This window comes from Saccopteryx bilineata, chromosome 2 (genome assembly GCF_036850765.1).
Source record: "Saccopteryx bilineata isolate mSacBil1 chromosome 2, mSacBil1_pri_phased_curated, whole genome shotgun sequence".
Lineage (NCBI taxonomy): Eukaryota > Metazoa > Chordata > Mammalia > Chiroptera > Emballonuridae > Saccopteryx > Saccopteryx bilineata.
Genome location: NC_089491.1, coordinates 117,755,529 through 117,827,617, shown reverse-complemented (window position 1 = coordinate 117,827,617; position 72,089 = coordinate 117,755,529). Strand labels below are relative to the sequence as shown.

Below are 72,089 nucleotides of genomic sequence, written 5' to 3'. Positions count from 1 at the left end.
ATTGCCTGTACTTTTGGTATTAAAACAGAATCTATTGCCAAGTCCAAAGGCCCACAGATTATGCCTATGTTTTCTTTGAGAAGTTTTATAGTCTTGTGCCTTACACTTAGGTCTTTGCTTTATTTTGAGTTAACCTTTACATATAATGTAAGGTTATGGTACAACTGTGAATATCCAGTTTTCCCAGAAAGCATTCACTTTTGAAACTTATCTATTTCCCTACTTAGGTCATCAGTTCCATAAGGACAAGGATTATTTTCTGGTTTTTATCACTGATGTATCTATCCTCAGCACCTAAAACATTGCCTGGCTCACAGTGGCCTCTAGACTTGTTGAATAAATAAAGAATAATTAACTCAAAAAATGTTATTTATTATCATCATCAATATTTCACACTTTTCACTTGCAGCCCATGTAGCCTGAAATACCTCATCTAAAACAGTCTCCCACGTGAAGCCTACCTTCATTCTTGTTCCTGGAATTTACTTCTTCACGGTAGTAACCCTGACCTTGCAAACACCCTAAGGGTACTCTCAGCCCTTCCCTCTCCTGTCTGTCAGCCTCCGGAGCACTTTCTCTCCAACTCTCTGCCTTCTCTCTTTCTCTTCCATTTTCCTCATCATCCTAGCCTCCCACTTTCAGGGTTCCCTGTTCTGCGCACCCACCCTGGCGACCCCTCATGCTTGCCTGGTTTCTTGCCTTTCACAAGGTGCTCTTGAGTTTGCCGTTTGGATACCCACGAGGCCCTGAGACAGACTGAGCGCTCGGTATTACCCCTGCAGACGAAGGAGAGCCTGAGTCCTGAGAGGCTGACCGGTACTCACGCTGCCGGCAGTCTCCATCGCTCGCTAGCCCTGGCACTGCGACTACCCCCAGGTCTGACTCCAGATGGGGGCAAATGCCACAGAACAGGCCTTCCAGATTTTTGTTTGTATGAGAACTGTTCTGTCACACTGTCTGGGCTGCCTTCCCAAATTGCCAGTCCTCTCCTGGGTCAAACTAAGCATTGTTAAAGGTATCAGTCAGCTTTTGACAAATGATGGCTTAAGTGCCAGACATTGCCATTTCACAGACATTTTGTTTTAATTGTTTTAATCCTCACTGTCCTCTGAAGCTGAGGGGTTAACAAACTTCCCCAAGTTCACCTAACTAACAAATGGTAGAGTACGAATTCAAGCCCAGGTCTTTAACGGTTGTTAAGCAGACCCTTTCCATAAGGAGACTCACGCTGAGGAAAAGCCGAACTAGTCAAAGGGAAGGGCATAGCCATCAGTGAAGATGGCGATGCATTGGTCCTAGTCACTCTCCTTTCTGAAACAAGGACAGCTTCCTTCAGAGGGCTCCAGAATGGGCATTCTGAGCCCTGGGTTTTCGGCACTTGCCTGTTGAGCTGTTTCAACTCTTCCCCCTCCGCTTTCCTCTAGCTCCTGGGCTAGCCCCTCGCTTCCCATCCTCCCACTCACCCAAAACCAGGCCCTCTTCATTTTCATGTCCCCACTCAGGAGGCAGAAGCCGAAGAAGCCTGCAGCCCTCTCTCCCCCAAGCAGAGCAGTAGCTCAGGCTGAATAAAAGCTCTGAGCCCTGAGCCACAAGCATTATTTCTTCTTAACTTGCCATACCTTTTCTTTCAAGTGACCCCCATTCATCACTCTCTGCAGCTTGTCCCCCAGTCCTCTTCTCTAAGGACCCATTCTTGGACATCTTCAGAGAGGGACTTGCTTTCCCAGCCACCATTAGAGCCCCCTCCCAGCCAGCCCCCAGCCCGCAGATCACAGAGTTCATTACTGAGCCGACTGCTGCTCTCAACAACTGGATACTTAATGGAGACGTATCTATCCGCCGGGACGGCTCTAAAAGCAGCACACGTCAGTTAATAGTCTCTTCCTGATGTTTTTTCCAAGGTAGGGCAAACTGGTGAAAGGCAGAAGAAATAATCTTCTCATTATGTCTTTGGAAAAAAAAATTAAAACTTGCTCTAATAAAATCATCATTCCCAAAATATGCAGGAAGAAAGATGGAATTTCTTCCATTCCTAATTCAGATGGCAGCATCGAGAAGGGGAGAAAAAACCAGGGAACGCATGGTAGATTGGAAAAGGCACAAGGGGCCTAGATTTGGAGTAAACAAAGTCTTATTTCATTACAAAACATTTGTATTAATGGTTCCTCTACTTTGTTTCATTGATTTGCATACTCAGTTGCACAAGCTTGAATTAGTTCGGACCTTTCTCAGGCCAAATTTCATTTAATTCTCCTCTAGATGACTTACGTTTCCTTATCTATTCCTCTAAATCATCTTGTCTGATTTAACCCACCACTCCCCCGTTATCCTCCTCGATGGAGCTCCCATTATAATCTCAGCGAGGGGAGTTTTCGTGTGTGAGTTGGGGGTTGGGGGGAGGGGTACTGTTAGTAGAAAAAGAGGCATCAAAGGAAGAGTTGGAAGGCTAGGGACCTGGTAGCAGAGCCAGGAAGGGGCGCTCCCTCTGTCAGACTAAGAGCTCTTTCCTAAGGTGCTGGGGCTAATGGATTATTTTCTTTTGCAGTATTCTTTTATTGATACTAATGGGCTATTTCTTCCTGAATACTGTTCCCTGATATACTCTAAAAGAATCTATGAAAGAGGACTGCTCTCTCAGCCCACAAGTTACACTTCCTGATGCATTTGTTGTGTGTTCTCTGAGGCATTCTTTGTGATGCACAAACCACAATCAACATTTACTGTGTACAGGATACTGGTGTCAGCACCAGTACTTGCTTAATTGAATTCTAGAAACAACTTTACCCTTATAGTCAGTCAGAAAGACTGGCCAGATGTTCTATAAACCATTTTCTTTCATCCTGAACACACACGTGGACTACATTTCCCAGTTTCTGTTGCCATTAATTGGGTGAAGTCACGTGACTGGGTTTTGCCAGTGAAATGTGGGTCAAAGGGATATGGATTACTTCCTGTCCTGGCCCATTAAATTACACTAACCTTAAGAATTTCTCACCCTTCCCCATCTTTTGGCTAATTGGGGAGGACTCTGAGGGGGTTTGAGGGAGGCCACAAGACAGGGGAACCTGAATCTCTGAGCCACAGGTTGGAGCAGAGCTATGCAGAAGAGCCACCAGCTCAGGAACACTGGTGTTGGACTATAGTATGAGTAAGATATTAATTTTTATTGTGTTAAACTACTAAAATTTTGGTTACAGCAGTTAACTTATCCTGACTAATATGTCCCACATTTTACAGATTATAAAATTGAGACTCAACAAATGTGTTTGACTTCCCCAAGTTCAAATGGCTATTAAATGGCCGAGGTGGAATTCTTGGACAGGTTTTCTGACTAAAAATCAATGCTTTAGCCACTACGCCACAGCTGCTTTGTAATCGCTTATATTACTAACTTCAAAGAAGGAATCAGAGACAAGCAACTGTTTTATACAAATGCACTTATAGTTCCTTGGTGCTGTCCTAATTAGGACCTTAATTAAGATGGCTCTGGGGAAAACGAGACTGAAATCAGGGAGGTAATCAGGGCCAAGTCCTGGGCAGAATACGGGAAGAGATATTGCAAGGTCACCTTTGCAAACCTCAAAACATCCTTTGCCAACTCAGCAACAAGGGTAGAAAATGGCTCTGCTGTGCTCATGCTAGCAAAAGGTAGACCATGTGTAGCCCTTGGAAGGGAGAAAGTCTTAAGCAATCAAGGAAGAATGTTTAGAAAGTCATTTTGCATAGCCAGCAAATCAGCCCACCATCACTCCTCTGTTTGAAATTCTTCAGTCGCTTCCCAGTGTTGACATCAACATCATAAAGTTCAGCTTTTTATCTGAACACAAGGTCCACCATACTCTACCTACTCTTACCTTTTCAGTTTCAACTCTCCTTCTTAAGAACAGCATGGGCAGAGTGTGGGGAAAGTGGCTATGCTCCTGCAATCTAGACCATCTCAACTCCAGAGCATACCATGCTGCCCAGGTCTTTGCAAATGCTATGCCCTCTGCATGCCCCCATTCTTAGTCTCTGCCTCTTTAAAGCTCAGGTCATGGGCCATCTCTTTCTCCAGTCTAGGGTTGGTGCTTCTCCATACCCCACAGTCCCCTTTGCACATCAACTATCATGGTGGCCAGACTGTACTGCAGTTGTTTATTCAGCTTCTTACCAGACTGCGTATTGCACATCTCTGATTTTCCAACACCCAGAATAGCACATACAACACAGTAAGAGCTCAACAAATGTTAGCTGAGGGTATGGGTAGATAACTGAATAAACGGAATCCTGGAGAAAAGTCACTTGGCACCATAGTAGGCAGAATAATGGTCCCCCCAAAGGTGTTTACATCCTAATCCTTGTGACTTGCAACTATGCTATGTTACATGGCAACATAGAATTAAGTTGGCTGACCAGCTGACCTTAAGATCAAGAGGTGATCCTGGAGTGTCCAGACGGGCCCCTGGACTCACAGGGCTTTTTAAAAGAAGGAAGAGGGAGGCAGAACAGTCAGTGGTGGTGTGATATGAGGTGACAGGGGTTTGACCAGCCACCACCGACTTTGAAGCTCAGGAATACAGCAGCCTCTAGAAGCTGAAAAAGGCAAAAGTAGAAAAAGAAACAAACATAAAAGCACGATTTTCCTTGTAGAACTTCAAGAAAGAAACACATCCCTGCCAACACCTTAATTTTAGCCCACTGAGAGCCATTTCAGGCCTCTGACTTCCCAGCTGTAAGATAATGCATTTATGTGGTTTTTAGCTACTATTTCTGGTAATTTGAGAGAAGAAAAATACAGGCACTTTTAAACCCATGCAAAAAATTTCCAAAAGAGAAAACTCTGTCTTCCACATGAATTGATATCTCTATACACAAAGCTCTATGCTAAGATCTGGAAAGATACAGGACTGAATAGGAACAAGTTCTGACCTTGGAGTCTATCCTTCCAGGGAATTTTGGGGCAGGAAGGGTTGGATCAGATGATGACCTGCCTCTAAAAGACTCTAGAAACCATTGAAGGAGGGAGAGAACTGATATTAGGAAGGAAAAAGAACTGGAAGCTGTAGCTGAGCAGATCTCTCCTGGGCAAACACAAGCACAGGGAAATGTGCCCATGGGAGCCACCTGCCACACTACAGTAAAGGGGACTGTGACGGCAGCTGTGCAATGTGGGCTCTGGGTCAGGCTGCCCAGGGGACACATATGTAACACACATGTAGTTCTATACATGCGGAAAAACCTGCCCTTGGTGACAAACCTGTGTAAGACAGGGGAATGAGAATTGCAGAATGCTCAAGCCAGAAATTGCTCTTGTCCAATTCCTGTGTTTAACAGGTGAAGTGACCATGGCTCAGAGAGGAAAATCCACCTTCAGTTTTTTGTTTGTTTGTTTTGTTTTAAAGATTTTATTTATTGATTTTACAGAGAAAGGAGAGGGGGTGGAGTGAGAAACAGCAACTCATAGTTACTTTACTTTAGTTGTTCATTGATTGCTTGTCATATCTGCCTTGACCCAGAAATTTCAGCATTCCAGGTGGATGCTTTGTCCCCTGAACCACCACAGGGCAGCCCCACCTTCAGTCTGAAGTCTTCTTTGGCTCCAGCCACCCAGGTTTAATCCTCCTCCCACCACAGTGGCATTTCCTCAGCCCAATTCAGGTCTTCACAGCAGTAATCACTACAAGTGCCACAGTGTGTATGTGGCTACCCAATTCCATTGTACTGTCTATTTCTTGAAGGCAGGGACTAAATCATCCAATTTTTTTAAGTCCCCTTAAACAGTGACTAATACATAGTCATTGAAAAATAAATGTGTTTTGAATGAATTAATATAAAATGGTGACAGGGCAAATCAGATATGCAGAGACTTCCCAAATTAAGGTACCGGAGAAAAGAGATTAGTGACAATTTTTCTTTCTTTTTTTTTAAATTTTTATTAATTTTAATGGGGTGACATTAATAAATCAGGGTACATATATTCAAAGAAAACATATCCAGGTTATCTAGTGACAATTTTTCTTAAAAAAATATTTATCACTTTTATAGTCTCAAAGAAAGTTGTGTTTTAACAAACATGATTCAAATTCATGTTTTTTGTTTATATTAAAAGCCTATAGTTTTCTATTTTTCTAACTCTTGGAAATCTAAGTTGTAGTCCTCACAGTCATTTGCCAGTTGTGTGACCATGAATTGGTCAATTAATCTCAAGAGTTTCAGTTTCCTTATATGGAAAGTATGGATGACAACACCTATTTTGTTAGATTGGTAAGTGAATGACCACTTTGGCACAGCCCCCAATGCCAGCGCATAGCAGATGATTCGCAATGAATGATAACCGAGTGGGCTTCCTCTTAGTGGGGCACATCCCTTTGCAGTCAACTGGGAAGGTCTAACCCCATCATGACACAGCAGCGTCAGCCTCTCGGGCCTCCAGCCACCGCACCAGGGAGAGCACGACTCTTATTTCCAGCCTACCTCCCTCTGCCTTCTTCCTTCTCAGAACAGCGGCCCCTGTGCAAGGCGGGTAAGCTGAGTGCTCTGCTGCACCTGTGCCTAAAAAAGACCCACCAACGCCAAATCTGTTCTAAAAACTCTGTCCTTTGGCAGGCGGCTTCTCTAAACCCATAAATAAAGGACTAGTGAAAAATGCTAGATTTCTATATAAAATATTACATTAAAAAATGAAGCTACAGGTGTACATAAAGTATGGTCCTAATTTTATTAAATGTATAAATACAGCCAAGCACACAGATTCAAAGAAAAAAAAAAGACAATAAGAAAGTAAAGAGAAACTTATAATTATTTCCTCCAAGTGATAAGGTCATGCATGTTATTTGTTTATTATTTTTGCCTGTATGTGTTTGGAAGTGTTTACAATGAAAGCTGAAACATAACTATTATTCATTCATTCATTTCTCTATGCCCTCCTTAGGGAGACAGCACCACAGGAGACATTATTGTTGGTTACTGTGTGCCTTGTAGGCCCAGCGCCATCTCTCTCCCAGGGCTTGCCCTCATCTCTTCCTTGTCCTTCCATTCCATCCCAGCAAATTTATTGGTGGCTCTCTTTTCTCCCAGTTCGACATATCTGTTCCCTCGTGGCCACATTCCTCGGGACAGTCTCAAGCCTCTTGAGCAGGGAGAGTCTACTTCTCCTCACTCATCTCTTCCAATCCCACCTTGTTGGGAAGCCTTCGAAGCCTGAGGAGTGAACTGAGAAACTTCTTCACCCACCCCTGTTAACCTGTCCTTTATTCCCAGTGGTCCTGCTTCCCCTTCGGCATCATTCAAGTTGATTTGACCAAGTGTCAGATGAGTAGAGATGAAAGCTAGGACTGAAGGTGAGAAGGATACAAATTGGGCGAAAAACATAAAATTGGAAAAACCAAGTTTGCATAACTTGGTGTATCTAGGCCATGCATTCAGCAGCTACAAAGTCTCAAAGGCAACTACAGAAAGGGCTTCAAATGGTCCTTTTTCTCTGAGCTCTGCAGGAGGAAGCAAGGGAATGTGTCTGAAAGAGAGGAAACAGGGTGTCCCTTCTGTGAGGACATGCACTCTCCTTAAGAAAAACACTGCATTACAAGGTCCCCTCCAGACTGGAGAGGAAACACCCAGTCTCAAGGTAAGCAGAGCTGTGTCCCCAGAGTCACCCCTGTGGGGAGCTTATTTACCTAGAATTTTCTGTTCTCTGACTCATGAATTTAATGTGTGTGTGTGTGTGTGTGTGTGTCTTTTAATACACTGTGTTTTTAAAATCTCAATGGTGGCTTTAGAACTGACTTGTATCCTCAGTCTAGAGGCCCATTTATAATCATAAATAACAGGAGGGTGGTGACAGGGTTGAAGGTATTACTTATTAAAATAACATTATAAGAGAGTCCCTGATTCAGTCCAACGTTTTCTTTCTTAAAATGGGATATTTGTCTCTTCTTGTTGCTATTCCAGGGAAAAGAACTGCCAAATGGAGTTTTTCCATATTTGACTTGAAAGAGGGTTGTGAGAGGGAGAAGTGGATCCTTGTTATAACATGGGTGCCAGCAGTTGGCCTGGAATAAGTGTTCACAGCCAGGCTTTCAAATTCCAGTAACCAGGAGCCCCAAAACGAAAAGGCGCATACAAATGCCTCTCTCTGAGGCCTCTGGCCAAGGAGAACGGGAACCGTTGATCTCTACTGGAGCCAGAAGGACCGAAGGATGGGGCGAAGACAGACAGGAGTGCTGGCAAAGAGCTCAGCTGGGGCACTTACTGAAACCGTTTGGACAGGAAGTCTCTCCAGCCCTGGGCTTGCCAGACTGCTCCCGCCTTGGGCCAGGGCTAGCTGGCCTTCAGAACACTTGCCTGTTTATTCTCCCCTATTGCGCCCAGGGAGTGACCAGCCAACTGGTCTCTTTGCCCAAAGAGGCCCAACCCCACCACAGCCAGCCTCTCCCCGTCCCCAGAGGTGGGGGGAGGGGGGCTTGGCTGTTCTCTTAACAACCTCCCTTTCTTGTCTTCTGGATAGACCTGATTCTGGACTGCTTTTGTTTTTCTAAACCCCTCTGCAAATAAACTGATGTTTAGAAAAGCACAAGATGGCCATGGGTCTTCTGTGTTGGCCACTGGTTCTCACTTGGAAAGCAGTTCTGGGCGACACCAGCTCTGGAGGGCACAAACAGATAGAACTATCTCTCTCTCTCTCTCTCTCTCTCTCTCTCTCTCTCTCTCTCTTTCTCACATACACACACTCTCTCTCTCTCTCAGAACTTGGCTACAAGGAGTTCATACTGGTAGGGGTAAAGTAGAAGAGATGTCGTCAGTTCTTAGAGATGTTTCCTGTCAGGGTCTTAAGAAGTCTTCCCTGCTCCCAAAGGCTTTAGAGGAGAAAGGTGAGTTCCATAGGTGGGAACCTTACTCTTTACAGAGCTCTTCTCCAGTTTTTGTAGGTTGGGGTAGGACCTGAAGAAGAATTCTCTATGGAAAACTGCTATCTGTGATCAAGGATCCATTGGGCACAGTGTTTGTGAGTCAAGACCCCCTGTTGTTCTCTCCTGACTGAACAGAAAGATGGATGCACAAGAGCAGGTTAGCTCATGGATCAACAGGCACCAGGGCCTGCTACATGGGCGCTGAGTTAATCCCAGGAGGAAAAGTCCTAACATCTTATCATCTGAGGGTGCGAGGAAGCCGTGCCCTCCTGCAGGGAGGGGATAAGCACCGGGCAGCCTCAGACAGAGGCCTCTTCCCCGGCTCTCTCAGCTGTCCCTGCCTGGCCCATCCCAGCTCAGCTATCGACATTTTCACAGAGTCACCACCTGCCATGGCCAGAGTTCCCAGAGGGCCACCCAGCATCACTGCAGCCTCCTGCAGCAGCTCTTGGTGGCAAGAATAGGCGGTTTCACCCCACTCCTCCCGTCACCTGTCACTTGTCACCAGCACATAGTGCTGCCCTTGCTGAGAGTGTCCTGGGGCACGCTGGGCCCCATGCAGCCACTCCCATCCACAGCATCCTCCAGCGCCCAAACTGCTTTGGCAGTCACCCCGGTATTGTCCCCAAAGCAGTGCTTTTCTGTCCCTCAGTCTGTCTCCCCTGTTCCCTGAGCCCAGGGGAGCCAGGCGAGGCCGGGCAGGCAGCCACTGCCCAGAGCAGCAGCCGGCTCTGCCTGCGAGAGAGAAGCCCTCATCAGAGCATCAGGGCCTAAGGCTGCGAAAGCCAAGTGTCTGTGCCCAGAGCTTCTGCACCAGGGAATCTGTGGCCCCCTCCTGAACCCTCTCCCAGTTTGTGAGGAAAGATTCCAGCCGCAGTACAGGGTCCACAACAGGGCTAGCGCAGCACTCGAGGGGTGGGGTGGGGGAGAAAAGGCCCCCATGCTCTGTGATGCTAGAGCGCTGTGCTACTCACAATTGCTTTTGTTGCCATTGTTACTGTAACCCATTTTCCCCCCACCAGCAGCGGTTAGAGGACACAGGAAAAGGGCAGGTTATTCCACTTCACTTCTGTGAACTCTATCTTCTGGAGAACTCTCTTGTCCTGGAAGGAAGCTCATGAAGATTAAAAAGTCACTGAGAACTAATTGTGGAAGACTGTTAGTCACTAGAACCATGTGCTTAGTAGGAGCCCACAGACACTGTGTCCAGGCTGCGGGCCACCCAGGCAGAGATCTCAGGGCCAACCCCAGCACATGTCCACACAGACACAAGGAGAAGAGACTGCTGGGAAACTACTTTGTGAAAGAAATTTAAAAACATTTGGTAGAAGAAAAAGAAGAAGAAGAAGAAGAAGAAGAAGAAGAAGAAGAAGAAGAAGAAGAAGAAGAAGAAGAAGAAGAAGAAGAAGAAGAAAGTATTTTTCAAGAATGAAGGCCAAATAAAGGAATTTTAGATCAATAAATGAAAAAATATAAAATAAATAAAAACATGTGGAAAATTTGTAACAACATCAATGGACCTGGAAGATATTATGCTAAGTGAAATAAGCCAGACACAGAAAGACAAATACTGTATGATCTCATTTATATGTGGAATCTAAAAATAGTCAACGTCACAGAGACAGAGTAGACTGGTGTTTGCCAGGGGTCAGGGAAGGGCGAAATAGGGAGGTAATAGTCAAAGACACAAAGTTTGAGTTATGCAGGATGAATAAGTTTTGGGCATCTCCCACACAGCATAATGCCGATAGCTGAAAAATACTGTTTTGTATTCTGAAAATTTTTCTGAGAGTAAATCTTACAGTAACTATGCTAACCACACACATACACACATACTATTACTACTGCTACTACTACTACTAATAATAACAACAATAATAAAGGGGGCAAGAGGAATCTTTGCAAGGTGATGAATACGTTTATGGCCTTGATGGTGGGGATGGTTTCATTAGTCTATTCTTATCCCCAAAGTCATTGAGTCGTATACATTAAATATGGACAGCTTTTTACATGTTAATCAAACCCCGTAAAGTGGTTTGAAAAAAAAAAACACTTAGCAGAAAAAGGACACATTTTTTTATAAAAGAAACCTGTTTGATTGATTGTCCAATGGAGAACCCAGAGCAATAAATTGAGGACTAGGTTTCAGCCAATTCCTCCCCACCCAATAGGCTTTGACAATGTTAAGGTAGTATTCCAAGCAGTTTCCCAGCGGAACAAAAAATGAGAACTCCCAGGAATTTTCAGGAAGTCCCCAAAGCATAAGTTATTCTTTATGTATTTTTTAAATTAATTATACTCTTTATTCATTATTATGGATCTCTAAAAATTTGTTTAATAAATAAATACTAAGTTTAGTAACATTTGAGAAAGTTTAACTTCAATATAACAAATATTCAAACATAGACAACATCAGCAAACATTACTATGGACGAGTCAAATAACGTACGTAGCATTCAGACCTCCTAGTAAGACCTTCACTGGGCTAACAGCACTAGTCAGAATCACATGTTGAAACTGCCAATTTCAGGACATATTTTGCTTCCAAACTTGTTATTCCTAGGATATTTGTGACATTTGTATTAAATACATTATGCATAAAATTTATTAATATGTATCTTTTATTTGCAACAATTTTTCACCATGAGAAACAAGTGGTAGGTCACAAACACACACAACGTGGAACTGCTATATGTATGACCAACTAATTAGATCTTGACTGATTTTTTTTTCTGTGTGCACCTATCCTGGTTTCCAAAACTGTCGTCCTTAACCTTGGACTCTGTCCGTGTTTCCTGCTCTTGAATTCCACCGGACTTCAATGGGTCCCTTCAAACCAGTAACATCTCTGTGTTACTTGCAAAACTTGAACTCTCACAGAAGAATTAGAGCTCCTTTCTGTTTTTTTAATTTTTCAATGGGTTTTTCTTAGAATTTGGAATTGGAAAAACACAGAAATTTCCCGAACAATGCTGGGAAAGAATCTTCCTGCGGAAATGCACAATGGGCTGCAAGTCCAGTAGAGAAGGCCCAACAGCAGGCTGTCTGGAATGGAAAGTAGGGGGCTTGGTGGGAGCTGGGACTGGGGGCTGCAGCTGGTTCCAGGATAACTCGCCAGGACCTCAGAGAGCACAGCCCATCTGCTTCAAGTTCGCCTTGGCCAGAAAATGTATTGTGAGCAGAAGCCCCCCAGACTCATTTCGTAGTTAATGAAGAACCTTAAAGAATGAAAGATGAGCCTGAGCAAGTGGCACAGTGGATAAAGCATCGGACTGGGAATCGGAGAACCCAGGTTTGAAACCCCAAGATCGCCGCCTTGAGCACGGAGTCATCCGGCTTGAGTGGGGGCTCACAAGCTTGAGCACAGGGTCGCTGGCTTGAGCAAGGGGTCACTCACTCTGCTGTAGCCCCCCAGTCAAGGCACATATGAGAAAGCAATCAATGAACAACTAAAGAACCACAACAAAGAATGATGTTTCTCATCTCTCTCCCTTTCTGTCTGTCCTTATCTGTCCCTCTCTCTGTCACACACACACACACACACACACACACACACACACACACACACACACAAAGACGGGCCACAAGGTGCTTGAACAAGACAAGTCCTGACCTGGCCATGGGACCTGTTAGAGAGACAAGGAAGTTAAAACTGAACCTATTTCTTATCTTGTTCTGATAAACTTGAGTTTGTACCTTCGTCTTTTCATTAAGGTGGCCAAGCAGCTTTCTGATAATATTGAGAAATTCGGTTTTTATCATTCCAAGGGTAGTAGACTTGTAATCTTGAGACAAGTTTGGGTCTTGAAACCACATTTGTCAAAAAGTTTGAGGGGAAAAAACTGTGTTTGTTAAAATTAAAACTTCAAGTCATGTGAAGTTGATTTTATCCACCAGTTCTTGCGATAATCACTCACTATGACATTATTGTCCTATTTCACTTAATCTCTATAAAAACACTTTGCAAATTTTCTTAAAATTGAAAAGTTAGCTAAAAGTACATCTCCTGTGGTAAAAATGGATAACAAGTAAAATAAAAGGACCCTCTAGAAGACTAACTTTAAAACTGCTAGAATCTCAGTTTGTTATGACACAGTTCTTGGCCCTTATTCCCTTAGATTTTGCACAAATAAGGCAATTGTTTGCTCTAAAGAAAGCGCTGGTTGTCACGCCTGGCGTAGACAATGCTTCAGGCCTGGAGGAGAGGGCCAACCCAGTCAGGGGGCCAGAACCCTAAGAAGAAGCAGCTGTAATAGAGACAGGGGAAAATTCAAGCGGTGTCCCTGGGGTTTCTGTGGGAATGTGAGGGGTCCAAACACAGCTGGTTTGTACCTTTAGTTTTGGACAGATGGCATGCCTGCCACTGTAGGGCAGAGAGGAGCATTTGGTAACAGTGAAATGTGGTTCCTTTAGGATGCTTGTAGGCATGGCTTCTCCACATGGCCCCATGAGGTGTCAATCAGGGATGGCCATCAAGAAACCCAGAGGCAGTGTGGATGGGAGAGAAATGGACATCATGAGACACCCCGGGGACTCACTGTCAGAGCAGTGGAAGGAAACAGGCAGACCACAGCTCCAAAGACCCAATTCATGGGCAAACACAGAATTCCTTCTCTGTTGGGGTTGTTTGATGGTTTGTATACCACCCTGTGGTATTTCTGCTGTTTATAAAGTAACTTTAACTTATAGTAGAGCTCCAACATTCCCAAAAATCGAAGAGAGAGGAATCAGTGAAAAGTGAACTTGTTTACCAAGGTCTCCTAACTGGACTAAAGATGGTCACTGAGCCTTGGCACGCCGAGGTTGTGGGTTCAGTCCCTGGTCAGGGAATGTATGCGGAGCAACCAATGAGTACACAACTAAATGGAACAACTAAGTAGGACAAAGAGTTGGTGCTTCTCTCTCTCTCTCAAATCAATGAAAAATTTAAAAAGGAAAAAAATCATTACCGAGATGACCTTCACAATGTTCTGACCAATGAAGGCTGGTAGCAGACAGTGAGTAGAGAAGAATTTTATGTAGAACTTTGGACAAGTATATAAGTGATTTCAAAGCCAAAGAATCAAGTTGATACTGTCTTTGTCTTAACTAGCAGGACGCCCCACACATCAGAGCTGCTGGAGGAAGCTGAGGACCTCTGGGAAAGTGGGGGAGCCTGAGTCACTGTTTGCCATTCAGACTGTGCGTGTGAGAGAACCTGAGAGACTAGGGAACATCAGAGTTAGATTAAGCAGCGTGGCTTATAGATGCGGTTTAGCAAGAGGAGATATTTAATGTAGATCTACACAGACATTTTTTGTTTGAGTGTGCTTTAAGTCTTTTTATTTTGAAATAATTTTAGTCTTACAGAAAAGTTACATAGTACAGAGAATTCTTATATATCTTTTCCTTTCATCCAGAGTCACTTTACCACATTTGTTTTATTATTTTCTGCTCCATCTGTTTGTTTGTCATCCATCTGTCCATTTGTCCATCCATCCATCCATCCATCCATCCATCATTCTATCTATCTATCTATCTATCTATCTATCTATCTATCTATCTATCTATCTATACATATATATATTTGCAGAGATAATGCCCCCAACTCACTTTCTGGTGAGTATTTCATAAAATCAAGGGCATTCTCATATAGCCAGAGTTTGATTATCAAAATCAGGAAAATAACATGGATACAGGGCTATTACCTAATCAGCAAGCCTTATTTAAATTATACCAGCTGCCCACTGCTGGTCTTTATAACCAAAGAAAAAAATCATTTTTCCTTAGGCCCAGATTCCAACCTAGGATCACACAAGACATTTAGTTGTCACGTCTCTTCAGTCCCCTTCATTCTGGGGCAGTGCCCCAGGCTTTCTCTGTCTTTTCTGACTTTGACATTTGTTAAGCATACAGACCAGTAATTTTCAAGAATGTCTCTCAATGTTGGTTTAATTGATGTAACCTCAAAAATTGTAGATTCGAGTTCTGTATTTGGCCAGGAATACCATAGAAGTAACGTTGTATTCTTCAGGGCAAATCAAATCAGGAGGCACATGATATCCATTTGTTCAGTAACCAGTGATGTTAACATCGATCACTTAGTTAAGATGGAGACTGCCAGGTTTCCCCACCATGAAATTACCATTAGTTTACATCCATTGCTTGATTATTCTTGTCTGAAACAACTTTAACTATGTGGGTTACCAGATAACTTTTTTTAACAAGAGAACATAACCAAATGTAATACCTGCATTTGAATGGGGACCCTGCATACATGAGAGAGTCAGAGACCCCACCTGCAGAGGAAGTTCAGAGACAGAAAGGGAACATGGGTTTCTGAGACATTTCTGAGCTACCAATGAGGTAAGGTGCCTTGGGGGCTTCAAAGGGTCATTGCAGGATGATAAGAAGAACAGATGTGTAGTAACAGAAGTTTGCCCTGCCCTATAGATTAGATTGGTCAAAAGTAGTTATTTCTGATAATAGCTTATTATGGGTAAAGCCCCTGATTCAAGTTCTTCTAAATAGTTAAAGGAGGGGAGAAGTTTTTCTCACACCTGTGGTTAAAGTTGCCTTTGCTCAAAACAACCAAATAATTTTCTTTTTTTTCTTCTTTTTTTTTCCAAATAACTTTCTAGATTCTTCCTAAAAGTTTTAGTTGGCATTCTGCCATAAAAAAGAGCTTTCCTGTCTCCTTATTTATTCATCCATCCATCCATCCATCCATCCATCCATCCATCCATCCATCCATCCATCCATGGATTCATTTGTATGAACTTGTGTGGATTCTTGTTCATTGTATGGCTTATAATCTATAAAAATCACTGTTTATTTTAATGTCCCATTTGTTCAAGATTTGGCCAGTGGGAACCCCTTGAACCTAGCTGCTGTAAATTGTGACATGCTTCCATCATTCTCTGAGTAGTTTCTTATTTTACAACTATAAGAAAATGTCCCTGACCCCCAACCCTAAAATTAGTGATTTCTCCGAGGAGTCCTAATTCCTTTTACAGGAAAATATTTAGAAACCAAGATCTGGAGGCTGATGCTGAGTGTGTTTAGAGTGAGTGTGTATTCACTGAAGGGAGAGAAATATAGTTAGGTACTCAGGTTGGCTTGTATTTTCTTCTATCCTTGCTGGTTTTATCTACTTATGTTTGAACATATGAAATATAACATGGTTCTAAAAGTCTAAATTATAGAAAAATATGTATAGTTTGAGAAGCATCATTACACACACACACATGCACACACATGCGCGCACACACACACACACACACACACACAGCCCTCTGTCCTGTTTCTGTCTCCAGTCCTTTCCACCCTATTCCCAACTATCACCTATCAACAACCAATCTCATCAGTTTCTGGTTTATCTTTAATTTTGCATAAATAAACCAATGCAGGTATATTTCTCCCCTTATTTCTTACTTAAAAGATACAGACTATAAATGCCATTTTTCTTTTTCACACTGGAAATCACTCTATATTGGTTCAAAGAAGCTCAGCTACCCTGGGCATGCCTTCCCACCGCTCCAGCTAGGGAAAGGGTGTACCCAGTGGACAGCAGTAAGGAGTCTGGTTTCAAGCTTTCTTACAATTCCTCCTTTGTGTCCCAATAAGTGACACCCCTCTGTGTCAAGCCTCATTTTCTCCATAATATCCTGGGATTGTACAAGACAATGAGTAATTAAATCCATTCAATATTACATACTACTTAGAGGAAGATTCAGATAGCTTGGCTGTTTCTCCCACTCTCTCTGCACTGCACAGAGCTCTTTAGCTGAAGTACCTTCTCTCCTATTCTCAGCCTCTGAAGTCTAGTTGATATGGGACAGGTTGGGTAGCCCCAGTAAGACAGCTGTGAGTAGATAACTGGAGGAATTTTTAAGATTACTAGTCTATTTGTTGTACCTTTCAGGACAGCTCCGAAAAGAGAGAGGATGAGCAGGAACATGCCTTTTGAGAACTGAGGGCATCTAACCCGGCCTCTCCAACGTGGCAGAGCCAAGGGGGTGTGGGGTCTCTGAGCAGATGAGCTGGGAGGAGGTGTGGAACAAAGGGCGAGAGTTGTTGTCAGGAATGAAGATTAAACAGTGTTGGGAGCCTCACCAGGTGGTGGCACAGTGGATAGAACATCAGACTGGAATGCGGAGGTCCCAGGTTCGAAACCCCAAGGTCGTCAGCTTGAGTGTGGACTCATCTGGTTTGAGCAAGGCTCAGCATTTTGAGCCCAATGTTGCTGGCTTGAGCAAGGAGTCACTCACTCTGCTGTAGCGCCCTGGTCAAGGCACATATGAGAAAGCAACCAGTGAACAACTAAGGTGTCACAGCAAAGAATTGATGTTTCTCATCTCTCTCCCTTCCTGTCTGTCTGTCCCTATCTGTCCCTCTCTCTGTCTCTCTCTGTCTCTGTCATAAACAGTGTTGGGAGAAGTCTCCCAGTTCTCTCCCCTACATGACAGCCAGATAATGGTGGCTATTTCAAGAAATTTCCAAGAATGGCATTTGATCTATATCACGACTTTCCAAGGGAAGCTGGGGGTGAGGCATTGTAGTTTCCTAACTTCTCCCCAGCCAGGTCTCCCAGACACATGCACAGACCTCCCTACACTATGTGGGTCACAGGCTAAGTCACAGTAAACACACACACACACACACACACATTTTCTCTCTCACCCTCTTCCACTCTGATCAGCATTGGGAGCAGAAGCCATTCAGTGACAAGAATTGGTATCCCAATCCAGGCTCCGAGGATCACTGGTGTCAGTTGGACCCCCAGTTTCGGACGGTATGCTGGACTGACCACGCCTGTGCAGTACAGGTCTGCAGCACAGGCATGTAGAAACCTAAATTGTTCTTCTTTACCTCCAGACATCGTTTGGTGGCTCTGTTTTTGAGGGCTCTTCCCTGCATGATAAGAGAGACAATCAAGGTATTAAAATGCCCTAAAAGTGCCTCATCTCCCCTGCTCCTATTCTCCCTCCCTGCTCTGTTCACAGACTGCGGGAGGGGTCCCACAGTGCTCTGCAAGTCGTCCAGAGGACAAGGAAGCAATACGTAGAGTTAGGTCACTAGTGCTCTCCCACCTAGCCCAGTGGTAAACTCACACAGATCTGGGAGTGAGCACCGCAGTGCTGGGTCCTGATGCTGTCACTTGCCTCTCCTGAGAAGGAAGCATCAGGTCAATGTAACTGACAGGACATGGCGCACCTTGGAGAGCCATGGTCCTTCTCTACTTGACCTTCCTTTTCAAGTCTTCACCTCTGAGGCCATGAAGCCCACTGGGATTCTCCCTCCCTCCTCGGTGAGTCTCTGTGGTGGGACAGGAGCGGGAGTTACATTCAAGAACCTCAGTCTATTTTTTTCCACCACTCTGTGGAGGACACTTCCTACCTCTCCCATGTGGGGGTTTCACTAGGGTTTACACTAGGAACATTCTGGGCTTTAGAACTAAAGTGTCTGGGTTCAGTCCCTGCTCCACCATGTACAAACAGAGCAGCCTTCAGCAAAGTACCTAATCTAAGTCTCAATTTCCTCATCTATAAAATGGGTTTAAAGTTAATATTAGGGCTAATATTGGGGCGTATATTTACTGGGCATCTTGAGGCAGAGGCCTCTCCCATTCTAACGGGGGAGAGGGAGGAGGGGTCACCCTTCTTTTGTTCCCATGTGCCAACTCCACCCCCCCCCCCAGCTCTTTCTTCCTCATCGCCAAGGCTCACCTGATGAGCATGCCACTGGCCTAGCCCTGCTCTCTTCCCCCCGCCCGGTCCACCCACTCTCCACACCCTCTCCACCTTTCGGCAGGAATGACTCAGACGATCTGCCTCTGTGCAGGAGTGACTTTGTTCTCCCTCTGTTATCATCCCCAGGGTTAATCGCCTCCACTTGTCTTACAAGAAACCCTCATCTTGCTGTCCCACCTCGGATTTCCAACCACCAAGTATTTTAACAACAGGAAGGGTACCAGCTCTACATTCACATCCCTGCTCCCTCCTTAACCATCATCACCTCCTTATTTCTCTTCTCTTCTAATTACAAACTGCTCCCAACAACCTACTCCCCCAAAATCACCTTCCCCTGGCCACCATGGACTCTCCTGCCTCCTCCCGGTACCTCCCTCCAGCACCAGCATTTGGGGTGGCTCTCTCAGGTCTTGAACTCCTCTTGTCATTCCCACTGCTCCTGGAGACGGGCCACCAATGCGGTGGGCCTGGCCCACAACTGTGCCCACAGCAGTCTGGCCTCAGCACCGGGCTTACTCCTTACTGCTACTCCTCCAGACCCCCTCAGCACACTTTACCCCTGACACTTGCTTTCACTAGATGCCTTCATTTTTCACGTTTCAGAAGACCCCACTTCCAGTCAATCTAGCCTCTTCCCCAAATTCCATGAGTGGTCCTGGGGTGCTGCTTGTGGATAGTCTCAAAGGAGCTGACCTGCCTCTGTCCCTTCTGCCAGCTGTCCCTGTGCTCTGAGCCCAGCCACCCTGACATAGACAAAGGAAAACACTCTTCCTGTCTAACACCCTTCTTTTATTTCTCCCTCTTGGCAGCTTCCTTTTCCAATGATTTTAAATACATCCAAATGTTCTAATATGACAAAGGGGGAAAAACCGCCTTTCACGCGACCTTCCTTTTCAAACCAACATTCAGTGTTTTCTCCCTTTCAGAAGCAAACTTCCTAAGCAGCAAGGCAACAACAAACAGTGGGTGAGATTCTGTCTTTGAATCCTGAACATCTACTATGCTGTGTGATTTGGGACTATTATTTGACTTCTCTGTGCTTTAGTTACTTCATTGGTAAAGTAGAACTAATAATAATATTTCTCTTATAAAATTTATGTAAAGACTAAATTAGATCATGTTTAACCCAGTGCCTGGTACATAATATATGCTCGGCGAATCTTGGCTATTATAATTTAGCATGACCTTTCTGATAGAGCCAATGGTGTTTTATCTATTTTCTCGTTGCTGCCAAATAACATGTGCGTTGGCAGTACTCCTGACAACCTCTTCACACTCTGACTTGCTTTATACTGTGTTCATCTGGGTCTTATAGTTTTGTGTTTTGGCTTTTATTGAGGGGGGGTTGGGCTGCCAGTTGTTAAAAGATCTTCTGTTTTTGTTTCCCTTCCATTTTTACAAAAGGAGTATGTACTTATTTTTTTAAACGTGGAAAATATTATTTTCAAGATTAGAAGCACTCACAATGGGATAACATTGTATATAGAATTTTTATATTCTGTTCTTTAAATTTAACATTACATCATGTGCATTTTCTAATTTCATTAATTTTTGAGAATAAATAGTTTGAATAGCTAATATAATATTCAGTTCTCAAGAGATGAACAAAAGTCTCCCCTACTGTTGGACATTTAATTTTTCCTAATATTTTGCTATGATAAATATTAAAATATTTTCAATATAAATCTTGAACTACATTCTACATTATCCTTTAAATTAAGATATGGTTTTGCCCTGGCTGGTTGGCTAAGTGGTAGATCATCGGCCCGGCATGTGGAAGTCCTGGGTTTAATTTCCAGCCAGGGCACACAGGAGAAGCTCCCATCAGTTTCTCCACCCTTCCCCCTTTCCTTCCTCTCTGTCTCTCTCTTCCCCTCCTGCAGCCAAGGCTCCATTGGAGCAAAGTTGGCCCAGGCACTGAGGATGGCTGCGTGGCCTCTGCCTCAGGTGCTATAATAGCTCCAGTTGTAATGGAGCAATGGCCCAGCTGGGCAGAGCATCGCCCTCTGGTGGGCATGCCAGGTGGATACCAGTTGGGTGCATGTGGGAGTCTGTCTGACTGCCTCCCTGCTTCTCACTTTGAAAAAATACAAAAAAAAATTAAGATATGGTCTTAAAATAGAATTTAGTGCCTTTAAAAGGGGCATAATGAGTTTTTGGATTCTAATCGATATCAGGATTTTTCCTATAAAGAGCTAAATTATTTTCTAGAACTATTCCCACCAGCAACTTGGAAGAGTGCTCCCCAGAAGTCTCTTCCTCTTCCCAAACCCTGGCTACAGTGGTCTCCTCCTTCTCACTACCTTCCTCAGAGATTCTCTATGTCCTAAGCTATAACTCCATCTGGAAGACTTCCAAATGATGACCTTCATCACATTCTCCATAAGTTCAGGTGTGTCTCTACTCTCAATTCTGCTCCTCATCTCAGAGGTCAGATATCTCAGATTCACCATCTCTTTACATTAGGTCTCTTCTCAGTCACTGGGTCTGTCTCTATTGTGGTCTTTAAAGGTTATAACCTCCTCCAGTGGACTGAAAATGGTAATCATCAATTTGGAAGAAAACAAAGCGATTATCTAGTTTCAGTCCCTTTTCAATTCTGGAATATATCTTTGGTAACTTTCTAGTAGAATTAGTGTGTATGTTGTTTCTACAAAGTAAACAGAGCACAAAAGGGTCCCAACTTTCAATCAAATGTCATGTCTATATCTGAAAGAATTGAGGTAAGATAGTTATGGAAGCATAGATAGATGAATTAATGTAAAACTAACTTAGAAGTCAGGGAACACCATGAGATCCATGGTTGCCTCCCTCTCTAACGTTTGCGGTTCTTGACAAGGGACCAGCCTGGACATCAGAGTAGGGGCAGACCTCCCTGGGATGTCCTGCAGCTGCAGCTCTCCCCAGCCACAGTCTGTATTCTATCAGCAACTTCAGCCACCTAAGAAAGCAATCTTCCAAAATTCTCTTAAAATGGCAACCCTCAAAATGGGATGTCATTCCCAGGAGATAGAGAATAAAGTATAAATGTCAAAGGAATAAAACTCACAATATTTGTTAAAGGTTCTGTGTATATTACTATTTTTAAGTACATGCCATGTTTAAGAAAAAGTGTCTTACAGATTAATCTTGTCCTACCAAGTTTAAAATGGTCAATTGAATAATTAAATCTATAATTTTATGTTGACATTTTACTAAATTGCAAACATCTTTTAACATTTAAGAGAACTTAAGAATCATTTAAAGTCAGATAATTAAATTTCTTTTTTTTTTGTATTTTTCTGAAGCTGGAAATGGGGAGAGACAGTCAGACAGACTCCCACATGCGCCCCACCGGGATCCACCTGGCACGCCCACCAGGGGCGATGCTCTGCCCACCAGGGGGCGATGCTCTGCCCTTCCGGAGCGTCGCTCTGCCGCGACCAAAGCCACTCTAGCGCCTGGGGCAGAGGCCAAGGAGCCATCCCCAGCACCCGGGCCATCTTTGCTCCAATGGAGCCTTGGCTGTGGGAGGGGAAGAGAGAGACAGAGAGGAAGGAGGGGGGTTGCAGAAGCAAATGGGCGCCTCTCCTATGTGCCCTGGCCAAGAATCGAACCCAGGTCCCCCACATGCCAGGCCGACGCTCCACCGCTGAGCCAGCCAGCAAGGGCCTAAATTTCTTAAGAAAGAAAATTTAATGTATTAAATATATAAATATAGTCTACAACATTTAAGGGACTTTATTAAATTCTAAAAGCCCCTTTAAAGTTGCTAGGAAAGAAGATCTTAAAAGTTCTTATAACAAAAAAAAATTTTGTAACTATGATGATGGATGCTAAGTAAACTAATTGTGCATGGTGATCATTTTGCAGTATCTACATAAACTATGTATATTATGTTGTGCACCTAAAACTAATGTAATATAATAAGTCAATTTTATCTCAATAATAAAAAAATAAATAATACACTACAAATAACGCTATACTCATAAATTTGGAGAGTGGGACAGATTACTCAAAAAACATATAAACCACCAAAACTCAATCATCACAAATAATCACAAAGACTCAAAACAAATCATCTGAATAGTCCTGTACTATTTTTAAAAATTAATTCATGATTTAAAAGCTCCTGGAAAAAATTTTCAAGGCCCAGAAGGTCTCACTGCAGAAGTATACTAAACATCTAAAGAAAGATTATATTGTCTAAAATTTCCAGTACTATATTGTACACCAGTTTAAGATAACCTATTTCAGAAAATCTCTTCCAGAAAATCTCTTCTAGAAAATGCCTCTTCCAGAAACTAATCTATTCTATAAGTTTTGTCAAAAGAATAAATTTTATCAATAGGAAGACGAAACACCTCCTAACTCACTCTGTAAGGCCAGTACTAAAACCAAAGTAAAAAACAAAAACAAAAAAACAAAACAACCAAAGTCAGTACAAAATAAAGAAGAAAAGTTGTAGACCATTATCTCTAATGAACTTAGACATAAAAATCTTCAACAAAATACCAGCAAAACAAATTCAGCAAAGTATGAAAAAATGGTATACACCATGACTAAATGTGATTTATTCCTGGCATAGAAAACAAGTTCAACATTTGAAAATTAATAGGAGTGACGTCATAGAAATGGCACCGTGAGGACACAAACCGAAAAATCTCCCCAAAATTTCAACAAATTCATCAACCAGAGACATAAAAATCTATCCTTGGAGCATCCGAGAGTTCCACACCCTGAAGGCAAAGTGCTATCAACAAGAGCACCCTCAGATGCCATTAAGAAAAAGGAAATTGGATATCATGGATACAAAAGAAAGAGAAGTAACACAGATAGATGTGGAAAAAAATCTATGGAGAAAAAATTTAATATATTGGAAACCTTGGAGCTAAATGACAAAGAATTTAAAATAGAAATCCTAAAAATACTCAGATATATACAAGAAAACACAGAAAGGCAATTTAGGGAGCTCAGAAAACAACTCAACGAACACAAAGAATATATTACCAAGGAAATTGAAACTATAAAAACAAATCCAACGGAGATGAAAAACTCAATTCATGAACTGAAAAATGAGGTAACAAGCTTAGCTAATAGAACAGGCCAGAGAGAAGGTAAGATTAGTGACATAGAAGATAAGCAACTTCAGGCACAACAGAGAGAAGAAGACACTAAAAAATTTTAAAAAATGAGAAAGCCCTACAGGAATTGTCTGACTCCATCAAAAAGAATAATAGGTATATCAGAGAGAGAAAATGGAATGGAGAATTTATTCAAACAAGTAATAGACGAGAACTTCCCAAGCCTGTGGAAAGAAGTAAAGCCTCAAATTCAAGAAGCAAACAGAACACCGAGTTTTCTTAACCACAACAAAACTACTCCAAGGCACATCATAATGAAAATGGCACAAACCAATGACAAAGAAAAAATTCTCAAGGCAGCCAGGGAAAAGAAGAATACAACATATAAAGGAAGGCCTATTAGATTATCATCAGATTTCTCAGCAAAAACTCTATAAGCTAGAAGAGAGTGGAACCCAATATTTAAAGCCCTGAAAGAGAGGAACTTTCAGCCAAGAATACTATACCCATCAAAGTTATCCTTCAAGTACGAAGGAGAAATAAAAACGTTCACAAATACAGAAAAGATGAGGGAATTTATCATCAGAAAACCCCCACTCCAGGAAATACTAAAGGGGGTTTTCCAACCAGATCCAAAGAACAAAACAAAACAAAACCACAAGTAAAAACTCCATCAAGAGCACAATAAAACCAAATTTAAACTGTGACAACAAAAGCAAGAAAAAAAGAGGAGAGGACAGAGATTAACAGTAGCAAAAGACGATGAAGTGCAGAAACACTTGCAAGACAAGGTACTAGAAGGAATATGGTAGGTACCCTTTTCATTACTTAATGGTAACCACCCTTGAAAAAACCACCACAAAAGCCATGATTTAAAAAAGGTAGCAACAGAGGAAAGAAGTATGGAATACAAACAAACAAAAACAAATGATAGAAAAACAAAAGAGAAGAATCAAACAAGATACAAAACTAACAGAAAGCAATTTATAAAATGGCAATAGGGAACCCACAAGTGTCAATAATTACACTAAATGTAAATGGATTAAACTCACCAATAAAAAGACACAGAGTAGCAGAATGGATTAAAAAAGAAATTCCAACTGTAGGCTGCCTACAAGAAACACATCTAAGCAACAAGGATAAAAACAAATTCAAAGTGAAAAGCTAGAAAACAATACTCCAAGCAAATAACATCCAAAAAAAAGCAGGTGTAGCAATACCCATATCTAATAATGCTGACTACAAGACAGCAAAAGTACTCAGAAACAAAAATGGTCATTTCATAATGATTAAGGGGACACTGAATCAAGAAGACATAATAATCCTTAATATATATACACCAAACCAAGGAGCACCAAAATATATAAGACAGCTACTTATTGACCTAAAAACAAAAACTGACAAAAATACAATCATACTTGGAGACCTCAATACACTGCTGATGGCTCTAGATCAGTCATCCAAACAGAAAATTCATAAAGATATAGTGGCCTTAAACAAAACACTAGAGCACCTGGATATGATAGACATCTACAGGCCACTTCATCCCAAAGTGACAGAGTATACATTTTTCTCCAGTGTACATAGAACATTCTCAAGAATATGTTGGGCCATAAAAATAACATCAGCAAATTCAGAAAAATTGAAATTGTACCAAGCATATTTTCTGCTCATAAAGCCTTGAAACTAGAATTCAACTGCAAAAAAGAGGGAAAAAACCCCAACAAAAATGTAGAAACTAAACAACATACTTTTAAAAAACGAAAGGGTCAAAGAAGAAATAAGTGCAGAGATCAAAAGATATATACAGACAATTGAAAATGACAATAAGACATAACAGAATCTCTGGGATGCAGCAAAAGCAGTGATAAGTGGGAAGTTCATATCACTTCAGGCATATATGAACAAACAAGACAGAGCCCAAGTGAACCACTTTACTTCACACCTTAAGGAACTGGAAAAAGAAGAACAAAAACAACCCAAAACCAGCCAAAGAAAGGAGATAATAAAAATCAGAGCAGAAATAAATGAAATAGAGAACAGAAAAACTATAGAAAAAAATTAATAGAACAAGGAGCTGGTTCTTTGAAAAGATCAACAAAATTGACAACCCCCTGGCAAGACTTACCAAGGAAAAAAGAGAAAGGACTCATATAAACAAAATCCAAAATGAAAGAGGAAAAATCACCATGGGCATCATAGATATACAAAGAATTATTGTAGAATATTATGAAAAATTTTATGCCACTAAATTCAACAACCTAGAAGAAATGGATAAATTCCTAGAACAATACAACCTTCCTAGACTGAGTCAAGAAGAAGCAGAAAGCCTAAACAGACCTATTAGTAGAGAAGAAATAGAAAAAAACCATTAAAAACCTTCCCAAAAATAAAAGTCCAGGCCCTGACGGCTATACTAGTGAATTCTATCAAACATTCAAAGAAGACTTGGTTCCTATTCTATTCAAAGTCTTCGAAAAAATTTAAGAAGAAGCAATACTTCCAAACACATTTTATGAGGCAACATAACCCTCATACCGAAACCGGGCAAGGATGGCACAAAAAAGAAAACTACAGACCAATATCTCTAATGAATACAGATGCTAAAATACTAAACAAAATAGTGGCAAATTGAATACAACAACATATTAAAAAAATAATACATCCGCCCTGGCCAGGTGGTTCGGCGGTGGAGCGTCGGCCTGGCGTGCGGGGGACCCGGGTTCGATTCCCGGCCAGGGCACATAGGAGAGGCGCCCATTTGCTTCTCCACCCCCCCCTCCTTCCTCTCTGTCTCTCTCTTCCCCTCCCGCAGCCGAGGCTCCATTGGAGCAAAGATGGCCCGGGCGCTGGGGATGGCTCCTTGGCCTCTGCCCCAGGCGCTAGAGTGGCTCTGGTCGCAACAGAGCGGAGCCCCGGAAGGGCGGAGCATCGCCCCCTGGTGGGCAGAGCGTCACCCCCTGGTGGGTGTGCCGGGTGGATCCCGGCCGGGCGCATGCGGGAGTCTGTCTGACTGTCTCTCCCCGTTTCCAGCATCAGAGGAATACGAAGGAAAAAAATAATAATAATACATCATGATCAAGTGGGATTCATCCCAGAATCTCAAGGATAGTTCAACATACATAAAATGGTTAACATAATACACCATATCAACAAAACAAAGAACAAAAACCACATGATCTTATCAATAGATGCAGAAAAGGCATTCGATAAAATACAACACAACTTTATGTTTAAGACACTCAACAAAATGAGTATAGAAGGAAAATATCTCAACATGATAAAGGCCATATATGATAAACCATCAGCCAACCTCATATTAAATGGCATACAACTGAGGACTTTCCACCTTAAATCAGGAACAAGACAGGGTTGCCCACTCTCTCCACTCTTATTTAACGTGGTGCTAGAAGTTCTGGCCAGAGCAATCAGACAAGAAAAAGAAATAAAAGGCATCCATATCGGAAAAGAAGAAGTAAAAGTATCACTTTTTGCAGATGATATGATCCTATACATCGAAAACCCCAAAGACTCCACAAAAAGATTACTAGAAACAATAAACCAATACAGTAAGGTCGCAGGATACAAAATTAACATACAAAAGTCCATAGTCTTTCTATATGCCAACAATGAAATATTAAAAAACGAGTTCAAAAAAATAATCCCCTTCACAATTGCAACAAAAAAAATAAAATACCGACCCTGGCTGGTTGGCTCAGTGGTAGAGCGTTGGCCTGGCGTGCAGAAGTCGCAGGTTCGATTCCCGGCCAGGGCACACAGGAGAAGCGCCCATCTGCTTCTCCATCCCTCCCCCTCTCCTTCCTCTCTGTCTCTCTCTTCCCCTCCCGCAGCGAGGCTCCATTGGAGCAAAGATGGCCCGGGCGCTGGGGATGGCTCCTTGGCCTCTGCCCCAGGTGCTGGAGTGGCTCTGGTCACAACAGAGTGATGCCCTGGAGGGGCAGAGCATTGCCCGCTGGCAGGCAGAGCGTCACCCCTGCTGGGCATGCTGGGTGGATCCCGGTCGGGCGCATGCGGGAGTCTGTCTGACTGTCTCTCCCCGTTTCCAGCTTCAGAAAAATACAAATAAATAAATAAATAAATAAAAATAATAAAATAAAATACCTAGGAATAAACATAATAAAGAATGTAAAGGACCTATATAACGAAAACTACAAAGCATTGTTAAGGGAAATCGAAAAAGATACAATGAGACGGAAAAATACTCCTTGTTCGTGGATAGAAAGAATAAATATAATCAAAATGGCCATATTACCCAAAGCAATTTATAAATTTAATGCAATTCCCATCAAAATTCCTATGACATTCTTTAAAGAAATGGAACAAAAAATCATCAGATTTATATGAAACTATAAAAAACCCCAAATAGCCAAAGCAATCCTAAGGAACAAGAATGAAGCTGGGGGCATTACAATACCTGACTTCAAACTATATTATAGGGCCACGACAATCAAAACAGCATGGTATTGGCAGAAAAATAGACACTCAGACCAATGGAACAGAATAGAAAGTTCAGAAATAAAACCACATATATATATATATATAGTCAAACAATTTTTGATAAAGGGGCCAATAACACACAATGGAGAAAAGAAAGCCTCTTCAACAAATGGTGCTGGGAAAACTGGAAAGCCACATGCAAAAGAATGAAACTCGACTACAGCTTGTCCCCTTGTACTAAAATTAATTCAAAATGGATCAAAGACCTAAATATAATACCTGAAACAATAAAGTACATAGAAGAAGACATAGGTACTAAACTCATGGACCTGGGTTTTAAAGAGTATTTTATGAATTTGACTCCAAAGGCAAGAGAAGTGAAGGCAAAGATAAATAAATGAGACTACATCAGACTAAGAAGTTTTTGCTCGGCAAGAGAAACTGACAACAAAATAAACAGACAGCCAACTAAATGGGAAATGATATTTTCAAACAACAGCTCAGATAAGGGCCTAATATCCAAAATATACAAAGAACTCATAAAACTCAACAATAAACAAACAAACAATCCAATAAAAAATGGGAAGAGGACATGAACAGACACTTCTCCCAGGAAGAAATACAAATGGCTAACAGATATATGAAAAGATGCTCATCTTCATTAGTTATTAGAGAAATGCAAATCAAAACTATTATACAATGCGATACCACCTCACCCCTGTTAGATTAGCTATTATCAACAAGACAGGTAATAGCAAATGTTGGAGAGGCTGTGGAGAAAAAGGAACCCTCATTCACTGTTGGTGGGAATGTAAAGTAGTACAACCATTATGGAAGAAAGTATGGTGGTTCCTCAAAAAACTGAAAATAGAACTACCTTATGACCCAGCAATCCTTCTACTGGGTATATACCCCAAAAACTCAGAAACATTGATACGTAAAGACACATGTAACCCCATGTTCATTGCAGCATTGTTCACAGTGGCCAAGACATGGAAACAACCAAAAAGCCCTTCAATAGATGACTGGATAAAGAAGATGTGGCACATATACTCTATGGAATACTACTCAGCCATAAGAAATGATGACATCGGATCATTTACAACAAAATGGTGGGATCTTGATAACATGATACGAAGTGAAATAAGTAAATCAGAAAAAAACAAGAACTACATGATTATATACATTGGTGGGACATAAAAATGAGACTAAGAGACATGGACAAGAGTGTGGTGGTTACTGGGGGTGGCGGGGCACGGGAGGGAAGGAGGGAGAGGGGCAGGGGGAGGGGGAGGGGCACAAAGAAAACTAGATAGAGGTTGAAGGAGGACAATATGACTTTGAGTGATGGGTATGCAACATAATTGAATGACAATATAACCTGGACATGTTTTCTTTGAATATATGTACCCTGATTTATTGATGTCATGCCATTAACATTAATAAATATTTATTTATTAAAAAAATTAGAAACAAAGGGAAATTATTTCCATTGATAAAGAGCATCTACAAAAAAAACTACATCTAATGTTGTACTTAATGGTGAAAGGTGAAAGTCATACAGATTAAAAGGTGATTGTTAAAACTTGATAGGTTCCTAGATAAAATAAGATTTGTAAGTGAACACAAAAACTTGAAGAAAAACTAGAGTTCTTTAATTTATAACTTTAATAAGTTGAACAGTAATTTTTAAATGAAAGTTAATCTGTAATTGTATTTTCTGCACACAAAAGATGTCATTGAGGATGTCAAAAACTCACATTAGGCCCTGGTCGGTTGGCTCAATGGTAGAGCGTCAGCCTGGTGTGCAGAAGTCCCAGGTTCGATTCCCAGCCAGGGCACACAGGAGAAGCGCCCATCTGCTTCTCCACCCCTCCCCCTCTCCTTCCTCTTTGTCTCTCTCTTCCCCTCCGGCAGCCGAGGCTCCATTGGAGCAAAGATGGCCCGAGTGCTGGGGTTGGCTCCTTGGCCTCTGCCCCAGGTGCTAAAGTGGCTCTGGTCGCAACAGAGCGACGCCCCGGAGGGGCAGAGCATCGCCCCCTGGTGGGCAGAGCATCGCCCCTGGTGGGCGTGCCGGGTGGATCCCGGTCGGGCGCATGTAGGAGTCTGACTATCTCTCCCTGTTTCCAGCTTCAGAAAAATACACACACAAAAAAATTAAAAAACAAACAAACTCATATTAACTACAGGAGGTCTGCCAGATGTCATGCTTTGCTTGGTGACTATCATTGACAGAGAGCTCACCACCCTGCCAGGCAGCCCATTCTTTTGTAGGGCAACTTAAGCCATTAGACTGTTAGAAATTCCTCCCCCTTCTCATTATTGTCAAGTCAAACTCCTTGATCTCCAACAACTGGTCTTGATCCTGCCCTTCTGCAGACATTGAACAAGTCTACCTCCTTTTTCTCATTGAGTCTTTTCTCTAGATCTGCCTCTCCTCTAGACAATGCCTTCATGTCTGCCAATCTTTTATTTGTCTGCAACCATTTCCTGAATGCCTGCCTTGTTTCAGGCACTGCATTAGATGCTAGAGAAAAAACAGCAAACGAAACCCAGACCCTGCCCCCAGCCTACAGTCTAGTGATGATAAGAAGCACATGAGCAGGCCATTAAAGGAGAGAATGAGACAAGGTCTATAAGAGGGGCTCTGACAACACATAGAGAATCCAGAGGAATACTCTGCATTTGGCCTGGTGAAGAGGTTGGAGGAGAGGCAACAACACCTACAAAGGTGCCTGAGATCAGAGGGAGCCTGGCCTTTCATAGAATTACATGTCTTTCAGTACAGTTGGGGCTTAGAGTGAGAAGACAGGACTTACTCTCTTTCTCACTGATTTGTCTAGTTTAGAGAAACTTTGCCTAGATTCAAAACCCCTCTGAAATTGTAAGAAAAATTGTGCACATGTGTACATATGCATGTTTTCTGCAGACAATTCATAGCTTACATAGGACTCTCAAAGAGGTTATTAGCTTTAAGTTAGGAATTACAGAGTTAGATTGTCCATGTCTTTTGAGAAGTGGCTCCTGAACCTACTACTGTAACAACATACTCAGAGGTGTGTTCATAGACAAAGCACTGCCTCCCTCCATCAGGACATAACATTGCTGCTGGTGTGGCTTAATGCAGCCTTATTGCACAGTAAATGCACACATAGTCAGTGGTCAACCGTGTTCCTCATGTCATTGTCACGTAAATTCTGCCAGATTCCCTCCACCATGTTCTTGGTCAATTGATGTTGAAGTTAAAGTCAGGACTTCAATATAGTCCCTGTCAGGTGTCAGCCCAGTGCTCCAGACTCTCTGATTGTCATTAATAATAACACTGATCACAATGGCTAATATTTTTCAAGTACTATGTGCCAGGCACTATGCTTAGATGATTTACACACATTATCTCATTTAATCCTCCCAACCCATAACATTGATATTATCATCTCCATTTTATAGATGCGGAAACTGAGTCTCAGAGAAGATAACAAAATTCCTAATGTGACTGAACCATGCTTTGAACCCAACTCTTCACTGTGAAGCTAAAACAGATTCCATATTTCTTTCCTTCAAAAGATTCGGCATTTCATGCCCAGTTCCCTGTTTCTAGTGCTTTCCCTGAATACTGCCACAAAATGAATCTTTCTAAAGCACTATCAGATCAAACCTGAACCTCTCAGGTTCTATTTCAATATGTCTATCTTTTTAAAAGTATGTGACTCACCTGTTTATAATCCCAATAGATGTGCAGTCTGTTTTGGGCTGCCTTGGAACATGGCTCCAAAGTGGGCTTCTCCCCACTGCCGGGGTCCGTCAGGCAGCGATCGTCGGCCCCTGCCTCTGCGATCAGTGGTCCCACATAGAGCTCCCCAGTCAGGTGATAGTAAACATGCTGCAAACAGCAAAGGGCTGTGCTGTGGGCACAGGCAGCCGAGAGGCCCTGCACCATATCATGGGCATAAAGACTGCTCCTCAGTCCCCAGACACTCAGTCACCATGGGGAGCACTGACTTTCCTGGGTAACAAAAAGTACCATCTGCTTCTTTTCTCCACCCCCAGTTGATTTCAGGAAGAAGACGAGGCATGAGAAGGGAGCTCTAGCCGGCTTCCTCCCTACAGGGAGCCCAACAGAATCATGGCTCACATGGGTGAGGAAGCTTACCTTTGGGTGGGGACCTCACAATTGAATTTTATAAAGTGTCACTGCAAGCCTCAGCTATGAGCTTGTTGCCAGGAAATGTTTCAGATTCTCAGTCTGACCCTGCCTTGTTCAGTGACTTTGAAAAGTAAGTTGTTTTTGTCACAGGTATTTGTTTTTTCTTTTTTCATTCATCAAATGGAAATGCTTTCTATCCTGCATCCCTCAAAAGGCTCCTGTGAGGGCAATGTGCAAAGTAACATGACAGATGTGAGTAGTCTCAAAAGAGAAGAGTCCCCTGATTACACTTTCGACTTGATGCCAGATCCCTTCTATCCCCAGGAGGGACTTCCACTCAGTCTGTCTACTCTCTGTGTCCTTCTCTACAGAAGAAGCCACAGGCAGTGTCTGTTGTCCACCTTCCGCCTTTCAGGTACACAAGGAGTGGCGCAAGGGTGGAGGCCAGCAGTGGGACAAGGATTAAAAAAGGATGGAGGGTTATTGTCAGTGAAAATATTACCATGGAGAATGAATGCAGCAGATCAATCCTTTCTACCTTTCTACCTTTCTACTCGTATCTGAAATAGAACCGTCTTGCCATGACTTTTTTTTTTCCAGAGACAGAGAGGGATAGACAGGGACAGACAGATAGGAACGGAGAGATGAGAAGCATCAATCATTAGTTTTTCATTGCACGTTGCGACACCTTAGTTGTTCATCGATTGCTTTCTCATATGTGCCTTGACCGCGGGCTACAGTAGGCCGAGTAACCCCTTGCTCAAGCTAGTGACCTTGGGTCCAAGCTGGTGAGCTTTGCTCAAACCAGATGAGCCTGTGCTCAAGCTGGCGACCTTGGGGTCGAGAACCTGGGTCTTCTGCATTCCAATTCAATGGTCTATCCACTGCGCCACCACCTGGTCAATCTTGTCATAACTTTTTGAATGAACTTGGAAGCACTCAGTTACAAGTACAGGTTTGGGTTTCACCATGACTCATTACCTTGATTCTCAGCTCCTGCCTCCCCATCATCTAACACTGAGTCCAAACCTGCCAAAGGTTGTTGGGGCTGAGCCTCAGCAGACTCATCCTGTCCGGGCAAAGAAGGTTCCGAAAGGTACCTGTGGACTGTATCCATGACAGGAATGCATGATGGGGGTGTTCCCTGGAATAGGCCCCTGATCCAGGCACATATTTCCTGCCAATGAGTTTTTCATCTGAAGGGGAAAAACATGGGACAACACGGTCAGAACGAGTCAGAGAAAGGGCCCTCAACCTGTCCAGCCCATGCATTTTCTCCTGTAGTCCAAGGGGGCCAGCAGTTACCAGCCAAAGGGACTGGCAGTTTGGTATCCTGTCAGCAAGTTCCTAATTGCTAGACAAATTCAGGGACTGCTGTGATGCTCATTTCCTGGGAACACCCAACAGCACGTACAGAGACAGGGCTCTTACGGGTGTTCAGGTGGGCGAGGCCAAAACTGGGAGGGCCAGAGGCAGGGCTGCAGTTTGCCAAGTAGGAAACCAGAGGCTGAGAGAAGGAGCAGAGATGGGGACTGAGGAGCAAGAGATAAGAGGAAGCCAAGAGGGTCCAGCGGCATAAAGCTGAGGACAGAGTTAGGGATGAGAAGGGACTCTTAGGCAGGATGGGTTTGGAATCCTTTTCTGAGTAGTCATGTGATTCAGGTTTCATTGTGTGTTACAGTCAAACATTTAAAATCTGAAATGCAGTTTTATAATACGTACTACTCCATAACCCACAATGTTGTGAACTGGCTTCAGGATCGGATAAACATTTTTCAGGTACCAGTCAAAAGTTTTACATTTCAGTTTCTCCCGGAGTGCTCTTCTGGAAGAAATATCTCCATAATCGATTCCAGAGGTCTGTGAATGAAACATGGAGAGTTTCAGTGTAACATCCCTGACTCCACCAAAGGGTATGGATGATACCTGAGGGAACTGGGTATGTTTCTGATGGCCTTTAAGTAACCTTGATAATTTATAGTTTTCCAGGGAAAGTGAAAAAATCAAACCCTAGGTTTCAAAGGCACTTGCAAGGCCTGTGTAGTGAGATCACTCAGCTTTATTTCTCATCATTAGCAAGCTGGCACAGACTGCTCCTGTTAGAGGTAGTATTTACATCAATAAGTTAAAAATACTATTCATGATGGTCAAAAAAGACTTTCAAAAGGAATATTCTTGCATCAGGATTTGGAGGTTAAGTACTACAAGAAATGTTAAAGGGCCTGCTATAAGAAGAGGAAAGGGAAACAAAAATCAAGAGAAAGAGGACGATAGGTTTCAAGAATAAAATGGCAATAAATAAGTACATATCAATAATAACCTTAAACATAAATATATTAAATGCACCAATCAAAAGACACAGGGCAGCTGCACAGATAAGAAAACAAAACCTGTATATATACTGTCTATAAGAGATCCACCTCAGAACAAAAAATACACACAGACTGAAAGTGAAGGAATGGAAAAAAGTATTTCATGCAAATGGAAATAAAGAAAAGAAAAACTGGGGTAGCAATACTTATATCTGGGAAAGTAGCCTTTAAAAAAAAGGCTATAGTAAAGGACAAAGATGGTTACTATATAATGATAAAGGGAGCAATCCAACAGGAGGATATAATCATGGTAAATATTTATGCACCCAATATAGGAGCACCTAAATATATAAAGCAGATTTTGATGGACATAAAGGGTAAGATTGACAGCAATTCTATAATAGTAAGAAATGTTAATGCCCCACTAACATCAATGGATAGATCCTCCAGACAGAAAATTAACAAAGAATCACTACCTTAAATGATACACTATCAATTGAATTTAATTGGTATCTTCAGAACATTTTACCCCAAAGCAGCAGAATATACATTCTTTTCAAGTGCTCATGTTACATTCTCTAGGATAGGCCATATGTTAAGACACAAAACAAATCTTAATAAATTTAAGAATATTGGAATCATATCAAGCATCTTCTCTGACCACAATGGCATGAAACTAGAAATCAACTACAATAGAAAAAATCTGAAAAACATTCAAACACTTGGAGGCTAAATAGCATGCTATTAAGTAATGAATGGATTAACAGTGAGCTCAAGGAAGAAATAAAAAATTTTCCTTGAAACAATGAAAAATGAACATAAAACAATCCAAAATCTATGGGACACAGTGAAAGCAGTCCTGAGAGGGAAGTTCATAGCATTACAGGCCTACCTGAAGAAGCACGAGAAAGCTCAAATAAATAATCAACCCTGCACCTAAAAGAACTAGAAAAAGAACAAATAAAGCCCAGAGGAAGTAGAAAGAAGAAAATAATAATACAAGAGTGGAAATAAATGACATAGATGCTAAACACACACACACACACACACACAAGATTAATAAAACCAAGAGTTGGTTTGTTAAAAAGATAAATAAGATTGATGAATCTTTAACCAGACTCATCGATAAAAAAAGAGAAAAGACCTAAATAAATAAAATTTAAAATTAAAGAAGAGAATTAATGACTGACATCACAGAAATACAAAGGATTGTAAGAAAATACTATGAAGATCTATATGCCAAAAAATTGGACAACCTAGGTGAAATGAGTTAATTCTTAGAAACATACAATCTTCCAAAACTGAATCTGGAAGAATGAGAAAACCTAAGCAGACCAATTATAACAACTGAAATAGAAAGTTATTAAAACTCCCAGCAAACAAAAGTCCTGGACCAGATGGCTTCACAGGTAAATTTTACCAAACATTCAAAGAACTAACACCTATCCTTCTCAAGCTAGTCCCAAAAATTCAAGAGGTGGGAAGACTTCCAAGCTCATTTTATTAGACAAGCATTATCCTAATTCCAAAACCAGATAAAGACACTACAAAGAAATAAAATTATAGGCCAATAATATCCCTGATAAACATAGATGTTCAAATTCTCAACAAGATATTAGCAAACCAGATCCAGTAATACATGAAAAAGATCATACATCATGATCAAGTGGGATTTTTTCCAGGGAAGAAAGGCTGGTAAAATATTCACAAATCAATAAATGTGATTCATCATATAAACAAAATGAAGAATGAAAATCATATGAACATATCAGTAAATGAAGAAAAAGCATTTGATAAAATTCAGCACCCATTTATAATCAAAACTCTCAGCAAAGTGGGAATACAGGGAACATGCCTCAATATGATAAAGACCATCTATGACAAACCCACAGCCAACATCATACTCAATGTGCAAATGTTAAAAACAATTCCCTTAAGATCAGGAACAAGACAGGGGTGGCCTCCTTTCACAACTCTTATTTAATATAGTTCTGGAAGTGCTAGCCACAGAAATCAGACAAGAAGAAATAAAAGGCATCCAAGCTGGAAAAGAAAAAGTAAAACTGTCATCTGCGGATGACATGATACTGTACATAGAAAACCATAAAGTCTCAGCCAAAACAGTACTAGAGCTGATAAATAAATTTGGCTAGGTGACAGAATATAAAATTAATATTCAGAAATCACTGGCATTTTTATATACCAACAATAAACTGTCAAAAAGAAAAATTAAGGAAATGATCCTCTTCACTATTGCAACAACAACAACAACCACAAAAATAAAGTACCTAGGAATAAATTTAACAAAGGAGGTAAAAGACTTGTACTAGAAAAGTTATAAGATATTAAAGAAAGAAATCTAGGAAGATACAAACAGGTGAAAGCATATACTGTACTGTGTTTATGGATAAGAAGAATTAACATAATTAAAATGTCCATACTACCCAAAGCAATCTACAGTTTCAATGCAATACCTAAACTAATTGCATTTTATTTTTGACAGAGACAGAGAGAGTCAGAGAGAGGGACAGACAGGAAGGGAGAGAGATGAGAAGCATCAATTCTTCGTTGCAGCTTCCTAGTAGTTCATTGATTGCTTTCTCATGCGTGCCTTGACTGAGGGAGCTACAGCAGAGCGAATGACCCCTTGTTCAAACCAGTGACCTTGGGCTCAAGCCAGGGATCATAGGGTCATGTCTGTGATCCCATGCACAAACCAGTGATCCCTTGCTCAAGTTGGTGATCCTGCACTCAAGCCGGATGAGCCCACGCTCAAGCCAGCAACACTGGGGTTTTGAACCTGGGTCATTCCGCATCCCAGTCTGATGTTCCATCCACTCCACCACTGCCTGGTCAGGCTGGTTGCATTTTTATGCACCAATAATAGACTATCAGAAAAAGAAGTTAATTAAAAAAATCCCAGTCATAATTGCATTAATAAAAATAAAATACCTAGGAATAAATTTAACCAAGGATGCAAAAGACCTTAGAAAACTATAAGACATTGATGAAGACACAAATAAATTTAAAAATATACCAATTCTATGGATAGGAAGAATGAACATCATTAAATGTTCATACTATACAAAGAAATCTACCAATTTAATGCAATCTCTATAAAAATGCCAATGGCATTTTTCACAGAACTAGAATAAGTAATCCTAAAATTCATACAGAACCACAAAAGACCTCAAATAGCCAAAGCAATCTTGAGAAAGAAGAATAAAGTTGGAGATATCACACTACCTGATATTCAACTATACTACCAGGCTGTAGTAGTTAAAATGGCATGAAAACAGATACATAGATCAATAAAACAGAGAAGAGGACCCAGATATAAACCCATGCCTATATGACCAATTAATCCATGACAAAGGAGGCAAGTATAGACAGTGGAGGCAAGGACAGTATCTTCAATAAATTATATTGGGAACCTGGACCGACCATGCAAAATAACATACAAGAATAAACTCAAAATGGATTAAAGACTTAAATGTAACACTGGAAACCATAAAACTCCTAGAAGAAAACATAGTTACTAAACTCTTTGACATTGCTTTTAGTGGTGTATGTTTGTCTCCTCAGGCAAGGGAAACAAAAGAAAAAAATAAATAAGATTATATCAATCTAAAGAGTGTTTGCGCAGAGAAGGAAACCATTAACAAAATGAAAAGACCATCTAAACGGGAGGAAATATTCACCAATGAGACATTCAAAAGGAGTTAATATCCAAAATACATCAGGAAATCATACAATTTAACTCCAACTGCTCCCTTCCCCACCAAGAAACAATCTGATTAAAAAGTGGGCAGAGGATCTGAAATAGACATTTTTCCAAAGAGGACATACAAATAAATTGTCAATAGACATATGAAAAGATGCTCAACATCACTAATAGTGAGAGAAATGCAAATTAAAACCACAATGAGATATCACTTCACATCTGTCAGAAGGGCTCTCATCCACAAACCAACAAACAACAAGTGTTGAGAAGGATGTGGAGCAAAGGGAACCAACCCTCCGGCACTGTTGGTAGTTTTGTCAATTGGTGCAGCCACTATGGAAAATAGTATGGAGATTCATTTAAAAATTGAAAACAGAACTACCAAATGACCTAGCAATTCCACTTCTGGGTTCTTTTATTTCCTCTTTATTGAATTTATTGGGGTGACACTGGTTAACAAAGTTTTACAGGTTTCAAGTGCACCGTTCCACAACACATCGTCCGTACAATTTATCCATCTCAGGTCAAGGGGCTTGGGGGAGGTGGAGGAGGATTTAGGAGGGCTAAATGGTGATTCACTTCTGGGTTCTTGTACAAAGAAATCCAAACACTAATTTGAAAAGTTATATGCTTCCCCATGTTTATTGCAGCATTATTTACAACAGCCAGAGTACAGAAACAACCTAAATATCCATCAAGAAATGAGTGGATAAAAAAGAAGTGGTACATGCATACAATGAAATATTACTTAACCATAAACAAGAATAAAATCTTGTCGTTTGTGACAACATGAATGGACATTGAGGGTATTATGCTAAGTAAAATAAGTCCAACAGAGAAAGGCAAATATCATGATTTCACTTTTATGTTGAGTTTAAAAAACAAAGTAAGGAAAGAAACAGAAATAAACTCATAGATACAGAGAAAAAAACTGATGGCTGCCAAATGTGAGGGGAGTTGGGGGACTGGGTGAAAAAGGTGAATGGATTAAGAAGTAAAAATGGGGTTACAAAATAGTCACGGAAATGTAAAGCACAGCTTAGGGGATATAGTCAACAAAATAACTGTATGGTGTCAGGTGGGTGCTACAGTTATCCAGAGGAACGCTTGGTAAGTTATAAAATATCTAACTGCTATGCTGCATACCTGAAACTAATATAATTTTGAATGTCAATTGTAATTAAAAAGTTAAAAAATGCATAAAATAAGAAAATAAATCCTACCCTATAGGTATGTTATGATGATTAATGAGTGCCTGAAATATAGTGTTGCTACATAAATGTTGTGTCATTATCATCAAACCATCTGGACTTAACCCTTATTCTTTAGGGCCCGGATGGCACTTTTGCTCATCTCCTCCCATTCCCCACCCTACCACACCTCCTCTTTGTTCTTCTCTGCTTCTATACAATTCCACAACAAACCTGGAGAGGTATGTTCCAGGCCAGGTAGACCATGTCTTTGTACTCATCCAGCCAGACTTCTGCCACTCTGAGAGCATTGCGCTTCATGGCAGGAGTCAGATCCAAGGCATAGGGCTTGTGGTGTCTCTCTAGGTGACCAATCCGAGAGCAGGGCAAGACCTCGATTCTCCCTCCACACTGCCACACCTGCAAGAGAAGGGGAGAAAATCATTGGGACAGGCGTGGCCCCATGGCTCAGAAGTGGCATAACTTACTGAGGCAGAGAGACCAACAGTTTGGAGTCATTTTTTTAAAGAATGTAAATTCAGTCTTCCCAACCCACTTATATAAAACAACTTTCCTTAGAGGTTTACCAAACTCCTTCTCTCCTGTTATTCACAGTTCCAGAAATCCTACCCCCTTCAGGAAGTCCTTCTGTCCCAACCAAAGGAAGATCTGTTCCTGTTTCATTTATCCTCAAGGAAAGTGTCAGTGTCCTGAGAGGCACCACGTCCCTAGATAATCCCACTGGAGTTAGCGCCCCACGATCCCCCTCTGTCCTGCACGTCAGATATAAGGCGATGTGCTGGACAGACTCTCAGGTGGCCCCTATGATCCCTGCCTCTTGGTCTTCACAGCCTTCCCTATTCTCCTCCCCTTGACTGTGGGCTTATAATCTTCTTCTAACCAATAGGATGTGGCAAAAGTGAGAGTATGAACACGACTATGTTATATAAGATTGTAGTCCAACTTGCTAGGAGATGCACTTTCTTGTTGGCTTTGAGGAAGCAAGCCACCATGATGTGAGCCACGATGTGGAAAGTGTAAGAAACTAAGGGCACCTCCAACTGACAGCCAGCCAAAACCTGAGTGCCTCCTCCATCTGGAAGACTTCAAGGAACTGGGTGCTGTCAACAACAACATACACTTAGAAGCAGATCCTTCTCAGTCAGTCCTAGATGAGAACCCAGCCCTGGCCAACAACTTGGCTGCAAAGGCAGAGGACCCTGTTAACCCATGACTCTTGATCCACATTAACTGTGAGATAATAAACATCTCTTGCTTTAAACCACTAAGTTTGTGATAATGCTGTTACACAGTAATAGATAACTAATACAGGTAATTCTTGACCAAGAGATATCATGACTTATGATAGAATTACTGTATAAATATATTTTTTCTTGTCATCCTGATGGGTGCAAACATACCTCTCAGACCGCACATTCCAATATTTGGCTTAATAATATGGTCTTCCTCTCAGTAGATGATAAAACTATATATAATGCAATGAGATTGATGTAATGGTAAATGTCTTCTCTTCATGGTTGCCCGTGAACTGCAGTTCCAGGGAGGTAATAAGCCTATTTGGCAGCGGTTAGCAACCTACAGCCCTCATGTCTGTGCAGCACTGAGACAGGGATGAGCAACTTAAGTTCTTCTGGTTCACTTAACTGCATGAGGGGCCAGTCCCCTTCTCTGACTTTCCACTTTTTTCTTTATATTTTGTTGAATTTATTGGGATGACATTGGTTAATAAAATTATATAGGTTTCAGATGTACAGTCCTACAATACATCACACAATACACTGTATTGTGTGTTCACCACCCCAAGTCAAGTCTCCCTCCATCACCATTTGTCCCCCTCTACCCTCCTAAACCTCTCACCCCTTTTCCCTCTTGCAATCCCCACACTGTTGTCTTTGTCTGCAAGTTTATTTTCTTTCTTTAATCCCTTTGCCTTCTGCACCTAGAGATTCACTTCCTTTGCCTCTTGAAGAAAAGCCAAGTTTTGAAGTCAGGCTGACCCGTGTTTAAATCTATCACTACACACCAGATAATGAGGGGGCACATGCTCCGCCTCAGTAAGCACACCCAGGTGGACTAAGTAACGTAACAAGTACTCAGTGAACAGCAGCGCTGATGATCATTAACCTGAAACACCTCTTTTTCTTGCATTATTCTCCTCATTAGCTCCCAAAACCATGAGGAGGTTACACTAATTTGTTTTCAGATTTTATCTTCTGCAGTCAACCATTTGAAAATCCAAATATAACTTCAATGTTTCTAGTTGAAGTCATTTTCCAAACCTCAGGAATGTAAGGGAGAAAAATGAACTGTTGGCACAAGAAACCTTAAATTCAAGTGAAAAGATACAAGTCAGAGTTGTCATTTATAAAGTAATATTAACTATTATCCTTGACCAACACTTTTCAAATTTTACTCTCACAGTTTATTCCCACTTGCCAAACAACCCTCCTCCTTTCTCTCTCTCCTCTCTCTTTTCCTCTTTGCTGGACACACCAAGACATGAAGCTTCTGCTTATAATAGCAACGGCTTACTTTGTGCCACATATTATCCTAATATTTTTCATACACTGAACCCACTTCACATAGGTATTATTATTATCCCCACTTAAGTAACTTGCCCATGTTTACTAGCTAGTAAAAGAAGAGCTGGGTTTTGACCTTCTGGCAGACCACGGGTTAAGCTCTGGGAAGCACCAGGAATATACAAGGTGCCTGACAAATGCTGGTTTTCCTTTCTTGCCCATCAGCACCATTGCTCCATCGCCATTAGTACACATATCATGCACACCATCACTGTGTGGCCTCTAGATGTCAGAATAAAACACTCCATGCAGCTCTGATTTTCTCCAAGGTCTGTGATTGGAGAGAAACAGATCCTAACAAGGGCTTTGAGGTTTTAAAAGGCAAATGGCCATACACAGAAACCAAGGAATCTGAATATGGGTAAACTGTTTTATCCAAGAATAACAAAAGAGCCTGACTGGTGGTGGTGCAGTGGATAGAGCATCGATTTGGGACACTGAAGTCCCAGGTTCAAAACCTTAAGGTCACCAGCTTGAGCGCAGGCTCATCTGGCTTGAGCGAAGGCTTACCATGGTCACGGGCTTGAGCCCAAGGTCACTGGCTTAAGCCAGGGGTCACTGACTTGTCTGGAGCCCCCCAGTCAAGGCACATATGAGAAGCAATCAATGAACAACTAAAGTACCACAACTACGAGTTGATGATGCTTTCTCTCTCTCTCTCTCTCTCTCTCTCTCTCTCTCACACACACACACACACACACACACACACATTATGTGTGTGTGTGTGTGTGTGTGTGTGTGTGTGTATATATATATATATGGTAATAGAATAACCCTTCCCTGACACTCCTTACTTTTCCAGAAAAATTATTATTTTTTAATCATAAAATGTTTAAAAGGAAGAGGACTTCTTGATGGCAGAGTTTGACATGTGGGACAGAGAAACAGAAACAGAGAGAGGCAGCCTCAATGCAGAAAGGGAAAGCAGAGAAAAGAACAAGGAACTCAGAAAGGGTAAGGAGGGTTTTGGGTTCTAAGTCGAGGAATTGGGGTTCCAGCCAAATTCATGGGAAGCTCTGGTAGGTAGGAATACCCCAGCCGCAATGGAGCTAGGGTAACCCTCAGGACTTTGCTAAGTACCTTGCATAAAATAATTTCTTCTACATTTATATTTTTGAGCTAGAGACTAATTGTACTCCCAATATTTATTCCCCTATCCAACTATAGTCATAAAGGGAATAACTGGGTGCATAATCAACTAGCTGAACTCTACATTTCCCAGTCTCTTATGTATATATGTGTGGCCACATGACCAGTAGTGGCCAATGAAATACAATAGTCACAACTTGCAGGTAGAGCCCTAAAAAACAAAGGACATAACTTTCTTTCCTCCCTTTTCTCTTTCTACTAACTAGAATACAGATGTGATGTTGAGTGTGGGCAGAACCACAAGATGGGAGCTGCCCTCTAGATCTTGAATTGCTAATGTTCAAATGGTTATGAAAGAGAAATCAATTTCTATCTTGCTTAAACTTCTGTTATTTTTACCTCTGACACAGAAGCCAAATAGGAATTCTGTTTCATATCTTAATAAATAATTTCACATTATTTATTACATTTTGACTACACAATCATTCTAATGATGTAGTTAAAACAAGAACATTGCAAATGGGAAAACTGATCAAATCCACCAGGAAAAAAAAAAAAAAGTTCTCTCAGCCAAAGAATAGTGCCCAGAGCCTCAAAGTTTATTTGTTAACCCATAAATGCAGGGTCCTGGTTGGGTCCAAAGTGGGTGCAATATGTGGTCATCACTCTCAACTGGAAAGAAACTGAAGGGAGTAGACCATAATAAGCTTTAAATCGAAATGATCTTGTTCCCCCAGAAACCACAGTAGACCAGAGGTCAATGGTTTCAGGCAAAGAATTTTGGAGCTGCAGGTTGGGGGTCTTTTATAGAGGCTAAGTCCACAGGGAGTTAACAGAATTAGGAATAGAACCTAGATCCAGCATTTCTTACAACCATCTTGACATCCTTATTATTATTTTTTATTATTAACTATTTATTGTGTGTAAACCATGTTTCACTCATTTTTTAGGTTCTTGGTGTGGCAGGTATGCCTTAGAGAGCTTGTATGTTGCCCAGGATGATAACACAAACTTTCTAGTGGAAAAGTAGAATTGGGACTTAATAGTTAGACTTCAATACCTGTGCAATTTTCACTATCTTTATGCAACCTCTTTTAAAAGTTCAGCCTTAGGCTGGAAAACGAAAGAGGGGAAAACTAACATGAACAGTCACAAACCCAAGGGTCAGGCTCTTGTAACAAAGGCCCATAGATTATACAGAAGAGGTAAAACAACGCTATGGAAGGGATATTTTATGTATGAGACCTGTTCCAAACTGACCGTGATGGGTTGAACTTATTGGTCCCAGTTCTTTCTGGCTTCACTCTAGACAGAAGACACTCCCCACACCTTGACTTTGGGTTTGTCCATAAGATATACTTTGACAAATTGGAAAAGAGCAGAAAAAATAATGCACTAGTTCGAAACCAAGACCTTAGCCAACCCATCAAAGGACAGCTGGAACATCAGATCACAGAAAATAAATTATTATTATTGTAAGTCACTGAGTTTGGGGTGGTTGGTTACACAGCATTTTTGTGACAATAACTAACTGATACACTGATGAAATATGAACTTGCAATTGAAATTTCTCCCATTGTATTAGTTTGTACCCTGAATTCCCTTATAATTCAGGGTATTTATTTGACCTGAAAAAGCATAAGAAGCTGTCAAGGGCAAAGAAGAGGCACGATGGCTGAAGAGAACCTGGTGTACAGGAAGTGGGTCAGAACTAGAACTGGATTTAGGGTTTTATTGCTGTACAACCCATCACTGGCTATTTTTCCGAGACTAGACTACATTTCAGTGGGAACTTACGTCATGATGTCACTGTTCTAGCTGTCCATTCCATTCAGGAGCAATTTGGCTGCCCACAGATCTGTATCCCTTGCTCCCTCTGCCCAGTTTCTCCTTTGTCTTACAGAGAGCTGTCTGTCACATGGTTGTTTTATTCTAGGAGATGCTTAGAAAATGTCTGAATTCCTTAGGGAAATAGGGACGCCATCTGCTGAGCCTCAACATCTGTTCGACTGCTTCCTACCCATTTGTCCCAGATGTATAGACCTACATCAAAACTCTCCACTCCAGAAGTCCTGTTGTCTCTCTGGTTACCTAGAAACATGAGGATTTTCTCCACCTTTATTTTTTTTTAATATCAGCGCTTTTTTTTTTTTTTGCCTCTATTTCATTCCTCAGTTCACTTTGTTCATTAGATCTCACAAATAAGTGAGATCATATGATATTTTTCTTTCTTTGCCTGGCTTATTTCACTTAGCATAATAATCTCCAGGTCCATCCATGCTGTCACAAAAGGTAAGATTTCTTTCTTTTTTATGACTGTGTAGTATTTCATTGCATATATGTACCACAGCTTTTTAATCCACTTGTCCACTGACGGACACTTGGGCTGTTTCCAGATCTTGGCTATTGTAAACAATGCTGCAATAAACATGGGAGAGGCAGGGTCACAGGAACCAGAGGGACAGCAGTCAGAGTAAAGGGGGATGAGGGGATGGGATCAGAGAAGGTAAAGGGATTAGTGAAACTATATATACATAACACAGAGATATAGGTAACAGGACAGCAAATCCTAGAGGGAAGGGGGGAGAGAGTTAGGGGGAAGGGGGCAAAAGAGGTATAAAAAGGGACACAGGGGTGGGGGTGAGGGAGTTATATTCAGTGGGATACTTGAATCCATGTAAACACAATAAATTAAAATAAAAAATATATATCAGCTTTTTAAATTAATTTATTTATTTAAAAATTTTTCTGGTCACAACATGGCGACACCCAGGAGGGTCGCAACATGGCGACGCCCAGGATGGGCAGAGCATCACCCCCTGGTGGGCAGAGCGTCGCCCCCTGGTGGGTGTGCCGGGTGGATCCCGGTCGGGTGCATGCGGGAGTCTGTCTGACTGTCTCTCCCTGTTTCCAGCTTCAGAAAAATGCAAAAAAAAAAAAAAAAATTTTCTGAAGTGAGAAGTGAGGAGGCAGACAGACTCTCACAGGCATCTGACTGGGATCCACTCTGCATGCCCACTAGGGGGCGATGCTCTGCCCATCTAGGGCATTGCTCCGTTGCAACTGGAGCCATTCTAGTGCCTGAGGCAGAGACCATGGAGCCGTCCTCCGCACCTGGGCCAACTTTGCTCCAATGGAGCCTTGGAGCTCCATTGCGGGAGGGGAAGAGAGAGATAGAGAGAAAGGAGCAGATGAAGGGTGGAGAAGCAGATGGGCGCCTCTCCTGTGTGCCCGGGCCAGGAATCGAATCCAGGACTTCCACATCCTGGGCCGATGCTCTACCACTGAGCCAACCGGCCAGGGCCTTCTCACCTCTTGAGTCCATGACATTCAGCCTTGTTCCAGGATTCCAGAGATCTTACTATCCTCCTATTATTTCCCCTCTGCTTTGTCCCATGAGGAGAATGGAAATGCACCCACCCTCAAGCTAAGTTCCACATTCTCTCCTCCATAGACCAGCATGCCACCATCCAGAGATCCGATCTTTCCCAGGAAAAGCCTGTTGGCAGCCAGGATGCCCATGATGGAAGGACTCCTGTGGAGCACAGTGCAAGAACGTTATCAACCTCTCCGTAATGAATGGATTAGGATGGAGGTAAGGAGTAGGAAGCACAGTGATGGTCAAGCATCTCAACCTGTAGGCTTTCCTTCAACCCTCCAGCTGGACTAAGTGCATATAACCTTCCCTCATAAAATTCTGTAAAAGTACATCGTTTTCATCTTGGTATTACCTACTTCATAGCCTAAAACATGCTTAAAATAACCCAAATGTTTTCTAAAACATTATAAGGTTTGCTTCACTTTGCTTGAAAGTCCTCAAATCACCTCAAAGTGTCTGTGATATCCGGGATCAGCTTTTTCTCCCCCTCTATCCCCTGTGCTTCGTCTTTCCCGCCCTTCTTCCATTACTATCAATGACACGCCATTCATTCCCGACTTCCCACATGCTAACCAAGTTCCTGGGCCCCCTCAGGCTTACTTCACTGGAGCAGTGACATCACTCAGATCAATCCAGGCCTTTGGCAGTGAATCATAGCGGCACCATAGTTGCCAGTTAAACCCATCAACTGCTAATGCATACTTTTCCAGCTCAAAGGTGTCAAAATGAATGTTATCAAATACAGGAGATGCAATCACGGTGTGGTCTTCCTGAATCCGAGCCAAGATGGGCTCTGCCCTGGAAGAAGAGTGTGTGACAAACTCAGGTTGGACATGAGGGTGAATAGCAGAAACAGACAGACAAAGCTTCCCCGGCACCTTGCCCTGATACCTAGCACCTTCGTCACTTAGGCTGTGCTGTGTGGTGAGAGGAACTCTCCAGAGTCCAGAAAACCTCTGCAACTTTGGGATAGCTGGGGATGCCCTGTCAAAAGTATATTTGAAATTAGTACCCAAAACTACCCCCAAGCCACTGTGAATGAGGACTCTCAGTATTCTACCTAAATTTACATTATCTCTTGGGTATAACTGTTACCAAAGTGATGTCTCTTTACTATCTAATTCTCACATTCTGCAAAGAACACAGCTGTCTTTGTATCACTAATTTCAGGGCAGGGAAAAACCTTAGGAATCACTAAACAATAATCTCTTCATTTTACAAGTAAGGACAGGGGTCCCCAAACTACGGCCCGCAGGCCGCATGCAGCCCCCTGAGGCCATTTATCCGGCTCCCACTGCACTTCCAGAAAGGGCACCTCTTTCACTGGTGATCAGTGAGAGGAGTACATTGACCGTCTCATTAGCCAAAAGCAGGCCCATCGTTCCCATTGAAATACTGGTCAGTTTGTTGATTTAAATTTACTTGTTCTTTATTTTAAATATTGTATTTGTTCCCGTTTTATTTTTTTACTTTAAAATAAGATATGTGCAGTGTGCATAGGGATTTGTTCATAGTTTTTTTTTATAGTCCGGCCCTCCAATGGTCTGAGGGACAGTGAACTGGCCCCCGGTGTAAAAAGTTTGGGGACCCCTAGGTAAGGACATAAATACCAAGTGCACTGACATGAAATATACTAAAGTCAGGGTTGAGATCAGGGTCAACATGCCAAGCCCATTGCTTTTTCTTCCGCTCTAGATTGCTGTCCTTAGCCAACCAAAATCCTCAAATAAAAGCATCTGGTCTGGGTAGCTTCCCTTTGTTTAAGGTCTGGGGTTGGCTTTTCCTATTTGCACACTATCTTATTTTATATTCAGCATGTACAATCGCCCCACCCCCACCCCAGTCTTCCCTATTTCAGAAGAAGAAACCGCCTGGAACCTTACCACCCAACATTCACTTCAATATGAGCATCCAGGATGGCGACCACATCAGCCGTGGCCACTTCCACACCAGTGTTGCGTGCTTGAGCAAGACCTTTCCTCTTGGTATGCCGTACTATTTTCAGTAGTCTTGGATACTTCTGGTTGTAAAGCTCAATATATTCATCCAAGTTTGCCTTTAGTTCTCCTGGCAATGAAATGCACACTTGTGGAAATGCTGACTGCTATCATCAATTTGATACAGAAACTTTATACCATTTTATATATGTAGTGGTTGAACAACCTCCAGGTTAGAATGAGCAATTCTACAGCCTTGACTGATTGCCCCTGCACATACCTCTCTTCTCACTTCCATTCTCAGGCTTAATAGTACCGTTCCTAATCTCCTTTCGCTCAGACTACCTTAGATAATAATACTAATGCCAGATTCTGTTATACAAGCTTTATGTATATTGGAAATTTTAAACCAGAAGGAGTAGGACCAGTGGTGGGATTCAGCTGGTTTACAACAATTTGGCAGAACCGATACCTAATTTTTTGTTGAGTTCGGCAAACCGGTTGTTAAAATACCACTTGTAATCAGGGTTCTCTCTACGGTGGGCACTGGGGCAGCCGCCCAATATGGAAATCACAAATTTACATTCCTTACTCTTTTTTAACGTTCATCTGCACAGCAGTGTATTCTAAGCACCTGTAGTGATGTTCATTCCATCCATAGGTGAAAAAAATGGCAAGTGAGGACACCAATCAAGAAGCAAATATGGAAATATCTAAATTAACAGTTTTATTGTCTTTTGTTAGGTATTATTTAATATTTTTCATTAATATTTTAAAACTTTCTTATCTAGTTTTTTATACTTTTTCATTGTTCTTATTTAAGAATTAAATACATGAAATAATAAACTACCTTTCAGTATATATATTTTTTATACTTAAGATGGTCATTAGAGCAGAGAACTGGTCGTTATTTGAATCCCACCACTGAGTAGGACAGACCTGATCTAAGGTACAATAGAAATGCTGATGGTCAGACATTACAGAGATATCTTGCAACATCTTCTCCCCAGCTAAACACTCAAGATTTTCTAGAGCAACTGAAATTGTTTTGTCTTGTATTAGCTATTCCCATTTGGCCTACTCAAGGACCAACTGAGACAGAATGCCCAGACTGATCTCTTTTCCAGCTCTGGCTAATGAGTTTATTCCCCAAGATTATGCAAAGAAGATTCACCATTACCAGATTACTTAGAGTTGTTTTCTTTCCCTTCTCTCTATTATAAAGCCTGTCTATGCACCTTTCTTTGTTCTTTGACTGAGCCTACCAGTTGGCTTTCTCATATGTATGAAAAAAACTTGCAAACAAATCACTAAGCAATGTTTATGGATCTAACCAAAACAAACAAATAAATAAATAAAATAAGCAAATGACTTCCAGATAATATTAATTCACTATTTTTTCAAAGAATCCTATGAGGAAGGCACTTCACTATCTCCACTTTACAGATGGAAACACTGAGGAAGAGAGAAGTTAAGAAACTTGTTTATGCCATGCATATAGTAAGTGGCACACCTGGGTGTGAGCCTATATTGTGTTTACCTATCCTGCCACGCTGCCTCAGGAACAATGCACTTGATGGGTTTATCAGGATTTCTCTCCATCTCCTCTCCCCGACTCCCACCCCCATAGCCAACAGATGAGATTCTTTCCAGTTCCTTTCTCAGAAGAGTAGATTTGTGAGTCTCAGTGATCAGGACCTGGAAGCAATACCAATATGACTAAGGTACTAAACTTTTATCCATTTTAGAACTTTCCCTGATGCACTCCAGGGTGACAGATTTAATCATTGAAGGTGTTAAAGATAACCAATGGACCTGAAGGCTGTTTGCTCCTACTGAAAAAAAAAAAAAAAACAATAGGTGGAAATTCCCTGCATGTACTCAGTCCCTACTTTTAGAAGGTAATCAGAAGGGACAGGCACAGTGTTTTCTGTGTCTGCACCACCATGGCATCTGTGGTGAAGCAGAGCAAGAGACAAAGAAGCAGGTCCTGAAGTTCACCTCTGACTGCACCCACCCTGTAGAAGATGGAATCGTGAATTCTGCCGATTTTCAGCAGTTTTTTCCAAGAAAGAATCAAAATAAATGGAAGCCTGGGATTCTCGGTAGAGGGGTTATAACTATTGAAATGAGCAAGAGCAAGATTACCATAAATTCTGAGGTTCTTTTTTCCAAAAGATATTTGAAACATCTCACAGAAAGTCTTTGAAGAACAATCTGTAGGACCGGCTGCATGTAGTTGCTAACAGCAAAGAGAGCTGGGGATTACGTTAGTTCCAGATAAACCAGGATGAAGAAGAGGAGTGTTGGGCAGATAAAATGTATTATGCTCACTTTGTTAAAGAGGCCATTGCCCAGGTGATATTAATGTGTGTTGGGGTGGGCTAAAGGCAGGGAGAATCCTTGTAGCCTGGGGCTTGGTTTTGGGATTAAGCCTTTCCTACCCTTTTTGATGTAGGGCGGTACAATCCAATCATGCCTCAGAGAAGTGACTTTGTATTAGAGACTTCCCTGTTTTGTATATTGGATTAAGAGTTTGGATTGCTACACTATAAAATGGGGACGAAGTGGGAGCTTGGGTTCTTGGTTCCTGAGACTAGTATTAGAAGTGAGAGCAGAGGAGAGCAGAGAAAGGCCACGTGGAGGAGGCCAGGAGAAGCAGCCAAGATGGTGGAGTGCTGAGTGAGATGCCAGTTTGTGTAGAGTTTGTATCTGGGATCAGGAAAGGAGATGGGGAACAGAGGTGAATAAGTCTGGTGAGCTAGAAACCTTTGATTCTAGGAAACTCGGATAAGTCAGTAGCTTTGTGAGCACTGAATGTGACTGGGTTTTGGAGCCCAGTGTGTATTTTTACTTGCCCGCCGGGTGCAAAGCTAGAATTAAAGACTATGGCCCACCAGTTTTTGGCTCCGCTGTTTCTTTACCGACTGTCCGAATCCAATGCGAACCTGCATGGGCTGGCCTGCTGTGATGGTGGCCCTGGCCTTGGCTCCTGGCTTTACAAGGAGGAAGAGGAGGGTCAAAACTCATTTATCTGCAATGTTTTGTCTGAGTCCTTGAATTAAACTTGAGAACCAAATTCGTGGGGGTAGGAGGAAAAGGAGAGAAAAGGAGGGGTTGCCACAGTACCTGGGTAGCTAGACTGTAAGTTGGGCTCTCTCACTATCTAACCCTGTGGCATTTTCCACTTGGGGATTTCTGTTTGCAAAATTTAGAGTAGTCTGTATAACATGTCAGTATCCTTCCAATCCCAAAATTCTATGAGTTGTAGATTCTGAGTTGCCCTCTCAGAAATAATGCCTATAGTCCAGCATAAAAATAAAGACCCCTTTGGCCCTGGCCGGTTGGCTCAGCAGTAGAGCATCAGCCTAGCGTGTGGGGGACCCGGGTTCGATTCCCGGCCAGGGCACATAGGAGAAGCGCCCATTTGCTCCTCCACCCCCACCCCTCCTTCCTCTCTGTCTCTCTCTTCCCCTCCCGCAGCCAAGGCTCCATTGGAGCAGAGATGGCCCGGGCGCTGGGGATGGCTCCTTGGCCTCTGCCCCAGGCGCTAGAGTGGCTCTGGTCGCGGCAGAGCGACGCCCCGGAGGGGCAGAGCATCGCCCCCTGGTGGGCACAGCATCGCCCCTGGTGGGCACAGCATCGCCCCTGGTGGGCGTGCCGGGTGGATCCCAGTCGGGCGCATGCGGGAGTTTGTCTGACTGTCTCTCCCGTTTCCAGCTTCAGAAAAATACAAAATAAATAAATAAATAAATAAAATAAAGACCCCTTTAATGAATCTTCTTAAGTAAACCTATGCTCCCTTCTTAGTCCTGCTCTCCCATTGGTACCCCCACAGCCTCCACTAAAAACCAAACAAACAAAAAAACCCCCACAAAACCACTTTTAAGTCAGGCTGGTAAGCTCAGGGTACTTCTGGTTTCTCTATCTTTGCTCATATCTATTTTCTCTGCTCCCTATCTTCTACCACCACACCCAGAATTTCTTTGTTTTCTTTGCCTTTTCAAATCCTACCAAGCTTTCAAGTCCCAACCCAAAGCCCCATCCTCCTGGAAGCCTCCCTAGATCATCCCAACCACTTCTCTGGGCTTTCTTGCACTCGCTGACAGCTCCTTGTTGACATGCTACTTTTCATACATTGAGGTGTTTTTCCATAGGTTTGTTTCACCTCATCAGTTAAAATGGGAACTTCTTGAAATCACTGACATTCTCATCCATGCATTGTTCCTGGCACATGGTAGAAACTCAATAAATAGTTGTTGATTTTAGAATTTACCTAAAATTGGGGAAGAAAATGCAGGACCTCATTTACATTAATATAATTTCTGAAAAACTTAGATTAGCAATGTTGACACTTGAAACATTTGACCTGATGCAAATTAAGCTTTACATCTAGGGGGGAAAGTAAGGGGCACACCTCTAATACCAAGCTGTGGTGTTTTAACAGTATTATAAATGATACGAAGATAAGGAGTAATATCACTAGCTAACATTTATTGTTATCATCTTCTGAGGATTAGTACATGTATTACATAATCCCCCAAAAGGTCCTGTCAGGAAGGCACTATTATGTTCCCCCTGTTACAGATGAGGAAATGAAGGCACAAAGTAGCTGAGTGACTTACCCTAATGTCACATGAATAGTAAGTTTCTCTTGTGGCATGCATGATAGAGATTCCCAATTATTTTTCTCAGTTTAACACAAAACAGATTTTTGAGTTATGCTCAGTAGGCTCAATCTAACTGATGTTTCCATGGTTAATGAATGAGACAAGGTTGATTCCTGTCCCAGTAACAACAGTCAAAAATCATTAACAATTCCCTCTTCTGTACCCATTCAAACAAATTATTTCTATGGAAAGCACAAATGAGTTCCCAACCCAAGTGAGAGGAATGTGTTGTGTGATGGGGGCACAATATAGAATAATCGAGGGCTACCTTATGTGTCTACCCAATGGGTACGTATGAAAAAGTCTTGACTTATTCCTTATCTGCTCCTCACGGAATCCACAGAATCACTGTTGTTGTTGTTTTTTTTTCAGAGAAAAAGATATCTTCAGATGTCCTCTAACTCAGTGGTCCCCAACCTTTTTTGGGCCACGGACCGGTTTAATGTCAGAAAATATTCAATATTTCACAGACTGGCCTTTAGGGTGGGACGGATAAATGTATCATGTGACCGAGACAAGAGTGAGTCTTAGATGGATGTAACAGAGGGAATCTGGTCATTTTTTAAAAATAAAACATCGTTCACACTTAAATATAAATAAAATGGAAATTATGTAAGTTATTTATTCTTTCTCTGCGGACCGGTACCAAATGGCCCATGGGACCGGTACCAGTCCGCGGACTGGGGGTTGGGGACCACTGCTCTAACTTAGCCCCTGCATTTGCTCCATGAAGAAGCTGAGTCCCCAAGAGGTGACATGACCTGCCTCAGGTCATTTCAGAGAGCGAGGGCATGGCACCAGGGTCTCTTTGGGTGTCCAGAACAGAGGTCCTTCTAATTAATTCTTATTTCTGGCTTGAAAATCAGGTATGCAAGTTGGTATTGCCCTCCATGTCCATAAATGAGTCAAGTCAGCCATTCTCTTTTCTTTGGTTTTTGGTGGAATTTTGAGTAGGAACTGTACCTTCTCATTTTTTGTGCAGTTATATTGGAAGGACAAGAAAGTATTGGTATTTAAAGCATGAAAAGTATTTTTAGTGTTTGGAAATTAAAAAAAAAGTTTTAAGAGATCCTTTGTCTCTTCTCCTCAGGTCAAACTGCTCCTCCTTTGAAGCTGCAGTAACCTGTCTGGTACTTAAAGACCCCTGGACTGCTGCGTAACAGTCTTTACTAACAGAAACCTCCTCCTTATTGTTAGCACTATATGACTTCATTCTAGTGTCTTTTATTTGCTGCCCAAAATTAGTAAAACTAAGAGCTAATACTTTCCGAGAGGTTACTATGTGCTAAATGCTATTCATAATCTATGTATTATATTAATGAACCCAGTGGCTAGGGCGAGGGCTCTAGACACTGAAGTTTATGGTCAGATCTCAGTTCCGTATTTTACCAGCTGTATGATGTTGAGGAGTTTCCTTGACCAGACTATGCCTTATTATTTTGCATCTGTGAATTGAGTAAAGTGGTTCCTTCTCCACAGGATTTTTGTAATGGCTAAAATTGTGTGTCTGTAAAGTCATGGTGCACTTTTGACCGGTCACAGGAAAGCAACAAAAGACGATAGAAATGTGAAATCTGCACCAAATAAAAGGAAAACTCTCCCAGTTTCATACCTATTCAGTGCAGTTCAATGTGGGCTCACGCACAGATTTTTTAGGGCTCCTTAGGTAGCTATCCCGTATAGCCTCTACAGACTCGTCACTGACTGATGGCCTACCAGAATGGGGTTTCTCCACCAAACTGCCGGTTTCCTTCAACTGCTTATCCCACCGAGTAATGTTATTCCTATGTGGTGGCGCTTCGTTATAAATGCGCCGGTATTCACATTGCACTTTGGTCACAGATTCAAATTTAGCAAGTCACAGAACACACTGAACTTTCCTCTGTACCATCCACATCTCGACTGGCGTGGTCGTGGGCTGCTCCGCTGTATACACGGTGTTACGTCATCATCTGCGCATGCGCACATGCTGCCACATCCTCCTGCAGAAACTGTGAGGGTTTTCCTTTTATTTGGTGCAGATTTCACATTTGTATCATCTTTTTGTTGTTTTCCTGTGACCAGTCTAAAGTGACTTTACGGACACACTGTATGTAAGGCTCTTAGAACCAACAATGTTAGCTACCATTATTATGTCATTTAATTCTCACTGCAGTATATGAGATAGTTATTGTTATCAACATCCATGTTTTGCAAATAAGACTACTAGAACATGGAGAAATTAAGTTACTCAAGGACATAGAGTTTATGAAGGAGGTATTTGGATTCTGAATCCTCAGAAAGTAATAACTCAAGTCTACCCACTATCTCCCAGTATTCCATGTGTCCTCCTTGGGTGGGTTAGACCAGGGTAAGGAGGGAGCATGCTATGAGCAAAAGACATTGCCACTTTAAAGAGTCTCAGTACCCAAAGCTCCTCTTATCTCTGGGTTTAACTTACCTGAGAAGATTAGCTTTGTTCCTCATGACAAGTGATTTGTATTTTATTTTTTAAATTTATTTGTTGATTTTTAGAAAGAGAGGAAAGAAAAGAGAGAAAGAGACAGAAACATTGATCTGCTTCAGTGTGCACTCTGACCGGGGATCAAACTCACAACCTTTGCATATCAGGATAATACTCTAATCAACTGAGCTATTTGGCCAAGGCCATAAGGAGTGATTTGAATCCAATCTTGGTGTCTGAGATCCTCCTTTATGACCCCACCTCACTTTCTCAGGCCGTTCTCATGGCGCATGGACAGGGCACAGGTGGCTTTGGAGTCGCATAATCTTGGGCCTGCCTCAACTCCACAATTGACTGGCCATGCATTTTGAGCACACTATTTGTTCTCTCTATCTTCATTTCCTTATCAATATAATTGAGATGACGATCTTCTGTCTTGACTTAGTGATTAATGTGCCAATGCAGATAGGGATCAATAAATGGATCCCTTTCTTTTCCCTATATGAGGAGCCCAAAATATCCTCAACTCTAAGCTAAAAACCCCTCTCCAACCTAGCACAGTCAATAACTGGTGATTGCTACTACTATTCCTTGGTCAAGTTTCTCACCATTTGAGCTAAAATCATCCACCAAGATGATCTCTTTCAGAAACAGAGATGGGGTCCGGTTGATGATACTGGTGATGGCCCGTTGTATAATGGACATAGCTTCATTCATGAATATGAGAATGACGCTGAGGGACGGGAGCTGTGAAGGATATGTCTTCTGACGACACCTATAAAAGACCATTTTTATAACCAGTCTACTTTTTTAAAATTTATTTTTATTTAGACAATTTAATTTAATAGGTTGCAACTTAAACATTGTTATCTAATTTATCACTTCACTACATATAATGTTGTATTAATCAACTCACCATTTTCCAAGCTCATCAGAAATAAAAACTCTCTCTTGCTTATCCCAGTAACAAGAATATTTTATATATCAATAAATATGGACAAAAAACATATAGTCATTTCAATAGACACTGAGAAAGCATTTGACAAAATTTAACATTCCTTTATAATAAAAAGAAAGCACAACAAAATAAAAATAAAATAAAATTTCTGATAAAGGGCATCTATAAATCCCACATATAACATCATACTTAATGGTGAAATATAAAATGTTTTTGCCCTATAATAAGAAACAAAACAAGGATGTCTTCTCTCACCAATTTTCAACATTGTACTGGAAGTTCCAGCCACAGCAATCAGACAAGAAAAAGAAAAAAGGCATTTAAATGGGAAAGGAAGAAGTTAAACTGCCATTATTTGCAGATGACATGATACTGTATATAGAGAACCCTAAAGATGCCATTAAAAAATGATTAGAACTGATAAATGAATTCAGTCAAGTGGCAAGATACAAAAATAAATGTTTATAAATCTGTTTCACCTGACCTGTGGTGGTGGAGTGGATAAAGCATTTACCTGGAATGCTGAGATCACCAGTTCGAAACCCTGCACTTGTCTGGTCAAGGCACATATGGGAGTTGATGCTTCTTGCTCCTTCCCCCTTTCTCTCTCTCTCTCTCTCTCTCTCTCTCTCTCACTCTCACTCTCACTCTTATTCTCTGTCCTCTCTAAAATTAATAAATAAAAAATAAATTATAAATTAGTTTCATTTGTATACACCAATAATAAATTATTGAAAATAAAAAATAAAAATCCCATTTACAATTGCATAAAAAATACTGAGGAATAAGTTTATCCAAAGAGGTAAAAGACTTGTACTTGTAAAATTATAAGACAATGAAGAAAGAAATGAAGAAGATACAAATAAATGGAAGCATATACCATGCTCATGGATAAAAAAAATAACATCATTAAAATGTCCATACTACCCAAAGCAATCTATAGATTCAATGCAATTCTTATCAATATACCAATGGCATTTTTCACAGTACTAGAACAAATAATCCAAAACTTTGTAAGGAACTAAAAAAAAAAAAGACCCGTAATAGCCAAAGCAATCTTGAGAAAGAAGAATGAAGTTGTGTTGTGGTGACAGTGACTACTTGGAGATCAGATGAAATGCTCTGAGGGGCGAGGGGAGGCAACAGTCCCAGTCAGCAGATAGAAGGACTGAAGCCCCATCCCCAGCTTTACTCAGATATTTATTAGCCAGTACAAATAACTCAAGGAACCAGAAAGCAGAAGTTTTCAGGGGATAAAGTAAAGGACAAGGAAATTGCTGATTCCTAACCTCTGTTCTGAGAGCCTAGATATATTTTTTACAGGGACAGAAAGAGAGTAAGAGAAAGGAATAGATAGAGACAGACAGACAGGAATGGAGAAAGATGAGAAGCATCAATAATCAGTTTTTTTATGTGACACCTTAGTTGTTCATTGATTGCTTTCTCATATGTGCCTTGACTGCGAACCTTCAGCAGACAAAGTAACCCCTTGCTCAAGCCAGCGACCTTGGGTCCTAGCTGGTGAGCTTTTTTTTTTTTTGCTCAAGCCAGATGAGCTTGCGCTCAAGCTGGTGATCTTGGGGTCTCAAACTTGGGTCCTCCGCATCCCAGTCTGATGCTCTATCCACTGCGCCACCGCCTGGTCAGGTAAGCCTAAATATTTTTGTTGCTAAATCTTATCCTGCTGTTTGCTGTTTTCAGTATGAGTCAGAGAGACCCTTGAACTCTTGTCTGCTCAGGGCTTTCATGTTAGGGCACCTCACTGTCTCTAGTTGCTATTCTAACTCTGCAAGTTTTCCACAACATATTCTTACAAAGTTGGAAGTATGACACTACCTGATATCAAATTACACTATAAGGCCACAGTAATCAGAAAGGCGTGGTACTGGTATAAAAACAGAGATATAGATCAATAGAACAGAATAGATAGTGCAGAAATAATCCCATGCCCATATGGTCAATTAATATTTGACAACAGAGGCAAGAATATGCAATGGAAAAATTGGATAGATACAGGCAAAAACAATGAAACTAGACCATCTTCTTGCAACATATACAAGGATAAATACAAATTGAATTAAACAAACATAAGAATCAAAACCATAAAAAAATCTTAGAAGAAAACATACGCAGTAAAATCTTTGACATTCTTCACAGCAATATTTTTTCTAATGTATCTCCTTAGGTAAAGGAAACATAAGAAAAAATAAACAAATGGGACTTTATACCAAATAAAAAGTTTTCACACAACAAAGAAAACCATCAACAAAATGAAAAGACAACCCACTGAATGAAGAAGATATTCACCAATGATACATCTGATAAAAGATTAATAACCAAAATTTATAAAGAGCTCAGACTCTTTACATCAAAATAGCAAACAATCCAATTAAAAAATGGGTGGAGGACCTGACTAGACACTTCTCCAAATACGACATACAGAAGGCCGATAGACATATGAAGAGATGCTCACCATCACTAATCATCAGAGAGAAGCAAATTAAAACCACAATGAATGGATTAAACAGTACAAATTAGTAATTGAAGAATAGCTACAGAGATGCAAATTGCAGCATGAAGAATATATTCAATAATGTTGAGATAATGGAGCATGAGGCCAGGTGGGTGCTTGGAGCAGCAGGGGTACCACTCTATAGAAGGCATGGTTTTCTGATCACTTTACTATCTAAAAATGGTACAGAATGGTATTGAATGTAAACTGTGGCTGAAAAATTAAAAACAAAGAAATAAGTAAACCACAGTGAAATATCACCTCACACCTATTAGAATGGCTATCATCAGTAAACCAACAAACAAGTGTTAGCAAGGATGTGGAAAAAAGGGTACCCTTGTGTGCTGTTGGTGGGAATGCAAGTTGGTGCAACCACTTTGGAAAACAGTATGGAGGGTCCTCTAAAAATTAAAAATAGAACTGTCTCATTAGACAGTGATTCCACTTCTGGGTATTATATCTGAAGAAACCCAAAACACCAATTTGAAAGACTATATGCATCCTTATGTTTATTGCAGTATTATTTACAATAGCCAAGATATGGAAACAACCCAAGGGTTCATCAGTAGACAAATGGATAAAAAAAGAGGTGGGTCATGTATACAAGAGAATGTTACTCGGTCATAAAAAAAATAATTAAATCCTACCATTTGTGATAGCATGAATGGAACTCAAAGGTATTAAGCTAAACGAAAAATGATAGTCAGAGAAAGATAAATACCATATGATTTCACTTAGATGTGAAATCTTAAGAACAAAGTATAGATAAAAACAAAACAGAAATCAATTCATAGACACAGAGAACAGAATGATGGTTGCAGAAGAGGAGGAAGGTTGGAAGACTGGGTAAAAATGGTGAGGGGATTAAGTACAAATTGTGGCCCTGGCTGGTTGGCTCAGTGGTAGAGAGTCGGCCCGGGGTGTGGAAGTCCTAGGTTCGATTCCCGGTCAGGACAGGAGAAGCAGCTATCGGCTTCTCCACCCCTCCCCCTCTCCTTCCTCTCTATTTCTCTCCTCCCCTCCTGCAGCCAAGGCTCCACTGGGACAAAGTTGTCCCAGGCACTGAGGATGGCTCCCTGGCCTCCGCCTCAGTGTTAGTATGGCTCCTGTTGCAATGGAGCAACACCCCAGATGGGCAGAGCATTACCCCCTGGTGGGCATGCCAGGTGGATCCCTGTCAGGCGCACGCAAGAGTCTGTCTGACTGCCTCCTTGTTTCTAACTTTGGAAAAATACAAAATATAAAACAAAACAAAAAAAGAAGTACAAATTGGTAGTTACAGAATAGTCACGGGGATGTAAAGTACAGCATAGAAAACATGGTAAATAATACTATAATATCTATGTATGATGCCAAGTGCGTACTTGGAAACATTGGGGAGATAACTTTGTAAAGTATATGATTGCCTAACCTCTATGCTATACACCTGAAACTAATACAAAATAATATCCAAGGTAAACTGTAATTGAATAATTAAATTAAATTTTTTAAAAAGTCTGTTCAGTCAGCCTGCCAAAACTTTCTATGCCCCTTCCCACCAATTTCCGACACTTCCAACCCTCTTCCCAATCCTTGACTTTCTGCTGTTCCCAAAGCTCTTCCACAAGTCAGAGGAGGTCCCCGGAAGCCCAACCATAGCCCATACTACCTGAAAGCCCGTGTGTCTGGGATGGAGCGATTCAGGGACAGCTGGTTACTCAGGTAAACGTTGTAACCAAACTCCTGGAAGAGGTCCTGGGCTGCTTTCTGCTGGGCCTCAGAAAGCCCCGCACCCCAGTGCTTGAAAAGTGGTGAGCCTGGGAAGAGTTTCTTTCTGGATTTGTTTTCCTTTGCAGCACTTGCCTTGGCTCCCACAGCCTTTCCAACAGGGTGCTCTTCATCCTTCACCCTCTCCAGTGTGTTGCCCACATTGTCTCGTGGCTTCCGAGCCAATTTCATACTTTCTTCTGCAAATGAAGGGCAGGGGAGAAAACATTTCAGCCTATCTGTAGTCACCTGGGCATTGCTTTGCATTCACAGTTCATTGAAATGTTTTCTTCTCCCAATTCTAACAGTCACAACTCTTGTGCCAGAGGATCCGATCGGTCAGGGGAACTTGTTAGAGTCACGCCAGGCTCTCCCAGCGAGGTGAGCAGGTCACACCTCTCCCTCCAGCTCTGCCAGGTCTTGCCCGAGTGCCACACCTTCAGAGATCCTCCAGGAACTGTGGTCTGAGGCATACTTTGCCAATAGCTAACGTTTTTCAGAATAAGGACCAGAAGCCACTTATTGTACATCACAAACATCTGTTGGATTATTTTAAAATGCAGCTATCCAGGCTTACCCTTAAATCAACTAAATCAGAATCTCAGGGTCAGATAAGGAGAGGGAAAGAGGCCAGAATCTGCACTTCTAACAAAATCCATGAGTAATTCCTTTGTACAATAAAATTTGAGGCCCTGGCCGGTTGGTTCAGTGGTAGAGCATTGGCCTGGAGTGTAGGAGTCCCGGGTTTGATTCCCGGCCAGGGCACACAAGAGAAGTGCCCATCTGCTTCTCCACCCCTCCCCCTCTCCTTCCTCTCTGTCTTTCTCTTCCCCTCCCACAGCCAAGGCTCCATTGGAGCAAAGTTGGCCCGGGTGCTGAGGATGGCTCCATGGCCTCTGCCTCAGGTACTAGAGTGGCTCTGGTCGCAACAGAGCAACACCCCGGATGGGCAGAGCATTGCCCCCTGGTGGGCGTGCCGGGTGGATGCCTGTCGGGTGCATGCAGGAGTCTATCTGACTGCCTCCCCATTTCTGGCTTTGGAAAAATACAATAAATAAATAAATAAATAAAATTTGAGAAGCATTGTACTACCCCTTCCTAACTGTGTGACCTCGACCAGGGGATTTCAGTTGTTGATGTCGTAGATTTACCAAGTATACCTCAGAGAGTTGCTGTGATGACTATGCCGATTAATACCCATGAAGTGCTTATGACAGGGCCTGGCACACAATAAAGTTGGGTGATTACTGCTATTTTACTCTGGTTTCCCTGTTTCCTCTGCTAGGAGAGGAAGAGTATTGAGAAGAGTGGAAAACTTTTTAATTTGTTATGATAGGAAACGGGAGGGAGAACCGATCTGTGAAACACAGAGCACTGAGGGTCTAGGAGAGGGCTGGCTGAAGTGTGACCAGGAACTTGAAGACGCTCAGTTGTGAGAATTTTTCCAGCAGTGCTCAACACTTGGGTGGCAGAGAAGATGGGCAACTGCTTTCACACAACGTTGGGGTTTCTTAGGAGGGTGCAGCAGAACTAGTGCACAACGGAGTTGTGGATCGTGGCAAAAGAAGAGTTGGAGAAATGGTACTGTTACAGAGAGGAACGAAACGAGCGTGTTGCAGAGTGATGAGCCTGTGCTCAGAAAAGGATAGCACAACATTTGTCATTTCACACTTTGTCATTTTACAGGTGAGCAGTCCTGGCTGATGGCAAAGTCTAAGATAAGGTACACCGTAGGTATGTGAGGCGGGATGGAGGGCATGGGCTGTGCAGATGGGAAGGCAGAGGTGTGGAATGGGGCATCCGCAGTAGCCCAGGTGATGGCAGGATTTGGGGCCAAGACAAAGACTGTGAACCAGGATCCACTGCAAGGTCTGTGATGATTGAGTAAACTTGTCAGGAAGGCCAACAGAAGAAACTTTAGAAGGCTGCTAGGTTTACGTAATAAGGTCAAGAGCTATTATCATAGCTGTCTGACTCTCTCCTTTCTGCAATCAGACCAAACCTAGAGCCTATTAATATCTTCCAAGCCCAACATTGATTATGACACTTCTCAGTGTGAAATCCCAAATGTAATCAAGATACTCAACCATGACTCACTTGGTTCTCACTCATCTTCCCTTAAACCTATACTAAGTTCCAACCAGGCTGCTAGGGTCACCTCTAACCCATGTTGTACATTCTTACAGGTTAAAAGAATCACCCCATTTTTAAATATTTACACTTCAAGGGCGCCAGTGGGGCCAGGGGACAGTCTCATTATATGAAGATCATCTGAATGGATGCTGCCCCAGGCCACAGCAATGGCTTTGTGAGCAGAGCGTGGGCTGAAGTGCAGCTACATATACAACCCCTTAAAGGGAAGCGGGGAAGTCCTGCCACTGGGAGAGACCTGTTTGGAAGGCGGCAGGAAGCTGTTCCAGGGGAAGGAGAGTCAGTTACAGAAGTGCTTAGGGCTCAGAAAGGAGGGTCAAAGAAAGCTCAAACAAAAATAAGTGGCAGGTCTTTCAAAGAAGGCTCATGTGACTACCCTGCATATTTGCTCAAGTGGAAAGTAAGTGTGAGAGCAGAATTTCACAATACTGTATTCCAAGTTGAATAGTATTTTTATTCAAATTCTTTTGTACTAAACATACATGGGTCACAGCATAGCCCTGAGTTCTCTGTTTTTTTGTTTTGTTTTGTTTTGTTTTGTTTGTTTTGTTTTTAATTCTCCTCTGTTTCTCTTTGCCGAATGTCTGATTTTTCTCATTTATTTATTGCTGTCAATGGTGATTGTTTGGACCTGACTGACAGTCAATCTGAGGACATAAATGCAGAATCCAGTGAATGCACACAGTGCCTCTGGACCATTCCCATGACTTATACTTAAACTTTCCAGGACCCAAACAGGACACACCCAATGTCATCATTCAAGTGAGGCTTTTAAAACTCTCTGGGGAGGTTCCACAAATTGGTTTAGTGTCATCAAACCCTCCCACCATAGGGATATCTTATCATTTGTACTCTGTGGTAGTTTACCTGACTTGTGTAAACATCCTTATTGATTTATGATATCCTCCAGTCATTTTGGAGGCAATGAGCAAACAGGATGATTCATAATTTTGTATTATGTGTATATAGACATACTTTTAAAAAAAAGTAAATGCAACACTTAAACATTCAGAATTGCCTGACCAGGCGGTGGTGCAGTGGCTAGAGCATCGGACTGGGATGCGGAAGGACCCAGTTTGGAGACCCCGAGGTCTCCAGCTTGAGTGCTGGCTCATCTGGTTTGAGCAAAAGCTTACCAGCTTGGACCCAAGGTTGCTGGCTCGAGCAAGGGGTTACTCAGTCTGCTGAAGGCCTGCAGTCAAGGCACATATGAGAAAAGCAATCAATGAACAACTAAGGTGTCGCAATGCACAACGAAAAACTAATGATTGATGCTTCTCATCTCTCCGTTCCTGTCTGTCTGTCCCTATCTATCCCTCTCTCTGACTCTCTGTCTCTGTTAAAAAAAAAAATTCAGAATTGATCCCAATCTTCTGGAGCCAGCTTTTCTGGGGTCAGGGAGCAAGTGTTTGTTTGAATCACCATGCATTCATCTTCCACTGGAATGACCAGGATGCCCCGTCAGTCACCTGACCACAGAATAGCTTGCAACTGCTCCTCGGAACATAACAGGCTCTCTTGCCTCTCCTCATTGGTCACGCCTCAGCATGGCTCCTTTCTATCCCCCTACTCAAACAGGTCCTTAGTAATTAACAAAGCACTAGCAAAATCCCCAAGTTACTACCTCTGGACTCTCTTGAATAAGAATCTTCCCTTAGGTTGGACTGAGCACCCAGACCCCAGAGGTGCCATTCTGACTAGATTGCATGAAGGGAGTTGGTACAAGAGACAAAGTAGCTAAAATGAAATTGAGAGCCACCAGTTCCCATCCGCAGTTACATCTTAAGATGCTTACAGATGTGCTCAGTGTGACGTGCAGAGGCTTTGATTTCAGGAAGAAGAGCATTTGTGATCTGGAAACAGGGTCCAGAAGACGTTTTGAAATCTCAGGTGGTAGGGAGTCCCCAACACCACATCATTTTAAAATAAATAAAATGTAGGGAGCACCAAACAACAAAAGGAGGAACCGGTCGTTGCACGGAGGGAAAGGGAAGCGCGCCAGGGGCTCCAGAGGACCTGTCGAGGCACACTGTGCTCCAGCTGCAGCGACAGCAGCCAGGCTTCAGGCAGGACTCCTGCCGCTTCAAGGCCCTAGTGGGCTGAGCCCTGGGGTTGGGTGAGGATGTCTTGGTGCGGTCTGGGTATCAGACCCCAGAGTGACAGTGACTGCCCAGGTGTACAGGCACCTTCTTGGTGAAGCACACTGAGCATATTTGCAAGTCAACGTCCAACCCCGCTGGCCCCTGTGCTCCAAGCCAGGGCTTCCCAAGCTGACAGTCAATCTCTGTTTCATCTCCTTTCCTCTCTGGTCTCACTCTTCCCTCCATCCCTGTCTGCCTGGCCTTTGTCCTCGCTCTCCTACACTCATTCTGAGGCAGGACAGTAAGAAGCTAGGAATATTCTTTGGCACGTAGAATGGGGAGACAGATAGTTGAACAGACTGGCCCAGCAATTTGCAGCATGATAAGGAAGGTCTCCTCCCTAGAGATAACATCTGGGACTCAGTTGTATTTCAGCTCCAGGCCCAGAAAAGCAGCAAAGCCAGGTGGGTGATGCCAGGACCAGCTACAATGACTAATAACACCCTTCCCAGGGGCTGACCAATCAGTAAAGATCACAATCTTAAAAGGGCACACCTGGAAATCTTCCCCTAAACTCTCAGTCTTTAAAAACCATGAAAACAAAGGACCCAGCCAGCATGATCTCCCTCCCTCAGCAAGCCCAAATTTTTCCCTTCCTTTTTTCTTACCTCACAGGTGTGCGTCTCCCAGATTTTAAGGGTCCCCACAAGACTTGCAACCAGGGAGCAACGGGCGGTGGCAGCAGCAGCCTGGGCTAACCGCCTGGACCTGTCTCCTGGACCCCCTTTCCTCCGACTGCCCATGTGGCTCATTTCTTTCCCATAGGTTTCTAGAGAGCCAACACAGCCTCACCTCGGCTCTCCTGTTGCTTTTTCTATTCTAGGCCCTTCCTTGTGTCACTCACTGTCCCTAGCTTTAATAAACATACTCTCAGAGTCTTCTGGACTTGTGGTGAAATTTTTCCTGCATGAGGTAAAAAATCCACACACTACTGGCAGGCCCTAGGCAGTTCTGAGGGTCAGGTCCCCTTTCTGGTAACGTTTTATTCATTTACTCATCCATGTGATTTTTATGTGTCAGACACAGGGGATATAAAGTGGTAAGACACTCTATAAGACATTCATGAAACCAGCCCTTATGAAACACGTCTTCCAGAAAACTGTCCCACAACAATGTGAGGGAGGATGTAGAAGGTGTTATGAGGCTTTATGATTCATTCTTTCCACTCCCCTCCCCACCCTGCCCCTGCAATCAATTTTCCTTTTTCTGTCTTGTCTCCACATAAATTCTTTCATTCTCTTGCCCTGGACTCTTATTCTTTGCTCCTCTTTTTTTTTTTTTTAATATTTTTTTTTTTTTTTTTTTTTTTTTTTTTTTTTTTTTTTTTTAGAGAGGAGATAGAGAGGGAGAGAGAGAGGGGAGAGAGAAGGGGGAGAGGAGCTGGAAGCATCAACTCCCATATGTGCCTTGACCAGGCAAGCCCAGGGTTTCGAACCGGCAACTTCAGCATTTCCAGGTCAATGCTTTATCCACTGCACCACCACAGGTCAGGCTCTTTGCTCCTCTTTTGTCCTCATGTCTTTGGTCCTATCTTGTCCCCTTTTTCTCTCTCCCTTTCCCTGATTTCCACACTTTCTTTGTCTCATCTTTTCTGTCCTTCCATCTATCCCTCTATCTTGCCCTGAACCTGCGCAATGCTCAATTCTCATTTTAAAAAACACTTAGGCCCTGGCCAGATAGCTCCGTTGGTTAGAGCACCACTCCGAAGCACAGAGGTTACCCATTCAATCCCCAAACAGGGCTCATACAGAACAGACCAATGTTCCTCTCTCTCTTCTCTCTCTCTCTCTCTCTTCCTTCCTCTTTCTCTCTAAAATCAATCAATAAAAAATTTTTAAAGGAAACTAAAAGATGCTTTTCCCAACTCCAGCGGCCATGTGGACACACCCACACATCCCTGCAGACACTTCCCTGGTCACGCAGTCAATATCCCTTCAGGGGCACAAGCGTTCAATCCTGTCACTTGGGATCAGAGGACACATGGCTGCTTCCCTTCACTGGACTCAGATGTTGAGACACATAAAAATCGGAGGGGTTGAGGCCAGACTCAAAACCAAGCCCCAGAATTCATATGAAGAGGTTAAAATTGATGGACCTTGAGGGCATTATGTAAGTGAAATAAGCCAGAGAGAAAGACAAATATCATTTGATTTCAACTGGGATGTGAATCTAAAAAAAGCTCAGAGGTGAGAGGGACAAGCTCATGGATACAGAGAACAGATTGATAGTTGCCGAAGGTGGGTGGGGAGTAAACAAAATGGGGGGAAGGGGTCAAAAGCTCCAAACTTCCATTTATAAAATAAATAAGCCTGGGGATGAGATATACATCACGGTGACTACAGTTATAACACTGCAGTGCATATTTGAAGTTGCTAAGAGAGTAGATCTTAGAGGTTCTCATCACAAGAAAATAAATATTTCTAACTACTTGTGGTAATGGATGGTAATTAGACGCACTGTGATCATTTCACAGTAAATCCAAATACTGAATTATTACACTGTACACCTAAAACTAATATAATATTATTCCACAATTCTACCTCAATAAAGAAAGAGGTTAAAATTTGGCACCCATCTGTTTGTAGAGCACTTTCTTTATACATTCCTCAACCATGTGAGGTGCAGTACGTATGGGCTCAGCATCTCCACTTACAGACCGGGAGCCTGCGACTACGAGAGAAGCACCTGCTGCCCAGCCACACAGTCGTCACGGCCATACCGGGCGTCCATCTCAGGTCCTCTAACAGGCCTCTGCCCCAGAGACTGTCATCTCTGTTCATCAGCCCTGCCACATGAAGACCTTAGGGCAGGGCTGTGCCTAGATATTCCTGAGCCTCTCAGGGACTCTTAGTCTGAGCCTCCGTCTCCCTGCCTGCATGTATGTACTTGTGATCATGAGTATGTGCAAGTGTATACACACGCATACACAACACATCAACACACCCTGCTCCCCTCCCTGTAACTGTTTGCTATAATTCCAACTAATTCCTGATACTTACTGCCCATTTGGAGGCATTGAGTTCAATGTCAGATGTTAATCTGAACAACTGAGAGATGAAAATGTGTCCTCTCATTCATTTTTTTCTCCACACCCCCTCTTTTTTTTCCCCTAAATGTCCCTAAGCGTGTGCACGCACACACACATGTCATCCCCTCCAAGTTAGTGTTATAAACTTACTCAGATGCTGCAAATCCAGCTCCAGGTGAGAGAGTCTCCTTATCACTGTCACGTTCCATTCAGTCAGAGACAGACGAAGCTCCTGTTGGACACCACCCAGAATCAACTTCTGTAAAGTCGCCTTGGTATAAACCATTAGGAGGAGATTGTAGGCAATAACCAGAGCCAGCCCAATGCTGAAAACTTTGCAGACACGTCTCCTGAGCATCTTACTCTGTCTCTGAACCTGCCACTCCCTGCGGGGCTGAGTGCATCAGGGCTCAGGCACTCTAAGGATGAGAATCAGCTGAGTCTCATCTCTGCCACACACATAACTGATACTCTCCCCGATGAACCAGATGGTCTCCGACTGGGAAAGCTGTCACAAGCTATCTGTCTTCTCCCTGAGCAGTGTCAGGTGTGTGGATTATGACGTGGCAGCCACCCAGTGACTGGCAGGTTACCTGGGCACACCTTGCACTGCTTCAGACAGAAGTCAGGTGAATCCTTGTTCCTCAGCTAGTTCAGCCTGCAGGGCGAGAGGCCTTTTTCTCTATATATTCTTTCTGGTTTTGTTTTGGTGTTTGATGTTCCCTCTCCCTGGTGAAATTGTCTGGGACACTCTCTGAAAGGGCATGTGAGGTCTACTCCTGTGGGTATAAAAGGGGATACATAGCATGAGAAAGAAATCCACAAAGTGGGAAGCTTCTGTACCATATGGTCTTGGAGAGCAAGCATAATGTTCCAGATGTCTTGTATCTTACTCTACAGAATTTTTAACACTGTAGATATGCAATGAATGTTGGATCAACACACCTAAAGAGAGGTTTTCCTGCTGCTTCCACCTAGAAGCAGGTAGGTGAGCTGGAGGCAGCCCCTGAGCTGGCCCCAGGCGATGGCCCTTTGTCCATCCCTGCCCTCTGCCTGTTATATGCATAGCTCTACTGAGGTTCTACCTGGCTCCAGCTTCCAGTCACTCCTCTACTTTCACACCTCACACTGACTATATGTCTTGGACAAATCATCTATTTATCATCATTGTAGATTAAACACTTGAAACTATTTCCCAGAGCCAAAAGTTTCCATTTCTCAGTCTAGTGTTGGGTCCTTCCCCAGCCACCCTCCCACCCTGTGCTCACCTCAGCACTTCTCCCTCAGTGCCTGAATATAGCTTGCCCCGACAAGAGTTAAGGCAAACATTTGGATTAAAGAAATGTGACCTTAAAACAAGCAAGACAAAAACAAACCAAATAAAGAGTGACGGTTTTCTTGTTATTAAACAATAAATCGTTAAAAATTAGATCAAAGAAGAAATACAAAACAGCTGTGAGAGGGGAGGGGGTTGGAAGGCTGGATGAAAAAGGTGAAGGTATTAAGCAAAGAAAAAGGAAACTCAGAGACACAGCCAACAGTAGGGTAATTACAAGTGGGAGAGAGGGGAGGGAGGTGGAAGAGGGTGGAGGAGGAATAAATGGTGATGGAAGGAGATTGGACTTGGAGTGGTGAACACATGGTGCAATGTACACATGATATATGTACACCTGATACCTATATAATTTTGTTAACCAATATCACCCTAATAAATCCAATTAAAAAAGAATAAAATAAAATGAGAATATACTTCTTAAACAAACAAAAGTCACCTGGAAACAAATGAAAATGAACACACAACAACCCAAAATCTATGGGACACAGTGAAAGTAGTCCTGAGAGGGAAGTTCATAGCATTACAGGCCTACTTCAAGAAGCATGAAAAACTTAAATAAACAATCTAACCTATACCTAAAAGAACTAGAAAAAAACAACAACCATAAACAAACAAAAAAAGCCCAGAGTAAGTAGAAGGAAGGAAATAATAAAGGTCAGAGAGGAAACAAATGACATAGACTCTAAAAAAAATACAAAAGATCAACAAAACAAAGAGCTGGTTCTCTGAAAAGATAGTTCTTTTTTAGGGGTGGGGATGAACAGAGACAGGAAGAGAGAGAGATGAGAAGCATTGATGATAGTTGTGGCACCTTAGTTGTTCATTGATTGCTTTCTCATATATGTCTTGACCAGGGGCCTACAGCTGAACCAGTGACCCTTTGCTCAAGCCAGTGACCTTGGGCTTCAAGCCAGCCACCACGAGGTCATGTTCATAATCCCACTCTCAAGCTGGAGACCCTGTACTAAGACAATGACCTCAGGGTTTTGAACCTGGATCCTCAGCATCCCATGTCGATGCTCTATGTATTGTGCCACCACCTGCTCAGGCAAGATTGATGAACTTTTAAACAGACTCACATGGAAAAAAAACACAGAGAACCCAAACAAATAAAATAAAAAATGAAAGAGAAGTAACAACTGATATCACAGAAATAGAAAAAAATGTAAGAAAATACTAGAAACAATTATATGGCAACAAATTGGAAAATCTGAAAAAAATGCATAAATTCCTAGAAACATACAATCTTTCAAAACTGTATCTGGAAGAATCAGGAAACCTGAATAAATCTATTACAACTAATAAAATTGAAGCAGTAATCAAAAAACTCACAGCAAACAAAAGTCCTAGACCAGATGGCTTCACAGCCAAATTTTACCAAATTTTCAAAGAACTAACACCTATTCTTCTCAAGCTATTCCCAAAAATTTAAGGGAAGGAAGGGTTTCCAAGCTCATTTTATGAAGCAAGCATTATCCTAATTCTAAAGCCAGGTAAAGATACTACACACACACACACACACACACACACACACACACACACACACACAAAACATTAAGACCGATATGCCTGATGAACATAGATACTAAAATCTTCAACAAAATGTTAGCAAATCAAGTCCAGCAATACATTTAAAAGATTATACACAGCCTGGGCCCTGGCCGGTTGGCTCAGCGGTAGAGCGTCGGCCTGGCGTGTAGGGGACCCGGGTTCGATTTCTGGCCAGGGCACATAGGAGAAGTGCCGATTTGCTTCTCCACCCCCCTTCTTCCTCTCTGTCTCTCTCTTCCCCTCCCGCAGCCAAGGCTCCATTGGAGCAAAGATGGCCCGGGCGCTGGGGATGGTTCCTTGGCCGCTGCCCCAGGTGCTAGAGTGGCTCTGGTCTCGGTAGAGCGATGCCCCAGAGGGGCAGAGCATCGCCCCCTGGTGGGCAGAGTGTCGCCCCTGGTGGGCGTGCCGGGTGGATCCCGGTCGGGCGCATGCGGGAGTCTGTCTGACTGTCTCTCCCCGTTTCCAGCTTTGGAGGAATACAGAAAAAAATAAATAAAGTAAGATAAAAAAATAAAAGATTATACACAGCCTGACCAGGCGGTTGCACGGTGGATAGAGCGTCGGACTGGGATGTGGAGGACCCAGGTTCGAGATCCCGAGGTCGCCAGCTTGAGCGCGGGCTCATCTGGTTTGAGCAAAGCTCACCAGCTTGGACTCAAGGTCGCTGGCTTGAGCAAGGGGTTACTCGGTCTGCTGAAGGCCCACAGTCAAGGCACATAGAAGAAAGCAATCAATGAACAACTAAGGTGTCGCAACAAAAAACTGATGATTGATGCTTCTCATCTCTCTCTGTTCCTGTCTGTCTGTCCCTATCTATCTCTCTCTCTGCTCTGACTCTCTCTCTGTCTCTGTAAAAAAAAAAAAAAAAAAAGATTATATACAATGATCAAGTGGAATTTATCTCGGAATGCAAGATTGGTACAATATTTGCAAATCAATAAACATGATAACCCACATAAACAAAGTAAAGGATAAAAATCACATGATCATATCAATAAATGCAGAAAACAACATTTGATAGAATCCAGGAGCCAATTA

The 72,089-nt window shown here is 42.2% G+C and overlaps 1 protein-coding gene across 2 annotated transcripts; it reads right to left on the bottom strand.

The window, feature by feature from the left end:
* Positions 1–14,193: 14,193 nt before the first annotated feature.
* On the bottom strand, positions 14,194–68,690 carry GALNT8 (polypeptide N-acetylgalactosaminyltransferase 8). Of its 2 annotated transcripts, XM_066257727.1 has the most exons (12): positions 68,315–68,690; positions 60,747–61,044; positions 56,237–56,403; positions 48,462–48,645; positions 47,470–47,562; positions 47,179–47,376; positions 46,620–46,734; positions 39,742–39,927; positions 34,004–34,141; positions 33,382–33,477; positions 31,850–32,017; positions 14,194–17,777 (listed from the first exon to the last, which is right to left on the bottom strand). In XM_066257727.1, the coding sequence occupies exons 1-12, from the start codon at positions 68,520–68,522 to the stop codon at positions 17,634–17,636; spliced, it is 1,995 nt and encodes a 664-aa protein (XP_066113824.1). In that variant the 5' UTR covers positions 68,523–68,690; the 3' UTR covers positions 14,194–17,633. The 2 variants fall into 2 exon arrangements, with proteins under 2 accessions (XP_066113824.1, XP_066113826.1); XM_066257729.1 differs by lacking the exon at positions 47,470–47,562.
* Positions 68,691–72,089: the final 3,399 nt, after the last annotated feature.

What these genes read in the sequence shown, in the direction of transcription:
- GALNT8 (XM_066257727.1), bottom strand. Translation starts at nt 68,522, where the DNA reads ATGCTCAGGAGACGTGTCTGCAAAGTTTTCAGCATTGGGCTGGCTCTG. An exon ending in CCTGGAACATACCTCTCCAG is followed by an intron (nt 34,142 to 39,741) that starts GTTTGTTGTGGA and finishes TTTCATTCACAG; the next exon opens with ACCTCTGGAATCGATTATGG. An exon ending in TCTATTGGGATTATAAACAG is followed by an intron (nt 17,778 to 31,849) that starts GTGAGTCACATA and finishes CTTATCATGCAG; the next exon opens with GGAAGAGCCCTCAAAAACAG.